The sequence below is a fragment of the Artibeus jamaicensis genome, unplaced genomic scaffold (assembly GCF_021234435.1).
Source record: "Artibeus jamaicensis isolate MK-2021 breed Jamaican fruit bat unplaced genomic scaffold, CSHL_Jam_final contig_755, whole genome shotgun sequence".
Taxonomy (NCBI): Eukaryota; Metazoa; Chordata; class Mammalia; order Chiroptera; family Phyllostomidae; genus Artibeus; species Artibeus jamaicensis.
Window position 1 is genome coordinate 1,992,750 of NW_026521950.1, and position 60,948 is coordinate 2,053,697.

Below are 60,948 nucleotides of genomic sequence, written 5' to 3' on the forward strand. Positions count from 1 at the left end.
AGTGCTGCCCTAAAAAAACACGCTGTCTAGTGTAAACGACCTAACGTTCGAATCTGGAGTTGTGTTGTTGATGGGAAGAGTTAATCGGTTGACCAGAACGTTCTATCAAAGTTTAAAGTACACCTAGCGTTTGATCTAGCAATCCTATCCCTAAGAATTTGAAGAAAGATACTCATATTCTTTCTCCACCCAAATTCGTTTGTATGGGAGATGTTGCCCTTTGCAATATTGCTTGTCTGAGCAAAATCAGAAACAGCCCAGGTGTGCATCAACAAACTGCCTGGGCAAATTAAGGGACCCGCACAACGGAATACCACTGCAGGTCCTCAAAAGAATTAGGTGACATATAAGGTGACATATCGACACATCTATATAAGGTGACATAACGACATCCAAAATGGTTGATTGGAAAAATAAGGTACAGAACACCAGAGGGGTAGGAGAAAGTCTTGTTTTTCATTCCATTTCATTCCATAGCCTATTACATTACTTGAATTTTCTACTAGCTCAACCTCGTATGGTTGTTCCCTCCCTCCGCCCCCCCCCCCAAAAAAAAAGGAAAAAGAATTTGTACAGAGGTACTGCGGATGCCACCTGACCCACTGTTGAGGGATTTCGTAGTCCTAGAAGGCTTTCTAGAAGAGTTGCCTCCAAAGCTGAATCCCTAAGGATGTCAGGTGGAGCTGCCCAATCACAGGTGAAGACAGACGAAGGGGATGGGGCAGTGCAAGCAATCGCAGTTTGGTGGTGTGGGGCGCACCGAGTGCAGGGCAGAGGTAAGGCTGGAGAGGTAGGCCATCCTCAGCTATGCAGGGTCTTGGTACCCTGGGGAGTTCATCCTGGGGCAACACAGATTTTAAGGGGAAGAGTAACAGGATTCGATTTGAAGTGTAGAATACTTGGTCCAGCAAAATTCCTCAGGTATCAGACCGAAGCACAGGGAGGCATGGACAGTGAAGGGGAGGGACAGGGCAGGGTTTAGGAAATAAGACCACAGGGAATACTTGAGACCCTCCTCCCCAGCATATGTTGTCAGTTTTAGCTCACATAAACTCTTATAAAAATATAAAGCCATACTAGCAAAACTTGAGGAGCTATCTTGTTGGGGGTTAAGGGGTGGTCAGGGACACTTCCTGGGTCACTCTCAAGTTTCTGTTGCAAAGAACTGGAGGAACAGACCTCAATAGTTGAGGAAGACCGTACCTGTTTTCCCTGGAGAATGGTGTATGGCATGAGGCGGGAACCAGATGCCGCAATCCAGGCCCCGAGGAATTTTCTGAAGGTTCCTTTTTCTGGAAACCCCCAAAAAGATCACTTGGCTGGGGTGAGTGCTAAGATGTCTTTAACTATGGGGCTGCGGACGGGGTGTTTAAAATGGTTACTGTGTCCTGGCTGGTGTGGTTTGGTGGATTGAGTGCTGGCCTATGAACCAAAAGGTTGCCGGTTCGATTCTCCATCAGGATTGTGGGCCAGGTCTCCAGTGGGGGGTGAACAAGAAGCAACCAATCAATGTTTCTATCCCTCTCTTTCTCCCTCCCTTCTCCTCTATCTAAAAATAGTAAAATCTTTCAAAAAATAAAATGAAATGGTTAATGTGCCACACTGACAGTGGCTGACGCCACTCCATTCGGGTCCCCCCTTCCCTCTAGCTGCCTGTAACTAGGAGTGGTCATGTGGTGTATATCTGGTCAGTAAAATATGAACTGAAATCTGCTGAGTGGAATTGTTGGAAAGTTATAATTCCTGATAAAAACAAACTCATATAAAAAATGTCTCATATAAGAAAAGTCCTTTGCCTTTCGCACTTATTATCTGCAGCATGAACACGAGGCCCTGAAGGTACCATCGTACAACAGTGAGACAATGAGGCGTTGCACTAGTTATCTATGGTTACACAACAAATTACTGCAAAACTGAGTGGCTTCCCACAGCAACACTGTCTCAGTGTCTGTGGGTCGGCAGTCTCACCTGAGTGCTTAACCACGGGGACCCACGTGCAAGCTGACTCACTGCACTGTGGCAGGCCCCAGCCCCATGGCTCTCCACAAAGCTGCCTCACAGCATGGCCACTGCGTGGCTCCTCCTAGGAGTGATCTGAGAACCAGAAAGAACACACACGGCAGAAGCCACGTGCCTTTCATGACTTAATCTCCGAAATGGCATCCATCACTCCTGCTGAATTCTAGCAGGAGCAGGTCCCTCAGTGCGGCCCACTCAGTGACAGGAAAGTAATTACACAAGGGCAAGAGTGGCAAGGATCATTGAGAGCCGTCTCAGAGCCCACCTGCCCAGGGAATTATGATCAATCCACCGAGAATGAGCAGAAAGCTAAGTCCCTGGGTCCCCAACAGCATGGTCGCGTAAGCTGCCCGTCATGGCCTGCACCCCCAAATTCCTTATAATGTGAAAGGAGGAAAATAGCTCAAAACAAGATACAGCTCCTCACCCACCAGGGTAACATTAAAAAGACCATCAACATCAAACATTAGTGAATAGAAACATAAAATGGTGTAAGCTAAATTCACATATAGCCTATGACCCAAGTTCTCCAGTCTTAGGTGTTTATCCAAGAGAAATGGAAACATATGTCCACAGAAAGACTGCAAGAATATTTGTAACAGCTTTATTTATAATAGGCCCAAATTGGGGAAGATCACACACAAATGTCTATCACACAGATTAGTACACAAATTGTGTTATATTCATTTAATGGGACCCCATTCAGCTTTTAAAAGGAACAAATTACTAATACAACCAAATGGATGAATCTCAAAATCACGCTTAGCAGAAGAGGTCTCACACAGAAGAGCACACATTGTACAATTTCACTTCATTCAGTCCCAGGACAAAACTGCGCCACAGTAGAAATTAGAGCAGTGTCCGCCTCCTGGGGGGAGGGCACAGTAAGGATGAGGATAAAATGAAAGGGGTGCGAAGGAATTTCTGGGCTGGTGGTGACAGTCTGCACCTCAACAGGGGTTGTGTTCCACAGCATTTGCATGTGCCAAAACATATCCAATAGTGCACTTGAGATTTGGGTGTTTTACTGAATTTAAATCTTCCCCAGCAGGAGTCTTAAGCAGATATGCTTAAGTACATAGTAATATGTACTAAGGCCTGCACATCAAAAAATAAAAATACAGAAGAGTACACGGTAAAACGAGTGTATATAGTAGAATGTCAGTGGTACATCCTAGGTGGTTGGCATACAAGTGACCACTGTATAATTCAAGTATTTCATACGCTTAAAAATGTTCATGAGTTACAGAAAATAAAACCTACGCATTTAAGCCACTGCTCATTAGGTGTTTAATGATTTGCTGTCAGACATATCCTTACTTGCAATGAAGCAAGGGTTCTCTACAAAGTGGATGAAACTGGCCCTGGCCTTTATTCATTCATACATTCACTAGGTACCTACTACATGCTAGATCTTGTGGCCTTGATGGGGATATGCTCTTGTGAGCCAAAACAAGGTCCCTGCTGTTGTGAATCTCACAGAGAAGATATACACATACTATCAAACAAATAAATATATTACGATTGTGATTATGATTGTGAAGGAACAACACTGAGGCTCTAAGGCCATTGTCAAGGGGGCCTGACCTGTGGTGTTGGGTTGGGACAATCAGGGAGAAGTCTGTGATGGGTAGTTAATAAAGTGAAGAGGAACAGCAAATACTCAGACGGAAAGCACATCATGGACAAATTAACCAAGGTCAAAGAAAGTGAAAGGAGGATATTGTGGCTGAAGCACCAAAAGAGAAAGAAAGAATCCAATACACTGAGGACGGGTGCTTGGAGAGCCCATTTTTCACAGGCTTTTTTTCTATCCTCACCCAAGGACATTTTCTCACTGCTATTGAAGAGAAAGGTAAAGACAAACTGATGCAAGAGAGAAGCACTGATCGGTCACCTCCTGGACACACCCAGCCAGGGGACTGGACCTGCCACCTAGACATGTGCTCTGACCAGGCATTGAACCCAGGACCTTTTGGTTAAGGGATGATGCTCCAACAACCGAGCCACACCTGCCAGGGATCCAATGACTTTGAGGCTATTCCTAAGGTTGCTCAGGACCCTTCCTGTGTGCAACTACAGCGGCTGCAGTGGCGCCCGATTCACAATGAGCAATGAGCCCAGGTGAGAGCTTCTTAAGTAACAGGTATTATGTACATGATAAACCAAAATGGTTTATTCAAAGCCACTGTTTCAAAAAATTTTAATTAAGTTTATTGGGACAATATTGGTTAACAAGATTCCACGAGTTTCCAGTGCAGATTTCTACGATACATGATCTGTGTATTGAATGGGTGCCCACGCTTTAGTCCTCTCTATAATCAGGACCCAGGCCACCTTGGGGAGGTTGCGGGTGGGGTTTTGGGGGGTGAGATGTAGCAGCCTCCATTCCCACTCCCTCACTTGGATGCTCACATCAAGGTTTCTGTCGAGGAGCCTTTTACAGCTTCTCTTTCTTTCTGGGAAAAGGAGACTGGTTTCTAAATGTATTCAAAATGTGTCCTGAGAGCCAGAGAACCTTTGAGGCCACTCCTCCCCCCGAGCACTCTTTGCTGGGTCTCTGCATGGCCGACTCCTAGGCAATCTTTCACACACACGTACACATGTGCATCACTTGTGTTCTTGGGCTGCTCCACATCGTTCCAATGAAGAAGACCCATCCCTCAGATGCAGCCTGTGGTTTTTAGCGCACCTCTCAGATCCCATGTTCTGCCAGGGTCTGGGAAATTACCAGGTTAAACTACATGGGATTGCCTTTTCGTAGGTCAAAATATAAATGTGACACTATTGAGAAAAATAACTACTTTATTCAACTAAAATACACACTAGTATTAACTGCTTCCCCAAATGATACATTTACCCACACATTAATATATACCATATTTATAAAATTCAGTACTGTTAAAGTACATTTAAATCCTTCAATTACTGCTTCTCAGCTGGAGAAGGTTGTTTCTTAGTTACAAATTACGAAGAGGGGGATAATCCGCTGACAGGGCCAGGTGAGAACGACGATGTGCAGAAGCTCTGCCCAGCCCAGCTCGCCTCCCCGCGGCGGGCTGTGACGTCTGTGGTTGAACTCTGGCACGGGAAAGCGCAGGTTCACATCACACCTGCTGACCAACCAGTGCAGTGACTTCAGCATCCATCGCCTTCACCCCTGAACCACCTCATCCCACCCAACGCAGTGATTTTCGAGTGATCTGGACACACGATTTCGACTTCTCGTCAGCACTGTTAGCTGTACAAGTGCAGCAGTCTGGGTTAAAAGCAGTGAGGAAACACCCTTTCTGCACACCACCGACAGTTACCACCAGGCTCCCTTTTGGTCGAATGGTAGTTTTAACATGTTTGGGAACTTCATCAGCAACCAACCACTGTTCAGGTCACCCTCCATTTCATTTTTTGTCACAGCTTATGATGCTCTCATAAGGTCTCTGCTCTTTTCAATTTTAAGGGATGGGTGTATCTCCAACCGTGCAGTTTATGATCATCCATCAGCTGGTGTTACCCACTTGTCTAATCGTTTCACCTTTCCGATTGCGGCCAAGTGTCGAGAAATAGTTGTAGCAGAAACTCCTAACTCTGCCGCAAGGCCTCGAATTGCTGTCTTGGGGTTAGCTTCCACTCTGGCTCTCAACTGATCTTCATTTAAAACAGACCTGGGTCTCCCTCGAGGCTCATTTTTCAGACTCTGATCCCCAGAACGAAATTTTTCAAACCACCACCGGATAGTCCTTTCACTAACAGAGCCTTCTCCAAAGACAGAAATGATGTTTCTACTTGCTGTGGCTGCACTATGCCCTAGTTTAAATTCATATAAAAAAAGTATTCGCAAATCTTTCAAAGATATGGTATTATTTGCTTCTGTGGAGAAAACAAACAGAAACTCGATCAAATCATCAAAGAAAACTGAAGAGCGCGGCATCATTACAAACAGTAAACCGCACAGCTAGAACCAGCTCTGACCATTCCACTGTCCAGGCTGAGTCTCAGCTGGTCCAGCACCGCCATCTCCCTGCAGACCAGTGTCTGGGTCACTGCACTTGCTGTCATCAGTTTCTACCAGGCAGATGTTACTTCTAAGTCTTTTGGTTTTCAACAGGAATATAATTGCCAGTAATTTTATAAGCATCTACCACAGAAGACATGCTTTTGAACTCAAATGTGACCTGTGCTTCAAAATCCAGGAACTCAATGCCTACCAATTTTTCAGTACTATCGAATTAAAGTCTCAGATCAGTGTGCTGCTTGGAAGAAAATTCTCCCATAGCAGGCTGATAAATACTTGTTTCTAATGTTTTCTGAGAGATTTTGTAGGTCTTCCTCTTCCCTGTCTCACAGGATCTGAATGACTGCTACTTCACGACCTCTTTATCTTCTTTCTCCTCTCTTTTTCTCCACTCTTGGCTTCACACTTAATTTTGGTGTAGATGAATAAAAATATACTTTAGGGATGTGAAAGAACTGTTTGCCTAAGTTGCAACTCTCTCCACCCTCCCCCTTGCAGTCATGTATTCTAAATGGCACTATAGAGTCCACTGTCTAGTATATTGTTTAAAACACAACCATAGCCCTGGCTGGTATGGCTCAGTGGATTGAGTGCCGGCCTGCAAAAGAAAGGGTCGCAGGTTTGATTCCCAGCCAGGGCACATGATCCCCAGTAGGGGGTGCTCAAGAGGCAACCACACATTGATGTTTCTCTCTCCCTCCCTTCCCCTCTCTTTAAAAATAAATAAAATCTTAAAAACAAAACCCACAACCATAACACATATTTCCTAAACCCATTAAAGGCTTTAAAAAGAAAAAAAGGTTGTGGAGAGATTCAGCAGAATTCTGAACGTCTGGGTGAATCGTGAGCAGCAGGGGAAAGTTTCCTGTTACTCAGCTTCAGTCCAGTCCCTTTAAAGTACATGTCCCTCCACATCGACTCCTGCCTCTTTCCTGCCTCTGCTTCCAAGAAGGTGACATGCCCTTGCTCAAATTCTAAGCTAAGTTATTTCAAATAAGTCAGTAATTAACCTTCTATCACAACAGCAGAACAGATCTGACCTCAACCATAATATATTGTTATCAAAACCAAAAAATATATATTATAAATATTAAGATAAATATTAGGAAAGTGAGTAGCTTTTTAGTCCCTAATATACTGAATGCAATTTACCCTGTTGTTCCCAAATGGAATAGATATTGGTGAGAAAGGTTTCCCATAGATTTACTAGATTCAATATATGCAAGAAGCCAACTCTTCCACTTTGAGCAAACAGGCCAGTTAAGATACAACCAAAAAACGAAATTCGTTTTAATACAGAGCTAAATCCCAAAGAAAAAGAATTTCCCAAACGCATAAATGCCAAAGATCTACTTTAATAGATTTTAATGTTACAACTTCACAGCAAAAAAAATTTTAACTCACAAAAATTAATTTTTATTCTATATAATAAAAACGATAAAAAAGAAAGGTGGTAAACTTTCAATTACCTGCAAAAGGTGATGATTTCTCTGAATTTTTTATTTGTAGATACTTTCTATTAATAAATAAATAACCACAACAACAAGATTTACACGCAACAGGAACCTGGAAGAGGAAAAAAAGAGAAAATATACATATCATGTTTTACCATTTTATTAAACTTCTCATCCTGGCCAGTGTGGCGCCGGCCTGCGAACCAAAGGGTCACTGGTTCGATTCCCAGTCAGGACACATGCCTGAGTTGTGAGCCAGGCTCCGGGTAAGGGACACACGAGAAGCAACCACATACTGATGTTTCTCTCCCTCTCTTTCTCCCTCCATCTCCCTTACTCCCCTTCTCTGTAGAAATAAGTAAAATACTTAAAAACAATAAAAAAAATAACATATTTCAATAAAAAAAAAGAAAATAATCCCGGCGCAGTGACCAGCCCCAGCTGCGGGCTGGCCATGTCGCTCCCCGCAGACCGGGGACCAGACGTTCCGCCGCTGGGGAGGATAGCCCGCCCCACCCCCCAGCCCGGCGTCCGCAGAGGCCCGGCAGGTGCGGCAAGCACCCCGCCCCCCCGACCGCCGCTCCGAAGCAGTTCTGCCCCAGGCGATGTTCCCGGTCCCCTCGGAGACCCGGTAGGGCACAATGGCCGGCTGAAGCCTAGACACCCGCTGTCGCAGAGCCACCGACCGCCGGACTTCGGTCCGGAAAGCAGACGCTAACTCCAGCCCCGACACGCGGCAGGGCACGGCGAGTTCACCTCTCGGACAGCGTGGGCGCTGCGCTGCGTTTACAGAAGGCGCCTGGGAGAACAGGGCTTGAATGGGAACGTATCGTTCGTCCTGTTCCACCAAAGATTTAGGCCGCGCTAATTATCTGGGCACGAAAATTATGAAAAACCATCCTCACATCGCCAATTTCTTATTTAAGTTTAAGAGGAAAACGCCATTACACCCGCGGGCCCGGCAGGGACAGTCCGCGGTCCCCGCACACGTCCGACCGGAACAAAGCCGCACTGAGGGGCCCCACGGGGCTCTCGGAACCTGGACGCCGCTCCCGCCGAGAACACGGCGTCCCCGGGGGGCCGAGGGGCTGAAGGGCGCAGACCCCGCCACTGACCCACGAGCCGCCCGGCCACTCGAGGACCAGCCCACGCCCCCTTCCGCGCCGCCGACAGCAAGACCCACACCCGCCGTCTCCCCGACGTCACCCCGCTGCCAGGTGCGCGCGGCCCCGGCCCGCCCCCGCAGTCCCGCCGCCACCCCCGCTCGGCCGCCCGGACCCTCGGCCCCCCGGACCCGGCGACGCGGCCTCTCCACAGCCAACCGCCGCGGCAACGGCCGCCCTCCCACCGACCCGCAGCCCACCTGTTGGTCGCATTCGGGGCACGATTTGGTGGCCATCTTCACTTTCTTGGCTCGACTTGCGGACATGCTCCCCTACCGCCACGGCCGCGGCTGCAGCGGCTCCGACTCCTCCCCGCCAGCTCCACAGCGGGTCGGCCTCGCCACCCGGCCCCGCTGCCCAGACTGAGGCGCTGCCGGGTGCGCGCGCGCGCGCCGCCTGCGCGAGGCCGCGCGGAGCCTGCGTGCGGTGGGGGGGGGAGACGGGGCGCGGCGTGGCGTGCGCCGGCTCCGTGAGGCGTCAAACCGCGCTCCCACCCAGCCCCCTCGCCGGCCGCAGAGCGCGTCGGTATTCTCACGAGAGCGGCGGGGCCGACCCCCGGGCGCAACAATGGCCACGCCTCCTCTCTGTTCCGACGTCTGCGTGAGGGCGTGTCGGAAGGCAGCGACGGGCGTTGGAGTCGACCAATGAGAACACAGAATGCTGAAAGCCGCGGGGCACGCCTCCCCCGGGAAGAAGGAGACCGGCAGTGTGAGAGGGAGTGGGAGGTAAAGCTCCCAGCACCGGTCCTGGCGTTTACTTAACTTCAGTAACTGTTAGCAGGTCTAATCATTGAGCACATGTAGTAGACACCTAATTAACGTGATGTACCCAGCGTCGGGGATTGAAAATTCATTATTTTATTTAGTAAATAATTGCCTAAAGCCCACTGTCAGGCAGATTTGAAATGCAGCAGCGTCTGCCCTTCAAAAAACGCAGTTTAGCCCTTTAGACCAGTGTTACTTACCGTCCGCAATGAATGATCTGTGTTTTTGAACCCATCAGTCACTGATCTTGCTAAATTAAGATAAAATACCCCTGGCTGGTGTAGCTCAGTGGATTGAGCGCAGGCCTGCGAACCAGACAATCGCAGTTCGCTTCCCAATCAGGGCACATGCCTGGGTTGCAGGCTGGTCCCCTGCAGGCCAGCTCCCAGCGGGGGACGCACGAAAGGCAACCATACATTGATGTTTCTCTCCTTCCCTCCTTCCCTTCCCCTCTAAAGATAAATAAATAAAATCTAAAAAAAAAGATAAAAATAAATTACTCTTAAAATGAAGTGAAGAAACATATACGAAAGCAGGTTCATTTTTTTTTAACACTCATTTTAAAAAAATATTTTATTTAATTTTAGAGGGGAAGAGGAGAAAGGGAGAGAAGCATCAATGTGTGGTTGCCTCTCATGCGTACCCTGCTGGGAACTGGCCTGCAACCCAGGCATGTGCCCTGACTGGGAATCCAACAGCGCACAGGCCTGCACTCAAGCTGCTGAGCTACATCAGCCAGGGATTAACACTAATTTTTTAAATATGAAATAAGACTGACATCAAATTACATTTCAATAAACAACAGGAACAAACATAAGATACAAACATAAGAGAGAAAATAATTTCAGAAACTATACACTTTGTTTAGAGAAAATTTGCCAATCAGTGTTTATGACAGACAGTGGCTATTACACTGGTAACTTGTTCTTTTGGAACTAAAACACAGTTATGAGGGACATTTCTATTCTGCATATTAAATGCCTGTGAGCACACTTTTAATGAATACAATGTAAATATTTAAAGTTTTCATTGTGGTAAATGAGATTTTTAAAGCTTTCATTGTGGTAAATGAGATTTTTAAAGCTTTTCATTGTGGTAAATGAGATTTTTCTCTTCCTTGGTCATTTATCTAAACTAGGTTGGATTGATAAACGTGTTACTTGTAAAGAAAAATGTGTGTCTAGTGCATTGAGCATGGGCCCATAAAGCAAAGGGTCCCTGGTTCGATTCCCAATCAGGTCACATGCCTGGGTTGTGGGCCAGGTTCCCAGTAGGGGACACATGAGAGGCAACCACACATTGATGTTTCCTCTCCCACTCTTTCTCCTTCCTTTACCTTCTCTCTAAAAAATAAATAAGTAAAATATTTTTTAAAAAAGAAAAATGTATGTCTAAACTGTTACTATTCTCACTGTCAATAAAAGAACATCCACACCTACAGAAAAGTTTTATGTGAGTTTATTAGAGCCAGCTTTTTGAGGACATGCCCAGCAGATCTTAACGGATTGAGAAAACGTTCCGGAAAATTACATTTTTCTTTAAGATTTTATTTATTTGTTTTTAGAGAGAGGGGAAGGGAGGGAGGAAGAAGGGAGAGAAACATCCACGTGTGGTTACCTCTCGTGTGTCCCATCATCCTAGGTGCACGGTGACCTGCCCAGTTCGGAATTTGTGATCAGGCCCTCCTGTGGGGTTACTGTCGGTCACTGACAGTTCCTGAGCTCGTCGGACGTGCTGTGGGTGAGAACTCTGGGCGATGATGATGTTCTTCCCTATTGTAGTGAGTCGGCCAGTCCGCTCCACACTCAAGAAGCAGGGAGTTAAGGTCCACCTCCTGAAGAGCGGCATATGGAAGAACTCGTGGACATCTTCAAAAACCACCACACCAGTTGATGGCAGGAGGCCCCAGTTCCTTACCACGTGGGCCTCTCTCCATAGGACTGCTTGGGTGGCCGGTCTCGTGACCCAGCAGCTGGCCTTCCACAGAGCAGGCAATCCAAGAGAGACCAGGAAAGAATTCACAATGTGTTTTATGGCCTAACCTCAGAAGTCCACTCATTCCTGCAGTATCGTACTGGTCACAGAGGTCGGCTTTATTCGGGGTGGGACAGGCATGTATCCCAGGAAGCCAGGGTAACTGAAGGTCATCCTGAATGCTGGCCAGCACAGGTACCCGAAGGAAGCAACAACTAATTCTGCAGGGCACGCTGGGGAGGGCTTCCCAAGGAGAGAGCCAGGACAGGTGTCAGAGGAGTGTGCTTCCCACTGGCTTTGATGCTATTGCTAAGGTTGCTCAGGACCCTTCCTGCATGCCGCTACTGTGGCCACGGGTACCCTGGTCTCACAATGAGACCAGAAGGGAACCTCTTTATTAACAGGCAAGATGGCCATTCAAAGCCACTTTGTGACCTCCCTGTAATTAGGACGTGAGCTTCCGCAGGGAGACAGGCCTGAGTTGTAGCAGCTCTGCCTGCCTCTCCTCCTGTCACACCAACCTTCAGAACACCAAGTCCCCACCGGGAGCCCTTTACAACTTTTGGGTTTTGGTGGAGGAAGAGCAGTGGGAAGCTCAGCAGGTCTTCAAATGAACAAATTTTTCATTTCTCTCAGATAAGCAAAAATAGCTCCTGAGTCCTATAGTGGAGGTCTTTGTTCATCCTTTTCTATTGTTTTCTCCCAAAGCTTTAGAATCATCAAAAGGAAGAGCCTGCTCTGACTGGTGTGGCTCAGTGGCTTGAGCTGTCGCCTGGGTTGGGGACCGCTCTGCCTGGTTTCAGGAACTGTAACTGCCCCCCCATGGCTAAGGATGAATGAGTGACTTCCGGAATGCAAGCCATAGGAGACAAAGGCTTGTCTCTGGTAGCAAATGCTGCCTCGGTTTCCTCTCCCTGCCCCCAAAGCATGGTCAGAGGTCAATGATGGGTAAGACTCCTCACAGTGAGTGGCAACCTAGGCCAGACTCGATCACTTGGGAGGCTATCATGGAAGGACTCAGGGGGCCGCAACAAAAAGCAAGCAATAGACCCTTGCCCCCCGGCTATGTGACATGGTCCAGAATCCCCTGTCCTCTGGGAGAAGAGCTTCCTGGCTCTAATCCACTTAAGCCTGAAAACCTGATGGGGAGGGGCGCAGCTCCTTGCCTTGCTAGAGTGGTATCAGGGGAAATTTGGCATGCGAAAGAATTCTTAAAACAATCCTGTGAAACCTGCTTTGCTAAGAGTGTTTTCATTCATATGTTAAGGGTCCGAGCAGAGAACCCTAAAGTTTCTGCAAAACCCCCTTCCTGACAGACTCTGATTCAGACTAAGCTCTCAGATTTCTTTGAAGTGTTATCTACTGGTTGATCCTTGCTGCCCTGTATTCCTGTGTATTACAACCCAATAAAATCCCCTGGAGGAAGGGGCTCCTGGCCTTTTTCGTCTGAGAAATTGGCCACCTCTCCTCCCCAAGCAGATCATGTCTTGGTAGTGTTTACTTTCATCCATGGTGGGCGGGAGGACTTGAGGGCAAAGTCACTCCCACAAGCCTGCAAACTGAAAAGTCTCAGGTTCAATTCCCAGTCGGGGCACATGCCTGGGTTGTGGTCCAGGTCCCCAGTAGGGGGCGCTCGAGAGGCAACACACATGCATGTTTCTCTCTCTTCCTCCCTTCTCCTCACTAAAAATAAATAAATAAGTAAGTAAATAAAATCTTAGGCAAATAAGGAGAAGAAGAGGACCTTCAGAGCCCTGGAGTGAGCGCCAGGTCCCTAGTTGAACATTCACAAGGGCCAGGGCTTGGGTTCCGCCCCTCCCCCTCCCCCACCCCAGCAATGACTGGCCGTGTGTGGAGTCTCAGTGCCAGGCAGACCTCCTGAGACACAACCTACCCTCCCAAGTTCTGTGGGACCAGGCTGACGCTCCATGGGGCTTGCCTGAGACACGCCTGCTCCAGCTTCCTCCCCTCCTCTGCCCTGCCTCTCCCGCTCTAGTTCCTGTCTGCCCCAGAAGTGCTTTCTACAGAAATCTCTTACACGGACGTTTTCTATTAGCCCATGCTTCTCGGGGCCCCGACTCGGAGCCGGCACCTGCGGCCACAGCACCTGTCAGGGGCCGCCATCTCCTGCAGAACAGCTCCTGCTCCATCAGGTCTGTGGATGGCAGTGGCTTCCTACTGTCACTAAGGCCAGCGTGCATCCCTGGGTCTCTCCCCACTGCTTTGCAAGTAGCCCTTTCATTAAACAGTCCCCAGACACCACTTTGGAGGTGTCTGGTCACTAGTCACTGGTTATCAAAGAGTCACTGGTGCAACCTGTTTCCTGCCAGAACCCCGAATCCTCAACATCCCCACTACAGGAGTTTTCAAAGTTCCTGTCTTCTATGTAACTCGCAGGACCACAGTGATTTGGAATGAAATGCACGTTGACCGCTGGGAAACCGACCACCCTTTGCCCCATCCAGTCTGGGTGGCTCTGCGGCTGCAGGTACAACGAGCCAAAGGAGGGATGATGTGGAAAGTCTGATTTTTGGGATCTTCCTGATGTGAAGGCAGAGGCTGTGACCTCCTCCCTCATCCACTGAGTCACACCAGCCAGGTCTACTTTCCTGTTAACAGGCCTTCCAGCTGGAATCAGCCAGTAAACAACTTGCAAAAGGTGACACCCGGCACTAGGTGGCAGCGGCAACACACCAGCGCCCTTGCTCACAGAAGCCATTGCCACCCCAGCCTGCTGTCTGTGGGTTCAGGTTTCACAGCCCAGCAGAGCCAGCTCTCCTGCCAGGTCCCCACCCTCAACTCAGGGGCTTCCCACGCCTCCAACACGGAAGTAGCTTGGGGCCCCGGGGCCTCCCTGCCCCGCAGGGGCCCATGGAACATTCCTCTTTGTGCCTCCAGCTCCGGCCCAGTCCCATCTGTTGCTAAACACCCAGGCACACACAAGGGTCTGGGTCTCGGGGGAGGAGGCTGTGGAGCAAGGGCGCCCAACCTTTCAGCGTCTCTGGGCCACTGGAAAGGAGAGTTGTCTTGGCCACGTGTTAAATACACAAACACTAACGAACACTGATGGGTAAAAAAAAAAAATCCATGCATAATTCTGGTGGTGTCCGTGCCACCGCAGATAAGCAAAAAAGTCCTCACGTAATCACCCCAATTGTACAGCAGTCCTTTCAATAATCTTTTAAAATCATGGAGCAGGTCCCGAGTCTGTGATCACTGATTTAGAGCATGTACATATATAAGCAATAAAACTCAGTAATAAAATTAATGTTGTAAGTAAACTTACAATTTTGCATCGGGCTGCGTTCACAGCCACTCTGGGCCACACGCGGGCTGCGGGTCGGACAGCCCTGCTCTGGAGGAACCGAGGCGGGATCCCTCCTGGTGCAGGAAACCTCAGTGTTTGGCTGCCCCACCCTTGCTAAATGGCTGACCTCCACGATTGCTTTCACTGGTGTCCCCAACACTCTGACTCCCACCCCCACCTGGGGGGTGGGGACTGTGCCATAACACCCCGCCATCTGTCCCCAGTGCTGGACTCAGGCTGGACAGAAGGTTTCTTTCTGAAAACCCCCCTCAGAGCCCTGGCTGGGTAGTTGGGTTGGTTAGAGCATCGTCCTCATATGCCACAGTCACAGGTTCAATTCCCAGTCAAGGGAGATACAAGAATCAACCAGTCAATGCATCAATAAGTAGAACAATAAATCAATGTTTCTCTCTCCTTTTTTTCTCTAAAATCAATCAATAATCAATGAAAAGAAAGTAGCCCTGGCTGGTGTGACTCGGTGGATAGAGAGCTAGCTTGAGAACCCAAAGGTCACTGGTTCGAGTCCTGGTCAGGGCACATGTCTGGGTCACAGGCCCGATCCCCAGTTGTGGGTGCACAGGAGGCAACCGATCGAAGTATCTCTGACACATGGGCTGTTTCCCTCTCTCTCTTTCTCCCTCCCTTCCCCTCTTTCTAAAAATAAAAATAAGCCCTGGCTGGTGTGGCTCAGTGGATTGAATGCCAGCCTGTGAACCAAAGGGTCAGTGGTTCGATTTCCAGTCAGGACACACGCCTGGGTTTCAGGCCAGGTCCCCAGTATGGGGAACAGGAGAGGTTTCCCAACTTTGACGTTTCTCTCCCTCTTTCTCCTTCCCTTCCCCTCTCTCTAAAAGTAAATAAATTCTTTTAAAAAATAAAAGAAAATCTAAAAAAGAAAAGGCTCTATTGAAAAACCCCGTTCATCCTGATATGAATCAGCAGCCCTGCCCCGCCCCCTGCAGTACGCGGGTTCCTAGTACAGGTTGTGGCCCTGACCTGGTCAAGCATGTGGAGTGATTTCCTGTACCTGGTGGCACTCGTATACTTGTCCCCATGACTATCCCCTCACTCCTTTCCCCCATATAATTCTCTGGCCTTTGCCAAGTGGCGTTGGGATCCATTTCATCTTGCACTTGCCCAAGACGTGCCTCGTATGCAAGTTTCCCTTAATAAGCCCTGCCAGCGCCAGGCCAGGGCGCCAGCCCGATTCTGCGCTCTCTGCCCGCCCTCTGCCTGCGGAGGCGGATTTCAGCCTCAGGGCTTACACCCCGGGGGCTGCGAGGCCAGCCTCTCGCCCTCCCTCCGCAGACTCCTGACACCCTGTTCTGTTTCTTTAAAGCCGGGATCCGTCCGAGATCACACAGTAACATGCGTGGTCATTAACCCAGGGCACATCTTTCCACCAGGGAAGTGGTCCCCATCCTGTGTGCACCCCAAGAATGTTTAAAACATGCAGCAGCTCACTACTCAGTCAGGGGCACTGACCTCTTTTCCCCGTAGGTTGTCAAATACAAAAATGACAACAGCCAATGCAACAATAGCCGTCTGGTGTGAATGAATCAAAATTATACCTATATATATTTTTGTCAAATTGGCAAAAATGTATCTTTCGGCGTGCTGCAGAATTTTAGTGATTAGTTTATGTGTGCCTGAGATAAGAAAGGTTGAAAATCGCTGCTCTAGAAGATAATCTTCAAAGACGCAAGATTTTGGTGTCCCTGGAGCCCAGGACAGTGACGGGCACACGGGAGGTGCTTGGTAAACCTGTGCTCACTCATGCCTTTGCCACCGCTCAGTCGGACCCTGGGGCGAGAAGCCCAGTCCCACTCGGCCCTGCCTGGCTTCTGTCCCAAGGAGGGAGGCAGGTGGGTCCTAGGACTCAATAGCCACCATCTGACATCCAACTGCACATCTTGTCCCAAGAACAGTGGGCTCGGGGAAGTCTGGGGGAGGAACACGGAGTCAGAGGCCCGGGAAATTCTCCCTGAGGTCGAGAGGCTGGCTGAACCTCAAAAACAGGAGGAGGCAGAACCACGGTGAGGGAGGAGGGGAGGAGGGGAAGAACAAGAGGAGGGGGACAAGGAGGGGGGAGAAGGAGGAGGGGAAGGAGGAGGGGGACAAGGAGGAGGGGAGAAGGGGGAGGGGAAGGAGGAGGGGAGAAGGGGGAGGGGAAGGAGGAGGGGAGGAGGGGGAAGGGGAGGAGGAGGGGTGGGGGAGGAGACGGCCCTCAGGAGCAACCTGGAAAGCCAGGAAGTGGCAGCAGCCTGGTGTATTCTGCGGGGACCTGCTGGCTACCCTGTCTCAGCATCCACCGTCTCCAACAGGGGGTCGCTGTAGAGGAGCCAGGTCTTTTAGTCAAGCCAATGCCTTTCTTTAAAGGAAAGAAAGAGAAGGAAAGGGGTGGTGTCAAAGTAGACTTTGGGGGACAAAACACGAGCATACAGGGACAGGGAGTGGCTGTCAGATTGTGAGCACTGGACAGGGCGGCCACCCCACAGTGGGCCCTCAATAAACATGCAAATGCCTGGGTGAAAGTCACTGCAATCCACAGATTTTTCTTAAAACAGGGAAGAAAGCCAGCCAGGGACCTGGCTCATTGAGAACCCAAGCAGACTCCCAAGGGCCCACAAAGGAGAGGAAGGGCAAAAGGCAGGACTTGAAAGTGGGGGGAGATTTGTGTCGCCCTGTCTGTGCAGAATGTGATGAGCCCCACTGCAAGACTGTTCCTGAGCAAGCGTGGGGGAGGCTGCGGACGGAGGGAAGTCCGGCGGAGAATTCAGCACTCGGGGAGATTTGAAAAGAAGGCCTGGCACACAAGCCTCCCTTGTTTTCCAGGTGTTATAGGAAAACGAAGCAACCAGACACCCAAGGATTCTGGAGTACGAGGTTTATTAACGTGCACGGGCCCAAAATAGTCAGTCTCCAAATTCTGAGCCCGTAACAAAGGATTCTTGGGGTTTATATAGCCTATGGGTCTTCCCGTCTATGTAGCAAAGCGAGACACAGAAGCGGAATGTGGAATGTGGTAATTAGTTCTATCTACGGGGCAGAAGCAGAGTACAAAGGCTAAATGTGAAAATTGGTTCTATCGGCTGGGGTGCTAGCCCCAGTCCTTGTGACTATCCTGCTGTTTGCTTTTCCCAGACGGCCTTATCACTCTCCCAGGGCACCTGGGGTTTTGGGTGAGCAAAGGTTTTCCAAAGCTTCCCACATCACAGGTTCGGTTAATGACCACGTCTGAGACCTGGGGTTCACGGAGGCAGCGCTGTCCCTGGAGCCCCACCGGGGCCCTGTCCTCCCCTCTCATCGCCCCCGGGCCCCGGGTGGCGTGGCTGCAGAGAGGGAGCTACAAATGCTTCATCCATAAATCCAGGGGTTGCATCATGGCCTGGCAGCAAGTTCTGAATCGCAGCGTCCAGTTCCAGGATGAGGCTGTGAATCACATGTCCCAGTGATGGGTGGGGCCTCCGTCACACCCAGCAGCGGTGATCTTCAGCCCAGGGATCCTCAAGGGGACCCCCCAGCCCCCCCTTCACACCTGGAAGCTCTCTCGTTCCACAGGATAATGGATGAGCTGCTGAGCCGAGGAACCCCGGGTCACTCCAAGTCACTGCGCGTCCCCGGCCTGAGCACATGAGCCCTGCACTCAACATGGTCCTGCGGAGCAGCTCCCCTGGACTCCCCTCGGACCCACACCTTGAGTAGGACAGGGGCTCATCCAGACCCTGTGCCATACCGGTCACTGTCTTTCGAGCGCACCCACCTAAGTTTAGGTCACAACCGCCTTATGGAAAGGATGAGGAAGCTGAGGCCCAGAGAGGTTTGGTAACTCACCCAGGGTCACACAGCCCGTAACTAGTAAAGAGAATATCAGAACCAAGGTCATGGGGCTCTGAACTGCGCTGCCTCACAAGAGGGGCACCAGGGACGCCAGGCTGGGCGATCCCTCATCACGGCAGTGCTCTGTGAACCCGGCCCGACGCCCTCTTCCTTCGCTCTTCCTTCTAGAGGTTCTGAGGACACAGCTAACCTTGATGAGTCCTTCGGCACACCAGTGTCTCCCAACCCCAATGACTGGCCCAGGACTGGGCCTGTGACCCAGTCAGAGCCGGGAGTCACGCAGGGGCTTTTCCTGTGGCTTCAGGGACAGAGAGGTCCTCTGTTCTCTCCTGGTTTCGGTGATGGAAGGAGGTGAAGGGAGACCACTGAGGGGAGTCCCAAACAGAGACAGCAGAACAAAGGCAGCGACCCTTGGGGCAGGACTCTGGGGCGCCTGCCACATAGCACAAACCAGCCCCTGGGGACGGGGCCCCAGGCACACTGCCACCAGCGGACCTGAGCCCTGAATCTAGCCGACCCGCAAGGTGCCAAATGCCAAATAGCCCCATGCTGTCTGGTGCCCTGAGCCAATGCACCTCTTTTAAAAGCCAACATGAGTCGGATTTTCTGTGACCTGAGTCACAATGCGTCCTGACTAAAAAACAATCTCAATAAACCTTATGAAAGCAGAGCCAGAAAGTCCCTTGGCCAGCAGTGCTTGGAGGGAACAGGGGGCTTGTTTTACTTATCTAAAAATAAGTAAATGCAATCCTTCAAAATTTCCAACAGTTCTCCAGCTGTACACATCGGTACCTTGCGATGGAGGACAAGAGCCACCCAGTCGGCTGCCAAATGGCTATCAGTGGCCTCACTCTCGTAATGACGTTGAACTCTGGTTAATGCGGAAGTGACCTGACTTGCTCCCTCAGCAGGGAAAAGGGCACAGCCGAGCCACAGGTAGCAAAGTCATCCAGGGGGCAAAGTCATCCAGGCAGCAAAACCCCCTGGACACCCGGGCAGCCTCCGAGGGCTTTCGTCTGATCTCTGTGTTAATCTCCCACAAAGGAACACGCTTGGACATCATTCCCACTAGGAAACATTCACTTTAAAGAAGTTAGGGGTCCATGACAAGTCACGCGAGGACTGCGTCATCTCGGAGGAGTGTCCGCATCCTTCCCTGAAAAGCAGTGGGCTCCCTCCACTGAGTCGCTCTGTGACCCGCTCACTGAAAGTGCGCACCTGTGGGGCGGCAGCTTCTTCGGAGGGAACTCAGAAATGGGGCAGCTGGCTTCCTGGGGAACAGCTCTGCGGCCCAGGGCCTTGGGGGCGGATTCACTTCCTGAGCTCACCCGGCTCTCCTTCCCTCCCCCCGACAGCTCTGGCAAGGCACAGAAGTCGCGTGGCTTCTCTGTGCTCCTGAGTCCTCCTCTCCTCGTAATAGCAGACAGACAAACCCAGACACAGCGACCCGATCACAGGTGGCAAACACAAGACCCCCCAGGGCCAAACCCACCCCTCCACCTGGTTTTATCCAGCCAGGTACCTTGTTTCTACCCGGCGGCAGCACTGAGCTCTCGCTTACCTGTTAAGGAGCAGTTACATTTACTGAAATCACATTCCGCCCTTTGAAGGCAACCACGAGGCTGCTGTGGCCCCCAGTAAAAATGAGTTTGACAACCCCCCCATCTAGATGGTAAAACCAGAAACTACGCACAACGTCTGTAACGAGGCCGGATGATAAGGCATCACCCCCAGATTCCGCGGCAGGAGAGCGTGACAAGCACCAGGACCGAGGTGGGGTATGCAGGGCAGACACATTAGAGCAGGAGACAGCAGAGGGCTGAGTCCGGGGGTCCGATGGGCCGGCCGGGCGGGAGGGCAGAGCGGGCTGATCTGAGCCAAGCCGTGGCAGTGCCGGGGTCTCGTCCGCTCTAGCACCGGAGAGAACAGGGTCTCCGATGAGACTGACAGGGCCCGAAGCCATCTGGGCGCCACAGGCTTGAGACTCATCGACCACAAACCAGACGAACAGTGTTAGAGAGAGGGGACGTGAGGGAGAAGAGGGAGAGAAACATGGATGTGTGAGAGGTACATCGATGGGTCGCCTCTCTCAAGCCCCCAACTGGTGACCTGGCCCACAGCCTAGGCGTGTGCCCTGACCGGGAATCAAACTGGTGACCTTTCCATTTGCAGGCTGGCACTCAATCCACTGAGCCACGCCAGCCAGGGCTAAACTGGTATTTCAAAACTAGTTAAAGGACACTTCGAAAGATCACAAGGTAGCCAAGATGAACATCAATTAGAACTCAGAAAACATGGCCATTGATTGACAAATGGGCAGAAAAGATTAGGAACAAATTAAAGTGAGTTCAGAAGTGAAATGAAACCAGAGAGAAAACAAGACTGAATGTTCACCGCAGGCATTTCCTTACGAGAAGCAGAAGGCCAACCAAATTTTAAAGTAAAGAAGAAAGAATAGATGGCTGTAACATCCAGTTGTTACACGTGGTCCCCGCCGGAACCCCAGAGACAGCAGCCCGAGGTGCAGCCTGGGGCTGCGCTGATGGTGCCATAGCCCCGAGAGTTGCTGTCGATAGAATCCAAACCGATCTAAAGGAGAAGGGACTCAGACCACCTCGCTATGAAAAACTAACTTACACAAAGCACAGCAAAAATGGGGGAAATGAGGGGCAGACAAGCTGCTGAGACCTGCAGAAAACAAGCCTGGCAGTAGGGTGCCCCTTTCCATCAGAAACTCATTTCAGTGCGAATGAACGGAATCCCCCGATCAGTAGTGGGGAGACAGGTGGCAGAACGCACATCTTCTCTGTGTCACTGAATGACTTTTAAAAGCAGGAGTGGCCCTATGCTACTGTGATGTCATTAAAAAAACCTGTTTGGTCTTTGTCCCGGTTCCTGACACAGAGGTCATAAAACCCTTGGAATTTCCTGAGTGATAGGATCTTCTCTTGTTTCTAACCAGCCCCTTCTAACCCTGAGTTTATGCTCACAAGAGCCCACACCCCAAGCCAGGCCTACACTTGACCTTGTTGGCGCCACAGTTCTTGGCCCTGCACCCTCCACCACACCCTCCAACCTGCCCTCTGGGCAGCAGAACTTGAAATGTAAATATGATCTTGTCATTCCCTGATTTTAAGCCTTCCAGAGGCTTCTATGTCTTTTAGGATGAAGACCGAAATTCTTACCTTCAGCACCTGGCCTGCGTGTCCAAAGCCGGCTCCCTTCTCATCCGGCTCCCAGGGCTGTCCTCCCCCACTCCGTCCGCCCCCACATCACCAAAGCCTTCCTGGAATGCCGCGGACCTCCAGGCCTTCGGGAGTCCCTGGCCTGGGAGGGATAGAGGGAGTGGGGTGCAGGTCCTGTAAGAGGAGGTGGGAGAGAGCAGGATGGGGCAGGAGGAGAAAAACCGAGATGCAAGCCTGCCAGAGACTAGCCCGCCTTCTGGGAAGCTCTGGGCCAGACGCTGCCCCACCAGTGTCCTGGGCCTTGCTCAGCCACTGAGCAGAGTCAGTCACAGAGATGACGACTTCAGGCAAGGCGGCTCTGTGCAGGCAAGGCCACTCCAATGGCACTGACAGGCAGGGGACAGCTGCCAACTGAGCCCCCTCAGCTGGGGGCAAGTTCTTCTTGACAGGTCAGAGGCACCATGCCCCGATGGCACCGCTGTCCCATATCACCCTGCCAGGCTTTGGGGCAGCTCGTGGGCCACTTTCTAAGAGACACCTCCGCTCAGACTTCTGGGTTCTAATCTGCAGAACTCCATCCTTTTTCTCCCAGCAGCTCTCAGTTTGTAATCACGTGTTTGCATATAAAATTAGGTAACTGATCACGTTGTCCCTAAGAAACTGGACATTCTGCTTGGGGACCGTTTGCATGACTCACCACAGGCCCAGAGCTTAGCCCAGTGAACACTGGTGAAGTAGTCCAGACTCGTGCCGCATCTCCTGACCCTTCTAACCGCCTGCAGTGTCAGGGGCTTGTGCAGGTGAAGGTCTCCATCAGCTCACAGGGAAGGCATTCCTGATCGCTTGGGTCAGGTGTCATCTTCACTATCCTAGGAGCCCACTCCTGCTCCACCCTTCCCTGTTCTAAAGGGCAAAAAAGTGACAAAGGTCACTCCACTACCACCACCCATCAGCAAAAGCCCTTTAAGGGCTCAGGGCATGACAAGGAGCAACTCGAATTTCCAAACCCAGAGGGTGACATAAGCCAGGTCCCCGTGTGTGGGGCCTGCAGCCCTGGGCTGGGGATCACGGTGCCTGCTTCCTTCTTTACTGTGTGGCCTGAACATGTGGAGAACCCTCTCAGAGCCTCCTCTGTGAGACGGGGAGAATGCCTGCCTTGTCTTCCTCCTTGGTGGCTGTCAGGTGCAACGGCGTGAGGGGCAAGGAAGTGTTTTGCAAACCATAAGGTGTGTTTCGCAAGAAAGCCAGGGAGCTTTCTCCTGCAATCATGACAGGCTGGCAAAGGACCTGATTGGGACACAAACTTGTTTTCTCGGGGGATGACGTGGGAGCCTGTGTAGACAGGCTGGGTGCTGGGCATTGGTTTTCCCGCTTGTGCAAATAAGCGTGTGCTCGCCCGTCGAAGCCTGCCCTGCCTCCAGGCTCCCCCACAGCCCTTCTGATTCGGTGGGGGTCGGGGAGCAGCAGGATGTGCACTGACCTCTGGGTGAGGAGTGAGGGGTTGAGCTTCCGTCATCTGCAGGTCAAGGTTAAGTGTGTTTTGGAGGGGAAAGCGGGACGGGTGAGAACAGGACATTGAAGGCAGTAGAGCCCTTAGAAAAGCTAAGCTCCCCGGGGGTTGAGTCACCTGACCACTGAGGCAGGGCCTGGGAAGGAACTGGGAGATGGGGAGGGGCCTTAAAGGTCACTTACGCAATCCCACTGCTTGTCTTGCTCTGCGCCGGCTCTGGGTAAGCCAGGAAGCCTTTACCTGGAGAGACTTTTGCCAAGAACAAGAGCTACCCCGTGCTTGGCATTCATTCTTCAGCAAACACTGACTGCAGGGCTTGGCCATGTGGTGGAAACCCTTGGAGGTGCCGGGAATACCACGGACAAAAAACACGATACCCATACCCCCCGCCCCGCCCCACGGAACTTCTGTGGAGGTAGACCATAACCCAGTAAAAAGTATCTGAACGATATAATTTCAGAGGCTTGGAGGGAAATAAGAAGAGGTCACGGAGGTGGGGGAAAGCCTCGATGGAGGGAGCGGGTCAGGGGAAGCCTGGGCGCGCGCTAGGCCAGGTGCTGGGCCTCCTATCCTCTCCGCTGCCCTTACAGGTGTGGGCAGATCTCCGTTTTGCCAACAAGGAACCCCGCGTTCAGAAGGGATGAGAGTGGCGGTCAAGTCCCAAACTCCTAGCGTCCGCTTCCTACCAGCCCCCGCTGAGCGGCCGCTGCCACCTGGATGATGAAACTCCGGGGGAGGACTGCACCATCTCTCAGCTGGCCTTCCTGCAGGTGTGGGGGGCCAGGGAGGAACGCGCCTCCAGGGAGAACCTGCAAAGAGCTCTGAATTCGCTTAAGACTGAGACGACAGGCCCCCGCCCGACCCCCGCAGTGCTGAGGCAGAACGCCGCTCCCGCCTCTACCGGGACAAAGCGGGCTCAGCCCCACGCAAAGCCCCACTCCGGTTCCCGCCTCCGGCCCGGCCCCCTGATCAGGCCAGCGCGGGGCACTATGGGACTTGTAGTTCGGCCAGCCCCCGCACCTGCTCTACAAACGTACTGGGGAACTACGAAACCCAGGGGCCAGCGGGCAGTCCGAGGCGGACTCAACGGCGGTGGGTGTGCGAGCGCAGTGGACCCCTTGGTGCTGGTGCTGGTGCTGGGCTCTGTGTTGCGAGTGCGGGCGCTGGAGCCGGAGAGCGGATCCTGGCGTGCGCGCTAGCCGGACCCGCGGGAGGTGTCCAGGCGGCGACAGGCACGTTGCATGCAAGCATGGGGCACAGCCTCTGCGATACCCGATTGCAGCGCTTGGGCTCCTCAGGGGCGCGGTGGAGGGTCCGACCGCGGCACCCAGCCGAGGAGCCAGGCTGGCCCCCATTGCTTCAGGAGCCCTTGGCTGGGCTTGGGGGCAGGCGGACGGGTGCCCAGCTTAGACTGTGCACGACGTGTTTCTCTCTCTCATTTATGCCAAGGTTTCTTAGAGCGGGTGCGCGATGCAGCGAGCGGCAGCATTGGTCCGGCGGGGCTGCTGCCCCCGGACCCCTGGTCCCTGGGGCCGTTGTCAGAGCAGCGCGGCCGCCGAGGCCCCGGCCGTGCTGAAAGTGAGGCCCGAGCGGAGCCGGCGCGAGCGCATCCTGACGCTCGAGTCCATGAACCCGCAGGTGAAGGCGGTGGAGTATGCTGTGCGGGGACCCATCGTGCTCAAGGCCGGCGAGATCGAGCTGGAACTGCAGCGGGTGAGTGAGGGCGCCCGGGCCGCGGGACCGGGGGACGCTGCTGGGGTCCGCGCGCTGGACTTCCCAGCCCACACGGCTCCTGCAGTCGGCCAGGCTTGAGTTGAACAACACAATGCCTTCCTTCCCCTGACCCCTTCACCCACCAGTGCCCGGCGCTCGGCACAGAGTAAGACCCTCCGATGCGGTTCGCTTGTTGGGCGGCGGCAGCGCCTGGCCCTGCATGTCCGGTGGGCAGTGCATGTTTCTTCCCCGCTTGGACCCCGGGTCCTTGGGGGACGCGGGTGGGGGAAGGGCAGAGAGACAGCAAGGAGCAGTGAAGAGATCAGCAGAATTTCAGAAAGTGAGTAAGTCCTTTGAAGGAAGTAACATAGAGGGGCGAAGGGCTGGGGGTGGGGGCTGGTAGTGGTGGGAAGGTGATCACAAGGGAGGAAGGGGCTTGTGCCCCAAACCTTTTCTCTCTGTGTCCAAGACCTTTTGGGGTAGCAGTAATGAGTCCCGAATGAGAGCAGGGCCAGGAAGGCCCTGCCTAGTTCCTTATTTTAGGCTCCCTCTGGAACCTTGGTCTCCGGCCACACTTCGTTCTCTGTCTGCACACACAGCCACCCCTCTGTGAGTAGTTGGGTAGTCGGAGACTCGGGCCCTTCCGACCACGGTAGGGACTTCTTGGTCTTGGGGGCCAGCTGGCTGGGCTCTTGGCTTGAGTTCATAGCTGCGTGTGAAGGGACTGCACACCCAGGAGGGATTTCTGCCTCCGAGCAGCTGGCGTGGGTGTCGCAGGGGTCCCTGTGGGACTTCTAACCTGGGCTGACTTCTGCAGGTGACATCACGAGGGGAATGTCGGAAGCACACCTGGGATGGGTAGGAGCTGAAGAGACTGTAAGATAGTGGAACAATCTTGCTCAAGGCAGATCTGACTCAGAATGGCGGTGGGGAGGGCCCTTGATCTTGGTCTCACAGGTACCAAAACTGGACCTCCGGGGAGGTGGTCACTTAGTGTCCCAGAATGTGTGGCAGGAAGCTGTGATGGGGACATGGCACTTGGTCCCCCTTCCTGTGGGGACTCTGAGGGTTTGTTAAGCTTGCGGCTGCTGACATCTTCTGAGGACACCCAGTCCTGCCAACTCAGAACGCTGAGCTGGACAGGTCAGGGTCCGCGTCTCCCTCTGACTCCTTGCAGGGCTAAGTTTAACGCTTGGCGCCCACGGCTGGCTCGGTTTCTCTCCTTTCCTGGCCAGGAGAGGGCTGGGCGGGGAGCGCAGGCCAGCAAACTCCCTGTTAAGACAAGGCTGGGGTGATTTCTCAGGAGCCAGAGCCGGCTGAGGTTCAGGGTTTCTCTCTACCTTTTGCTAAATAGCAACGTGGTTGTGTGCTCAGTGCAGCCTGAGGTTGGTTAGGACAGGAGCAGACAGCTCTCTCCTCCCTCCAGTCCTTTAAGGATCGGTGGGCTTTTTCATTTGTACTCTTTAAATTAAAAAAAAAAATATTTTGGAGACAAGGGAAGGGAGGGAGGGAGGGAGAGAACTATGGATCAGTTGCCTTCCCTAGGCACCCCAGCTGGGGTTCCGACCCACAGCCCCAGCATGTGCTCTGACTGGGAATCAAACCAGTGACATGTGCTGGGCTCAGGATTTAAGGTGCCAAGTTTGGCTGTGAAAGTGTGGAATCCAGGAAGGATTCCTAGCAGGGCATGGCCGGGTGATTGCAGGTAAACAAGTTTTTCTATTACATGAGCCGGAAACACCCTCTGGTTTCTGGGACAGAGGCCCCACGCCCCACGTCCCGCTGCAGAGTGAGTGGAGGCGACCTTTCTGTGCGCCTACCAGCCGGGCACTCTCCCTTCCTTTCGCTCTTTCCCCGTGTGGGGTCCCTGCCGCCTGGCGGTAGGCGCCAGGGAGTGAGGTCTGGCCGAACCGGCACAGCCTCCCCACACCCTCCCATTCAGGAGACAGTGGCTCCACTGTGCTGGCCTCGCTGGTGCCCTTCTGAGGACTGTGGGATTTTCCTGGTCCTTTTTTTTCTTTGTCTCAGGCCAGCTTTGGTTTTCCCCGTGAGGAACTGCGGCAGTCAAAGCTGAACTGCTGCTGCGTGGGGTTCGATTTGGTTCTAGACGGGATGGGCAAGTATCTGTAGGGAACAGGGTGGCGCGTGAGTCTCATGTCCTCATCTACAAAAGGAGAGCGGTGGCCCGGGGAACCTGAGGCGGTCCCTGGTGGCACCAAGGCCTTTTACTGACGAGTCACCAAGTGCTCTGCAAACACAGGGGCTGACCGGCTGGACAGGTGGCCTTGGGTGGCTTGCCCGGCGAGTCCTGCCCTTCTGGCTCCTGTGACAGGAGTGGAGAAGGCTCAGGAGGGCTGCAGGAGGGGCGGCGGCCAAGTGGGCGTGAAAGGGACCGTCCTCTCCAGCCGTCTACAGCTCAGGAGGCCCTGCTTCGCCCTGCTGGCGGCTCTGAGGGGAGGAGCCCCTCAATTTTCAGATCCTACTGCTCCCTGAAAAAGGAGCTGCAATTCAGAGTTTGAAAAGACCTGCTGGTCTGCCTCCTTCTTTTGCTTTCCTGGGGGAGGGGAGGAGGTTGGCCCAAGCGGAACAGCTTTGCTTCTGTTTGTAAAGAACCAGCAGTTGAGGCAGAACATAGCTGGAGGGACGGGCTGATCACTGCAGCTGACGTCACATGTGTGACCCCCTGGCCACGGAGGTGCCCACTGCAAGTGAAGAACCGAGACCGGAAACCCTGGGTGGGCTGGGCACAGGAGGTGAAATCTCATTGGCCATTTCCCATAGAGTTCAGATGAGACCGGAAAGACCTTCGTGGTGCTGCCGGGCCCGTGAGAAGGACCGTGACAGCCCTCCTGTCCTCCTCCCCACTGACACTCCAAGAGCCCCTGTCCCCAGAGCCTGCAGCCTGCTCCCTGGCCCCTACTTGGTCCCTACTTGGTGGGAAGGGAGCCCCGCCGGGTAGGAATGCATCTCAGTGTCCCACAGGGAGGCAGCCCCAGGCAGGCTACGTGCGGGCAGATGGGACAGGTGGGCTGGAGGATGCGGGCAGGGGTCAAGGGCGCTATGTGCTGACTGGGCAGGCCCTTGGGGGCGAGGCTGAGACCTGCGTGAATCAATGAGGGCAGCAGTCTGCCCGGTACAGTTTCCTCTGTATGGAAGCCTTTGCTGGGGCCGGCTGGTCCCCTGTCATTAGAGAGCCCTCCAGCTCACCCGTTGTGGCACCGAGACCCGAGGAAGGCACGTTCAGGGCTCCCTGTCAGCTGGCCCCGAACTGGCCCAGTGGCACGGGGGACGGCACAGGACAGAAACCTCTGGGCCCCATGCCAGGCATTGTCCTCCCCCAGCAGTAGGCTGGCTGGGGGCCCGCAGCTGTGTGCCGGTCCCTGGCCCTCGCTGTGACAGATGCGCTCCCTGCTAAGGAAGGCCTGGGCCCAGGCCTCGGCAGTCACTCTGCTCAGCTGCCAGGCCCGGGGGCTGATACAGCCACGCTGCTGGAGGGTCCACGCCAGGAGCCCAGGCCAGGGCCAAGGGGAGTGTCCGGCCCGCCCCTTTGCACAGAGGCCCCGTCAGGCCTGTGTCCCCAGCCTTCTTGGCTCCTGCCTGTGGGATGAACTCTTAGCCACACGCCCCGCAGCCTGTTCCCACGGGGCCTGCTCTCACCCGTGGCCTGGTCCGAGTAGTGGGCAGCACCACCCCGGCTTTGGCCTTCGGGACGCTCTGGCTGCTTCTCCCTGTTCCCTGTTCCCTGGGACATCTTGGCAAAGTGGCCGGGCCTGAAGAACTCGGCAGAAGGGCACAAGGGGATTGAAAGCCTCTTTCCTGCACAGAAACGTAGCGTTTGGAGACTTACCAGGCCCTGTTTATGAAGGTCCAGGGCCATTTCTGGGGCGCCCTCCTCAGCGCCCCTACCCCATGCCTCCTCCAGAAGCAGCTGGAGGAGGGGCTTTTCTACGAGGGAGGGGCTTAGGGGTGGACACGGGATCAGGAACACCCAATTGGCCGCTGCTGTTATCCCTGGTTAATACTTCAGGTGTACTTTACTGACTTAAAAAGGGCAAGTTTTCTGAAGTTGCTTTTACTCCCACACTGTAAGAAATGGAGAAAAAGGCTAGTGTTAAAACGACAGGACTCCATCGTTAAAATTCGCACTTAGGATGCCTGTGGGGAGAAGGCAGGGGAGAGGGGAAGGTGGCCCTCCCCCCCCACACCGCCCCAGCCCCTTGGCCCTGCGACTGCCTGGCCCCGCTGCTCCTCCTCCTCCCCCTGCCTTCTTCCACCCGGACCCTCGAGGCTCCGTCCCGCGCACCTCTGTGAAATGAGGGTGTCGGAGCCCTGCAGGCGGGTTCCAGGCCATTTCATACCAGCTGCACTGGAGGCCCTCCGACCTGTCGCTTCTAGCTCTTCCAGTGGCTCCTTTGGACCCACCAGGGAGCAGGCTGGTGGGCCCGTGTTTCCTGGTCCCGAAGTCCCCCATCCGGACCCAGGTGTCCTAGTCACCTACCAGTGATGTCCTTACCCTGGGATCTCTTCTCTGTGCCCAGGTGGTGGCCTCAGTTTTGCTCTTCAGCCAGTCTTTTCTTCCCTGATGCTATATAAAGCGGGGGTGGGGGGGACCAATGGAAGTCCGCCCACGTTTTTCATTCTGCAAAGCCAAGGGTGCACGGGCCAGAGGGGCCCCAAGAGTCCCTGCTGATGGGTGTTTTCTGGGAGAGGGTGTCCGCAGTACCTGGCCATTTGCCCAGGTGGGAGCAGGGGCTGTGGGGTCCTCTCCCGCAGACCTTGGCCTCCCTCCGCCCCGTGTGCCCCAGGACCCCTGGTTCAGTGGTGCTCTGAGGCCGCCCTGGGCTGCGGGCCTGCAGTGGCCTCCGGTACCCAGGCCGCCCGGGGAGTTCTTCCGGGCTTTCCTCCGGAAAGCAGAGGCGGTTTGGGGGGCAGCTCGGGGTCTCCAGGCCAGCACTAGTATTTATCCTTTATGTGGCCTCGGGCAATTTTCTACGCCCTTGGAAGCCTCGACGGCCTCATCTGTGAAACAGGGTTAATACTAATTCTTCCCCTGCGGTGGGTGTGAAGGTTAAGTGGGACCGGGCTGGGCACCGTGCCCCGCACCTGGTGAGGCTCAAAATAGGGCTTGCTTATTAGTGTCCTGTGGGGGCCTCGCTTGGCCTCTGGCACCCATTGTCTGAGTGTCTGAAGTAACCAGTTGTCTTCTCTCTGCTCAGGGTATCAAAAAACCGTTCACCGAGGTCATCCGTGCCAACATTGGGGACGCCCAGGCCATGGGCCAGCAGCCTATCACCTTCCTCCGACAGGTGAGCTGGCCCTTCGAAGGCAGCAGGCACCAGAGTCCCACAGGCAGGTGCCTCTGAGGTGGCAGCCCCTCCAGACCGATGTCCCAGGTTCACTCCCTCGGCCGCCTAACCCTGCCTGCCGCCCAGGCATACCCCGTTCTGTGGGCGTGGGTGTGGGGGCCTCGGGCCTGTGTGGCAGAGTCGGGCCGGGGGCCTGGAAGCAGCCCTCTCCTGTCCCCGGCCCCTCCTGCGACAGCCTACCCCAAGCCCAGGTCACCCTGCCTGTCTCCCCTTCTGCGGCAGGGAGCCCAGGACCCTCCTCCCCACCCACCCCCAGTGCCCCCGGGCCTCAGGGTTGTCACCTTTGCACCTCATCCTGCCCATCCTGCCCAGGGTTCCTCGTGTCCCTCCCGGCCCTCCGGGGTGGAGGGTGCCGGGAGCCCAGCCCGCACCTCTGCACCCCCAGGTGATGGCGCTGTGCACCTACCCAAACCTGCTGCACAGCCCCAGCTTCCCGGAAGACGCTAAGAAGCGAGCCCGGCGGATCCTCCAGGCCTGTGGCGGCAACAGCCTGGGTGAGGCCCCGACCTGCCGGGCCCTGGGGGGCAGGAGTGAGCGTATTGTCTGGGCCGTGGTGGCTGACTGAGTGGGGTGCGTGTGAGGGCGTGTGGGGGGTGCTGGCGTGCCGAGGGGTACAGAACAGCTTTCCTCTGCTTGCCTGGCTGCCAGCCTCCTCAGGGCGGAGCCGATGGGGTAAACGCCATCATTTGGAGGATGGAGACACAGTAGGCGCGGCTCCTGGCTCAGCCGGAATGGGTTGTGGCCCTGAGAGGTGGCCAGGGCACAGCCCTCTGCCAGCAGAAGGGTTAACCAGCAACCAGCCTCAGGACCACGGTGGCTCTGTCCACATCGTTCCCTTCTCTTCGCTCTTTGGGTCCCGGCTTATCCTGCATGGCCTGGTCGTCCGTTTTGGGGGGGAGGATAGCGCAGCCACATGCCGCTGCCCACCTTTTGGTGGCTTCCGTGGTTCCGACCCTGCCGCCCACCCCGTACCGCACCGTGTCCCCGTGGCCCTGCCTGTGGTCCCCTTTGTCAGGAGCCCAGGCCTGCCTCCCCGGAGCTGGCTTGGCCGCTGCAGATGTGAAAATGGCCTTCTCTCCCCGCCGCACACTGAGACGCGTTTGCAGCCCATGGACCTTGGCTCTTTGTTCTCATTTCCCAGCTGTCTGCTTTCCTGTTTATTTTCGCCCCGTCCCTCTGCCTGTTGCTTACACAAGGGACCAGGCGTCCCTTGCCCAGTGGGAAGCCCTTGCCCTGAGAGCTTTTTTAGGACCTGTGCCTGGATGTTCTGGAAGGTGGAACAGGCGTTCTTGTGGCGTGCTCAGCAGGGAGAAAGCCACCCTTGGCCTCTCGGTCATCATCCTGCCCGTCACCTCCCCCTTTTGCTCTGTCCCTCTATCAAGAGCCCGGGGCTTACCTTCCTGGCTGTGGCCGCCTGATGGCCCTGTGACCAGAGCGCTGTCCCTCTCAGTTGTGGGGCGGGCCCAAGGGGGAGGAGGTGCCCTCGCTGAGATGCACAGAAACAGCAGGTGATGGTGGGAAGTGGCCGGGCTTCAACTGTGTGAGATGAATTCCCTGGGGAAGTGAAAGGCCGGTTAGGGATGGGGCCCTGGCTTTAGGACAGACTCCCCAACAGGGACTGAAGGCTGGCTTTGGGGGACCCATGTGGTTTGTTCAATAACAGGAAGGGAAAGGCTGGAGGGCCTGGGCTGCAGGGCTCTGGCCGGTGGGCAAGGGCCAGAGTTCAGGGAGGGGCTCCGTCAGGTGGCCTCGCCCCCAACACCGCACCCCAAGTGGGCACCTCTGCTCTGACCTCCAGTGCCGGAAACTGGCTCTGCCTGCTCTTGCATTTTGAATATAACTGGTGTCCAGATTCTAATCCTGAGTGCACCTGAGGACAGTGTTAACACAGGGTGACGGTAGCAAGTCATGCTGGGCAGCCCCGGGGACTGTGCTTGGTTTTGCTCAGGGCTATTTTGGGTCAACCCACCCGTTCTCCAGTTCGGGGACCATGTGGAGGCACCGGGGATAAAACACGGCAGCCCCAGCTGTCACGACTTGTCAGAGAACACACATAAATCCCAGCAGGGCAGGTGACCCAGGGGTGGGTGCCAAGGCCTTGACTATGCTTGACCTCGTCGGTGGTTGGTGAATACAGGGTGGAGAGTGGAAGGCTGGCTGGGTGGGTGAACAGATGGGTGGGTGAGTGAGCAAGCAGGTGAATAGTGGGTGGATAAGTGGGTGGTGGGTGGGTGGGAGGACGGGTGGGTGATGAAGCCCGGGTGGGTGGTCCAGCAGTCTGCCACAATTCCAGAGCTTAGAGTGGGGGAGCCAGGTCCCACTGAGACCCCCCCCATTAATCCCATGCACCATGCAGTGACACCCCGCCTCTGCTCACTGTCGTGTGTGCTGTCCTGCAGGGTCTTACAGTGCCAGCCAGGGCGTGAACTGCATCCGCGAGGACGTGGCGGCCTACATCTCCCGGAGAGACGGCGGCGTCCCCGCAGACCCCGACAACATCTACCTGACCACGGGAGCCAGCGACGGCATCACTGTACGTGCTGGGGCGTCTCGCTGCTGTCCGCTGCTCACCCGCACGGGGGACAGCACTGCACACCAGGGCCAGGCCTGGCAGCCTGTTGGCGGGGGACAGGCCCGGGAGGCGGGGGGCCGCTCAGCCCCTGCTGCCCTCCTTCCCCTGTCCTCGCCTCGTTCCGTCTTCGTGGGCCTGGACATTTCTGCAGCCTCGGCTTCCCACAGAGCGCACGCTGCGGGTCCAGCCGGAGAGGCGCAGGGGGGCCTCGGGGGGGGGCCTGCTCTGCCCATCCTCCAGGCGACCCTGACCTCTCTCCCCTCAGCACATCCGTCTGTGGGCTGCCTCTGCCAGGCACCGTGCTGGGGGCTTTAAAGCACTTCATCTAGCTCATTCCTCACAGCGGACCTTTTGCAGACGAGGACGGGCGTCCCACGGGGCTGTGGGCAGCAGGGGCATCTGGGGAGAGACAGGGCCCCTGTGAGACGGGACTTCTTTGCAGACGATCCTGAAGATCCTGGTTTCCGGGGGTGGCAAGTCCCGGACGGGAGTGATGATCCCCATCCCGCAGTACCCCCTCTACTCGGCGGTCATCTCGGAGCTGGGCGCCGTGCAGGTGAACTACTACCTGGACGAGGACAACTGCTGGGCCCTGAACGTCGACGAGCTCCGGCGGGCCTTGCGGGAGGCCAAAAACCACTGTGACCCCAAAGTGCTGTGTATCATCAACCCTGGGAACCCCACAGGTCTGCGCTCCCCTTCTCGCTGGCGTGGGGGGGCGGGTGGGGCAGCAGGGTGGGGGTGCCGGTGCACTACACCCCTGGGCGCTGGAGAGTTAAGGAACGACGTGAAGTCCTCTTGGCTCCCGGTTTCCCAGTGCATGTCCAGATCTGCTAACCTAAAACCCCTCAGCTGAGGAGGTGAGCCAGGGCCGGTGCTGTTCCCGGTTCTCGCCTTTGCAGCCCCCCTGGAGGCTTCTCGCACACAAGTGCCCCCATTCATCCTGGGCCTCCTGCTTGTGTTCCTGAACCAGTTTCCAAACGCCGGTGTGCATTTACCTGAGCCTCAGACGCAGCCTTGTGGAGGACCTGCAGGCCCGAGAAAGGAAATGCTGTATTTAGAGCAAACAAACAAAAAAACCTGTTTCCAGAAGCAGAAAATCACTCCTAATTTAGCATATTTTTCTTTAAAAAAAAAGCACAGTCCTGCCTGTTCTGGTCTGTGGGCTGGGGCGTCTCTGACGCTGTTTGGATGCCGAGAACAAGGGCTCCTCTCTCCTTCCTCGAGATGAACTGGGTCAGGGCCAAAAGCACGTTGGAGCTGATCGTGGCATCTGCTTGCTGGGAACATACAACGTGCCCCCATCCGCTGGGAGTGCCACTTGAATTCTGGAGCAGAGACAGTGGGCAGCTGGCTGTCACGGCTGCATTTGCACCAGCTCCTGGGGGAGGGGGCGCAGATCCTGAGCAGGTGGCTGGTGGAAAATGACAGGGAGCCAGCCTCTCCCTCCTGGCTGTATATTAGAATCACAAAGGGCGCTTTTTAAAAAAGGCCGCACCCCATCATCTCTGGGGAGGGGGCGCAGGCAGCTGTGTCAGACTCAAGCTCCTAAAGAGACAAGTCCCTGGAGGCCCCACCCCCTTACCTCCAGATACTCCGATGTGATTGGCTGGGTGGGCTGGGGAATTTGAGTTTCCCCACCAGCTCCCAGGCCCCACCCCCCTTGCTGCATGAGCAAGTCTTAGGAAATTCTCTGCGGGCCCAGTTTGTTAGAGGGGCAGAAATTTCCGGGGCAGGTGTTTACATCGGTCTTTGCCTGGCTGTATGGGAGGAAATAACTGTTCCTTCTTAAACTGTTTTAGGTAGAGGGGCTGTAGGTTTTATAGAGAGTAACTTTATAAGTGGGCAAGGGCTTATTTGCTCTCCGGCATCTGAATGACTGAACATGGGTCAACTCTCGGAAGGTCAGTGTCGCCTGGAGGATGGGCAGAGCCTGCCCGAAGCACCCAGGGCAGCCACCCCGCCCCTGCTCCCCCCCCTCAATCCCAGGCTGGCTTTCCAGGAAGCCTGTTGGCACTTGTTTGGCAGGACACAGTTGGTTTCTTCGTAAAGGAATTGCTTTATTGCATAGATAGTTCAAGGTTGAAACACAAGCTGAGTCACCCAACACGCTTACGAGATGCAGCTGTATAATTTTCAGACATATTCCTACATAGACAAGAATATAGGTATTTCTATTTGTAACAAAAAGATAACATACTCTATACACTGCTTTGCATCAGAGGTATACATATATATGACTAATATATGTGCACACATATGTATGTACTTACTACACGCATCAGGCACAGCCACAGGGAGCACCGGAGTCATTCTGGGTGAGGGTCTGACCTTGGGAAAATGGAAACAGCGTTACAACCCACAGGCCGGTTTTGCTGTGTTTTTCAGGCCAGGTGCAGAGCAGAAAGTGCATAGAGGACGTGATCCACTTCGCATGGGAGGAGAAGCTCTTTCTCCTGGCTGACGAGGTAGGAGCCGCCGCTGCCACCCACCCCGGGCGTGGCCTTCCTGGGTGTTGGAGGAGAGGGCCTGCCCACGGGGGAGGCTGTGACCTAAAGCATCCCCACTTGGTTCGGACTCAGTTAACATTTCAGAAATCCAGCCCAAACCACTTCAACTTTAAAATAAGAAAGGCGGGCGTACAGGCGTGGGGCCGGATCCAGGACTCAAACCACACCTCAGACCAGATTCTCTCGAGCTCCTCCTGGCACGCTGGCCCCACACACGGGCCTGCCCGGTTCCCAGCGTGCTTCTGTACCCGCTGCGTCCTGAAAGGAGGGCAGTCTCAATGAACTGCAGCTGCGGGGCCAAGGCCCATGCCCTCCTCCTGCTGTGCAGGGGAGGATGGGGAGGCCTGGCAGGCCTGTTTGCACGTCATCTCACGTCTGAGCGGTTTCTGGTCAGTCCCAGCGTCCAGTACACAAGCTTTATTTCTTTGTTCCTTAGTACCCTGTTCTCTCTCACACCCACACACACGAGCACGCACAGCCTGCTCACCATACTGCGGCCATGATTGATGGCACATGGGCCTTCATTTCTAAAGGAGAGAAGAGGCAGCAGAATGAGCCCTGGATTTCCTCAGGCCCTGGCCCGCCAGCCTCCCCTCTGGGTCTGGGGAGAGGGGGCGGGGAGGACCCTGCCTGGCCTGTTGGAGGCGGATCCGACCTGGGCCTCTCACGCCCTCCCTCCCACCCACCGTGCCCCAGGGCCTCGGTTTCCTTGGCCTCTGAAGGGCTGTGGCAGGCCCACCTCCAGGGCAGTGGGTGGACAGGAGAGGAAAAAACAGGCGTGGGAGCTGCTCTTCGTCACGATGTAGTGGGGGGGGGCCAATGAAGAAACTGGACAGACAGAACGGGCCCGACCTGGGCAGGGGCTGGGGGGCCGAGGGGGCAGCAGGGTTCGGTCTTCATCAGGGAGGGCAGGGCGGGGACCACTTGTCACCAATGTCACCGAGTCACACTTCAGGGGGAGCGGCTGCTCGGGCAGGCAGGCGTCCTCCGAGTCGTCACGGGTCACAGAGGTAGAACGGTGGTCGGAGGACTGGGTGGGGAGACATCCCTGCGCGTCCAGCCCGGGCACCTCCTGGCCCAGCCGGAAGCAGTCCTGAGCCCCGCCCTGCCCGCCCCGCAGGTGTACCAGGACAACGTCCACTCACCGGACTGCAGCTTCCACTCCTTCAAGAAGGTGCTCTCCGAGATGGGGCCCGAGTACTCCGGCAACGTGGAGCTCGCCTCCTTCCACTCCACCTCCAAGGGCTACATGGGCGAGTACGTGGGCCCCAGGCCCCCTGTGGCCTCGATCCTCCGCTCGTCCGCACAGGGTCAGGCAGGAAGCCCTCCTTCCAGCGTTAGTGCTGGGAAACCTGTCCACTCTGCCAGCCCCTGTCCGCTTGCCTCTCCGCGTCCAGCCTGGGCGTTAGAGGGGCACCGGGCTTTGCCAGTGAAGCTGAGAGCATCTGATGGGGGGGTGTCGTCCCACCTGGCGCCCTGCGGTGGAGGGCAGGGAGGGAAGGGGGGGGGAAGAGGGGACGGGGAGGCCAGGCTCCCACCCGGGGTGGCTGCAGGTGACCAGTCACTGGTCCGAGCTCCCTCAGGCGCCGCCCCGGGGAGGCGACAGGGCCCCAGGAAGGACCCCTGATGGAGCTGCTTTAATTCCGAAGGGTTTGTTTTTAAACTCTTACATTGCGGTTTATTTGCAGACGGTTTGACGCAGCATCAGTCTGGGTCCTTTTAGCCATAAGTAACAAACTCAGCTGGGACTGGCCCCACCAAAAAGGCTTTTTTAGTATCTCGTCCATATCAGTAAAGAATCCAGGAGTAAAGTTGAGTCCAGGGCTTAACAGTGTCCGCAGGGTCCTGGGTCCACCTTCTCCCTTCGCCTCCTTGGCTCTGTCCACCCTGCTCCCCCTTGGGGTGACTGTTTCCGGGCAGCAGAAAGTTCCAGCAGGAGTCCTCCGGCTGGCGCCCCTGAATGACTCGCGCACCCCTGGTGCAGGGGGTCACCAGACCTGAATCTGTGCCACTTTGGGGTGGGGGCTGGTGTGCTAGTTGGGGTTCAGGCTCAGCTGCTACCACAAAGAGGCCCTAAATCACAGGGGCTCAGACAAGATGAGAGTGTCTGTGACATACCAGTCCCAGGTATGGGGGTATCTGGGGCAGGCTGTGCCCCATGAGGTCATTGAACGGCAGTTTGGGGGGCTGGCTCTGCCCCCCAGCAGGTCATGTGCATCTCTGGCTCGGCAGCTGCCGCCCCAGTGTCTCCCCATCTCGGGAAGTAAGGGAAGGAAAGGAGAGAGAGCACACTTCCTCCTCGTAAGGAGATCGAGAAGAATCTGCACATAGCACTCCGCTCACCTCCCTGGCCAGAGCTCGGCCACACCTGGCCGCCCAGTGCCAGGTGCAGGGAGGGCTGGAGGGCCACAGGGCTATGGAAGCTTCTGGTTGGTGGGGCTGCGCTCAGCTGAGGTCCTCTCCCCCCGCAGGTGTGGCTACAGGGGAGGCTACATGGAGGTGATTAACCTGCACCCTGAGATCAAAGGCCAGCTGGTGAAGCTGCTCTCCGTGCGTCTGTGCCCACCCGTGTCCGGGCAGGCCGCCATGGACATCGTTGTGAACCCCCCGGTGCCTGGGGAGGAGTCCTTCGAGCAGTTCATCAGGGTGAGCCCGTGGCCCACATCCCAAGGCCAGCCGCTCTCCAGATGGTTCCTCTGGGAGGGCGCTCCCGCAGGAGGTGGGGTCTGGGGATGTGGCTGGTGCCTGCTTGTGGATATGGGAGCCCTCCTCTTCCTCGCCTGCGGACCCCACACCCGAGCACCAGGGGAGCAGTCCCAGGAGGGCCAGCGGTCCCGCCCTCCTCCCTGGCCGGTTGTGCTCACGCACATGCCTGTTCACCTTCCCCGTCAGCGCTGTTCCCTCGTTGGAGGGTCTGACGCCTGTGCTCTCTGTCCCATCAGGAGAAGGAGTCTGTCCTGAGCAACCTGGCCAGAAAGGCTAAGCTGACAGAATCCCTGTTTAACCAAGTCCCCGGGATCCAGTGCAACCCGCTGCAGGGCGCCATGTACGCCTTCCCACGGATCTTCATCCCCCCCAAAGCTGTGGAGGCAGCTCAGGTCAGGGCGCCAGGCAGGCTCTGCTCTCTCTCCGGGCTCATTGAGGGCAGCTTCTTGCCTGGGGGCTCTGAACTTGGGGTCCCTCCGCCAGATGGCACTTACTGCGTAAAGGAGGCAGCCCCCAGGCCCAGCCCTGCATGCTGCGCTGTGGGCCCCGGGCGAGGGGTGTTGATCGGGGTCCACTTGGGGCTGGCGCCCTCTGGGCAGGTGTGCAGGCAGGACTCTTTGCTTTTGACACGGAGCGCAGGCCGGGGAAACAGCGAGAGTCCCTCCAGTGCCCTCTGCCTGGGCGCCACGGTCTGGAACTCAGACTCATTCAGACTCGGATTCGGGTTCAGGAACTCTGTGGAGGTCTGAGGTTCCGTGTTTCTAGCCACTTCTCAGGCAGTGAGCTCCACAGACCCTGCGTTGAAGATTGAGTATTTCTGAGAGTTGTCCTTAGCACCCCGCCAAACCCCCTCAGCACCCCATTAAACATTCAGAACCTGCCCGCCCCCCGAGAGCTACTGAACCAGAATCCTGGGTCAGGGCCTGAGAACCCAGGTAGCAGATGCCCCGGGTTGTGCAAACCCAGGGGTGAGAAGCACCATCCACAGTGTCCCCAACAGCTGGCTCCCTTACAGCCCCTGGGTGCAGACCCAGGGCCCCCTGCCACTGGGGATGTGGCTTCGTGGGTAGGAGGCCCCGTCACATTGAGCTGTCCTAGGCCTGAGTCCCACCCTGTCCCCGCAGGCCCGTGACATGGCCCCTGACATGTTCTACTGCATGAAGCTCCTGGAGGAGACAGGCATCTGTGTCGTGCCTGGCAGCGGCTTCGGGCAGCAGGAAGGCACCTACCACTTCAGGTACCACCTCTGGGCACCGGGGCTGGTCCCGAGCGCTGTCTGGCTTCCAGGATGGAGATGTGTGCAGCCCGGGCCTCCCCTGGGCAATCCACCCCTCCCCCGACTCTCCCCCACCCCCACCCTGTTCTGCCCTGCAGAGCCAAACTGGGCCCCTGTGCCCGGGCCATCTCCTGGGCTCTCGGGCCCCCTCTGCTGCCTCCCTCCATCACATACTATGTAGAATGGTCCTGACAGTGTGTTTTCTTTACTTCCCTGCCTCTTCTCACCCCCACCATCTTGCGTCCAGCGTCCGGGGCTCAGCGGCGCATGTGCAGCAACCCCGTCTGCCAAGGTCCTGCTTCCAAAACACAAAGGGACCCGCTGTCCCTGCCTGATGTGGACTCTGGGGCTGAGCAAGCCAGGGCTGTGCCCCGGGGCTCCCCACAGGGCCGGGTCTGTTCAGGACAGCGCCTTCTCTGGTGTCCCTCGGGCAGACACTTGAAAAAAGCAGCACCATGAGCGCAGTTAGCACCTGGAGGCCAGTCTCCACTCTGTCCAGGTCATGGGTGGCACTTTCCATGGGAGGTCACGAGTGACTGGCCATTGCACCCCCTTGTAGGTCCCCCCAGGTCATTCCAGGGTCATCCAGAAAGCTGCCTTTAGGGCTGGGCGTCACACTGGCAGTACTGGAGGGCGGACTTCGTTACCATGGCAACTGGGGGGCTTCCTCCGGTGAGAGAGCTGTGGGTAGAGGCTCTCGCTGTGGGGATTTGCAGGCCTGTCTGGCAGGAGTGGCATCTCCTACGCATAGGCAGCACACGCTCCAGAGACATTCAGGGCCCTGGTCCACGCTGGGCCGGTGGAGCCTCTGGGGTAACAGCCCAGGGCTCTCGGCCTGTGTGCGGCCACTGGCTCCTTGTTCTCCATCACGTGTGCTACTTGGGTGCCACGTGGGGCTGGAGCCACGGCCCCATGGCGGCCTCCACCACCCTCATCCCCATGATGGCCCCCGCAGTGGGGCTGGGGCTGGGCTGTGGGTCCCCTTGGCAGGAGCGACTCGGTGCACAGGCTGACGCTGCTCTCTTCCCGGCAGAATGACGATCCTGCCGCCCATGGAGAAGCTGAAGATGGTCCTGCAGAAGGTGAGGGACTTCCACGTGCAGTTCCTGGAGACGTACGCGTGAGGGCGCTCGGCCTTCCTGACGCCGCACGCTCCACTCGCCTCCCCCGGTGACGTCGCTGCCGCAGGCCTCCCGAGGGCCTCCATCATAACGCGTCCCCAGGAGACCTTTTCTTGTGCCTTGCTGTTGGGAGCAGTTCTCTTCCAAGCCAATGTGAATTGCGGATATCTCAGAAGCCCGGTTCTTTTTTCTTTTTCTTTTTTTTTGATGCAACCAAAGCGGAGGGAACTTGGTCGGCCTGTGTTCTCTGCCTCTGGTGGTGCTGCTTTTGGAAGGTGTGCGTGGGGTTTGCAACCCCAGGCTGTGGTGGGTGAGACACTGCAGAGCTGGAGGAACACCATATTGGGAAGCGCGTGGCTTAGCTCTGGAGGGGACTGGAGCCCCCACGTCCCCGCTGGGACCCGGGAAGTGAGCCCCTCCGCGGCACAGGGTCCCAGCTCTCATAGCAGGTGGGCCTGGAGAGGGCCTCTCCGTCCACCCAGGGGCAGCACCCACATTTCAGTCCAGAACGGTGAGGGCAGCAGCACTCGGGGTGCAGGAGACGCTGAGCTGGGCAGCAGTGGGCACTGGGGGCCACGGCCAGTGTTTTTCTTGTGTTCTGCAGGGGACTGGTGGGTGTGAGCCAGGCTCTGAATTGAACCAGGTAGCGAGGGCCCCGAACAGACACCAGAGCTTTCGAGGTGCAGGGTCCTCGGGCATGCTTAGACTGAGGCGGTGGGTATGGCCCAGCAGCAGCAGAGGGGTTCTGCCCTGGGGATCCGCCCTGCTTTTACCCAGCACTGGTTCTCCCCCAGAGCTAGAGGGCTCCTTTGCACATACCGCCCTCTGCTGGCGACAGCAGGAACGAACGATGAACACTGACAGGGTCCTCATGATGGAGGGGCGTCCTCAAGAGCTTGACAGTCACCCCCTGTCCCCATCGTGTCTGTTGAGTTATTTCAAACCACATTTGGTCCACCTCCTAGCCATTAATTGGCCAAAGTGCCTGGTAGCTTGGCCGCCGTGGAGAGGACCTGCGGCCAATTTGAAGTGCACAGGAGTGTTTTCTCCACACCTGCTGCTGGGCCCTCCCACACTACAGACAGGTCCTGGAGCACCTGTCACCTCTCCAGGCCACGGGGTGTCCTCCCCCAAGCTTGCAGCTGCCCTGGCTGAGCAAACCTGGCTCGGGTTCCACTCACACTCCCAGAAAGTGGGTGCCGCCTCCCCCACCAGCCTGGGGGACCCAAGGCCGGCTCAGGAGTCCGGGGACCCAGCAAGTAACTGTCACCCCACGCTGGCATCACAGTCCCCGTGAACAAGGCAGCCACCCTCCCAAGTGACAAAGGGAATAAAGATGTGGGAACTTGCCCTTCCTTAAAAGAATATCGAGACATCGCAGTGGGCTCGTGCACGGTACGAAAGCCAGCGCCCACAGCTGTCTGGTGGAGGAGGTAGAGGAGAGGCTCGTCTATTTTTTATACCTTTTGTAACAATCGATTTTCTCACAGGGGTGGGGCGGGTGAGTATTTGTAGTCTTAACAAGTACAGTAGATTTTTAAAAAAATAAATCTCTTGAGATTATAAATAACCTCTAAAAACTTTGCAACGTTTACATGATTTTTAAAAAGACGCCGTGGACACTGGGTTTGCTTTTCAACAAACAATAAAAGCCTGATAAGGGCCGCTGGCGTAGGGGCGCTGATTGTGACAGATTTCACGTTTTACGGATTCTGTTCTGGGGTCTGGTTGGGGCACCAGCAGAGTTGAGTCATTTGTCATTTGGGGTTGCCTTGTAAGGCTACGGACAAAAGCCACCCGGGGAGGGGGGATGCTGGGCTGCCCATGGTGGTCTGTACCTGCGTACCTGGAGGCTGGTCCAGCTGGCCCGGTGTGTGGATTCGCAGGAAGAGCCGGCGGGCCCAACTGGCCCCGTTTTGCAATTTGGATTCTCAAGGGTGTCTCCTGAGCAAGGTACTTGATAATTGCTCTGCTGGAATTTTTGAAATAAAATACATGTCAAAAACAGCAACTGGGATTTACTTTCCTTGTAGTTTACATGTAAAAGTCAAGTGGACACACTAACTGCCCATCCTCATTGGGTAACATATTTCCAGCACAATGAACATTTTCCCCCAAGTGCTGGGGCAGTGGGTGTGTAAAGGTTATTTGGATTTTGTGTGTTTTCACAGTGAAGACACTCAAACTCCCGCTGGCCTCAAAGGTGAAGGAAGCCCTTATCTCTGCTGGGGCCCGCAGGTGTGCGCCTCAAACACCGCGGCAGGTCGAACGTGCTTTCCATGACGTGAAGGTCTTATATCTTCATCTTCATCGTGTCGTTTTTTAACAGCCGCACCCGTCCTACACACTGAATCCGTGTGATGAAATTCAACAAGGGTTGCTTGGGTCCTTTCCAACTTCTCACACTCGTAATCCATCCTTCAACAAAAACAGTCTTGTTGACCAGGCAGCGCCTCCCTAAGGTCAAGGGCGTTTCCAGGAGAAAAAAACGGTTAAGCAGCAGGGAAGGTGGTCCTGTGGGGTCCCCACCGGCCTCAAACAGCAGCGAGCCGGTCTCAAATGTCGTGTATCAATGCGGGCACCTGGGCACACAGTTCCCAGACAATGCCTGCTGCCCAGCGCCTCTTACAGGGTGGACGAGGGTGGGCGCACGGACATTGTGTGCCTGTGCCAGTGACATGACTGTCAGCGTGGAGACTGCCCTGGAGGGCGGGGGGGACGTGCCCATCAGGAGGGCTGACTTCCCTCTCCCCGACTCCCCCAGCGGGTCTGGAGTCAGGCGCCCCTTCCTGGGACAGTGTCCCTCTGCACGCAGCCTGGGGGATATTTTGACCCGGCTCTGAGAACTCCGTCTGACTCCTTCACCTGTCTGCAGGGAAGGAAACGGAGACACTGAACAGGTGACGTGGCCCAGAGGTTGCCGGGACCCTAATTCCAGGGTCCTCAGTCCCGGAGTTCCCCCACAGATCTGTCAGAAAGAGTGCTCTAGGGGCGACCTCCCAACATTCCCGTTGGTCAAAGAGGACAGTGGACAAGGACAAAAGCGCCAGGGCCAGGAGTGGAGGCGATACCAGCTCTGCCTACCACTCAGGTCAACAGTGGGAGCTTCTGAAACATAAAATGCTCCCCCTTCCAACCTGAGCCCCTTCTCCAAGGGAATGCAGGCACCGCCCAGGCCAGGCTGTCCAGGGGAGAAGCCACGGTTGGGCCTGGAGTCTGGGCCCAGTGACCAGTCCGAGGACGGTGCCACCTGCCATCAGGCCGATGCGACTCCCGCCCAGGTGCTTGCTGGGACGTGGGCAGAGGAGCAGCTCTCTCGGGCGTTGCTGGCGTGGTTGGGGCCTTGGAGTTGGTGCTTGAACTGGAATCCCCTCTGCACCACATCACGGCCGTGACCTCTCCGAATCCTTCAAGTTGCTGAGATGTGGCCTCCTTATCTGTAAATGGGGGCCATGCTGTCACTCGGGTAGAACACCGAGCACCCTGCCCGGCACACACCCGTCATTCCGTGACCTTCCTCGGCTGTCATGGGGCGCCGAGGCAGCAAGCTTCCATCATGTGCCCACCTGTCGGTCCACAGCATCACTGTCCTCTCTCCACACACGAATGGGTACGATCGGGGTGGGGACGAAACACCGAAGCCCTGACTGATACACTGTGGAACAGTCACTACGAGGGGCCTTCCGCAGCCCATGACCAGTTACCGGGTGGGCCTGCCACGTCCTCCCTCCTCCCACACACCACAGTTCAAGTGCTGCCGATTCTTCCCGACACCCAAAGCGCAAGGACCGAAGGAAATGTGGGTGAGTTAGACCTGCCGGACTTTGCCGTGTGTAATGTGCGCCTGCACATGATGCGCACCCATGTTTTTGGCCCAAACTTTCAGGGGGAAAAAAAACTTTCGTGTTAATGTTTTCATTGAATTCATTTATTTGTGTTTAGAAACAAAGCCAATTATCGTGTTCCAGGGTGTATTTTGCACATGGATATCGTTAATGTTCTCTAGAGTTACACTTTTAATGCATAAGCATAAATAAGAGAATTAAAAACGTTTACGTAGATACAGAATCAGTACTACCCATGTATAATGGGCATTGTTATTTTCCCCTCAAAAGTCTGGGCAAAAAAGCGTACATGGCAAACTACGTTACTTTGAAACTTTCAAAACATTTGTGCTTCAAGAAAGACAAGCCACAGGGTGGGAGGGACTTATCTGCAAACCAAGTGTGAGCGGTAAACAGTGAGTGGGACCTTAAGGTACGGATGAGCCTTACCTGCCTATCGCTGTGCTCAGCACTGCCCTCTACTGGGTAAACAGGTCCATTACCTCAATGGAGCAACCACGCCAGCGGCTGGCAGCCAGCGGGGCAAGGTTCCTGTCTCACTGAAAAAACACAGCACTGACTCACGCAGGCAGGACTGACGGACACCTTCCTTCCCCATGTGGAACTGGCAGGAGGCATTCTACGAGATACCTGTGCTCCTCAGAACAGTCCGGGCCACCGGGGAGACACTGAGTGCCACACTGGCCGAGAGGAGACCTGGTGCTGGGAACAGAAGGAGGTGAAAACTTAGGAAGTGTGAATTGAGTCTGGGGGAGGACTCGGACAGACAGACGCTTCTCCAGAGACACACGAATGGGCAGAAAGCCCGTGGGAAAGGACGCGGTCACGAGGGGAATGAGGTCCATCACTTGACACCTCCTATGACAATGGCGCTAATAGAGAAGGCGAGGTCCTTGCGCACCCAGGCAGGACGGCCCGGCGGAGCAGGCTTTCTGAAGTTTGGCGAGTCTTCCCAAGGGTGAACGGTCACCGGTGACCCAGTGATGCCCTTCCTGGGTAGGTGTCCAGCAAACGCATCCACGTGGAAACCTGTCCACAACGTCCCCAGCAGCGGCACCCCAAGCGTCCGCCAGCCAGTGACCGGGCCAGCACAGGCGTGGCACCCGCCCACAGCAGAGCACGACTCGGAGACAGCATGAAGCACTGACACACACCATCACGGGGACAAACAATGAACACGGCTCAGTCAGCACAGAAGGCCACACGTGTTGTCAGAACTCCTCTGTCTTGTGCCGACTCTGAAAAAGGCAAACCCTTAGAAACAGGAACCGGACTGGGGGCACCCCAGAAACGGGAAGGGGGTGAACGCTGACGGACGTGGGGTTTCTTTCCCGAGGCGATGACAATGTTCTGGATGGTGGTGATGGTCGCAGAACTCTGGGAGTAGGCTAAAACCACTTTGGACTGTACGCCTTAAAAAAAAACATGTTTAATGCATACAAGTCACATTACAATGAGACCGTTGGTGCTGGCCACACCATTGACACTCGATCCCCAGAGGGGCACACCGAGTGAACCAAGTCGTCTGAACAATATCTCCCCCCCCCCCACAGCCTCTGGGCTGCAGCCAAGGGGCTCAGGAAGGGGGTGGGGGAGAAAAGACTACACTAACTGAACTGTTTTCTAAATCTCTCTCTACTGGAACTGCAAACTCTCTAAACTTTCTATTTTCTATTGTGGCTGCACTTCTGCTTCCAGCGCCTGTGGGAATAACTTCGGATACAAACCGTGCTGTTGAATCTGGCCCCGGCTGGCTGGAAAGTATCTTCTTTGTACGAGGCAGAGCAGGGAGGGCAGGAGCCTACACCTCGGGGCTGTGATTCATGCCAGGGCAGTGTCCCTCCCCTCTCCACTCGGGTTCGGGTTGAGCAGACCCAGAAATAAACTGCGAACGCTCTCTTTAAGGTCAGGGACGGCATGACACATTTAAAGTTAGGTTTTCAGTTAACTCCACTTGTTCCTTTGCAAGTGTTAAGACGCACAACTCATGTCTCTCTTCCCTAAAGTGTGTCCTAAAAACACCCATGCTGGGCATGAAAGGGCGGCTGCGGTGAGGCGGCGGGGAGTGGAGACGCGCCCTTCGCCTGCTGCTGCCTCTCGGGCCAGCCCGGGAGTCCACCGAGCCCAGTGGTGAGCAGTGCCGGCCCGACTCCCCAACATCCACGGAGGCAGAGAGCCCCCCCCCACTCCCCGTGATGAGCACAGAGCATGTCGGCAGGTTCTTCGCAGACATGGCTCTGGTACTGACTTGCTGTTACCCCGGCTTTAGAGAGGGCGGCGCGGGGGAGACACGGAGGCTCGGCATCGTGACCGACAACCTGGAGCTCGGACGTCCTTGACCCGACAGAGCATCAGGCGAGGCTCATCCAGCCTGGGTCTCACCACACATCCAACTCGCATCCGTCTGCCTTTCAAAGCCTTGAAACGGGCACGGGCTTGAGGCAGGAGCTTTGAGCCAGAGTCGTTAAGGGCTGTTTAAGGACCAAGGACACATTCTCCAGCTTAAGGATACATTTTAGGTCAAAGCATGTTCTTCCTCCTAAAAATGTGACACAAAAATAATTTACACCAGCTGCTTTTTATTGTTGAGTTTGGAAAACTTTTCACAAGATTAAAAAAAAAGGAAAAAGAGCCCCCAAACTTGACAACCACAGCCGCCGGACCCCCGTTCCCACTCGGCGCCGAGCCACCGTGTGTGACGCCACCGCCACGCACCCAAACGAGAGATCCAGGCTGTGAAGTCCTTTATTCTATTTGTAGCAGCTTGTTATGCAGATGCAGCCAACGCAAAGCTTCCCGACAAATTGTACACAACTTTACAATGTGGGGCTGAACTTAAAATATGGAAAAAAATCTACACGAAACCGATGAGAATCAAGCGCAGACGGCAGGACCGAAACGCAGAGCCCACGCGTGAGTCTCGCTGCTCCTCGAGTGCTCCGTCCTGCTGCAGGAGGCCAAGGTGAAGGTGGGGCTGGGTGGTTAGTTTAAATTATACACTCTGTAGATGCTCTACCCATTTTAAAAGTTACACAGAGACCAAGAAACGTCTATCAGTTCATTGGATTGACCAGACACTCCAGCCGGGTCGCCGACGGCCGGGCAGCCGAGGGAGGAGGCCCTCACGCCGCTGCGGGCTCACTGGTGGGCGCACTGCACCCCGGGTCCGTGGTGGCTGCCGCCCTCCTCGTCGGAGCTGTCGTTGTAGGCTTCGCGCCTCTGTCCGCCTCCCGGGCCCCGCGTGCTGTCGAGATCCTGAAGCTCTACCTCCTCCGTGTCACCGATGACATTCGGGACTTCCGGTCTCGACGGCAGGAGGTCTTCCAGCTCCTGAGGCAGAGCAAACAGCGCGGTTAGCCGTAGAGCGGAGTCTTCGTTCTCCTCCCTCTGACACGACCCGAGGCACACGCGTCTCGCAAAGTCAGCCTCCGCACTTCCGCCACAGGCCAAACCTGCAGACAGCTTCCGTGCAGCCCTTCTCTCGCTCAGAAAACGAAACCAAAACCACGAAGCACTGGACAACCTTCCAGCAAACACACCTCCCTCCCCTGGAAGGACCAGCGGACACAAAGTTGGGGTTGGGGCGCCTCCCTTAGGCGAGGGGCCCGCTTCCCGGGAGCCCCGGCCCTCCAACCAGCACCACACCCTGTCGACGTCACGCCTTGACCGGGCCCAGAAGAACCTTGCTGCAGCGATGGCTGGGACAGCCCCCTTACCATTTAGAAAGCAGAATCTTCCACACTGATCCAACCTCAGCACCACACACAGAGGGCAGGGGACGAGAAACGCAACCACGAAGCCGGGCAGCGCTGCTTAAACCCAGGGCGCACTCACAGAAAGCTTGTCCGGGTTGATCCAGTTGTTCTCCGGGAACTGCACGTCAAACTTGATGTAAAGGTCCCCCTTCTCGAAGGGGTTCCGGTACTGCGGCATCCCCTCGCCCCGGACCACGCGGACACACCCTGCCGGAGGAGGTGGGGTCACTGAGAACTTGTCCGAGAAGACAGGTGCCCAGGGACAGTCTGCTCAGACCCCACACGACAAGGCCCACCTGGCTCGATGACTTTGCCGGGCGGGTACTTCACCACAATCTGACGGCCATCCAGGTGCTTGAAGGTGAACTGGAACCCGCAGAGGGCTTCGACCAGCCCTATCTTGTACGTCATGTGCAGGTCACTCCCATCTCTCTGGAACACCTGCCCAGGAAGTACATGGGACACGTTAAAGAGTCCGTGGGGCCACACTCAGCTGCGCTTCGTTCCCTGAATCAACTTCAGAATCTTAACTTCACATCCACTGCAAGCCTGACTGCCTCTGCCCGGAATTCCCATCCTCAACCCTATTCTTAAGTGGGGTACCAGAGACGAGGGTCAGGGGAGCGCAGACAGGACCCACGGACCAGGCCCACACTGAGGTCGCAGCTGGGGCTCTACAAGCGGAAACAGGGACCTTTTGCTGCCCGTTTCCCGGCCCGTCCCTGAGCAAAAAGGTGCAGGAGGCACGGCAAGGTTCTGGGGGGCAGGGTCCCCTCGCAGCACTCCCCAGACAGAACCCTCCCAGTGCAGGGCCCAGCCCGGCTCAACAGAGAGTTCACCTGGCGATGCTTGGCCAGTGAGGGAGCTTAAACCCGTGCCTCACGCAGGTACCGACAAGTCTCATCTCACCTGGAGTCCAGAACTAGCTCGGAGAAACGAGACTCCAACAGAACAAACAGAGCAGGCCCGTGGACGAGCAATGCAGAGGTTACTCAACGAGCATCAAGAACGTTTTGGAAAAGAGAAGTTTCTGAGCTTTCAACACGTAGGGAAAAATCCATCCAGTTTCACGTACCCTGGGCTTATAATTTTTGCTTATTAAAATTTACAAATATCCATGTGCTTAACTTTTGAAGTTCAAGAAATAAAATCAGCTGCAGTGAAAGGCCCCCTAGATTTCCTTCAAATAGCAGTTTTTCCCCAGAGATGCCAAGCAGCTTGTCTGGGGAGAGGAGCAGCGTGACCCACATCCCCGTCCCCCAAACACTCCCTAACACTCCCTAACGTTGCCGGGCGGGATGGGGTGGGGGCGGCAGTGCCGGGAAGCGCGGACCACACTCCCCCACTCCTTTGGTCAGAGCCCCGCCCGGGAAAGCCACCCGAGCAGGGTTCCCACAGAAAAACGGGTGTCTGAGTTTTGTTTTGTTTGGGGAGGGTGGTGAGGCTGGTCAATTTGATGCTAAAATTCAGAGAATCAAGATGCAAGAACAATTTCGAAAGTTTAAAAAAACAAGATTAATGAGGATGAATCACTAAGAACCAAACAGTACACACTTAAAAGCTCTAACTTCTGAACGACAGGAGTGTAGAGCCGAGCAGAGTACAAACTCCACCAGATGCTGCTGCTGCACAAACGCACCGTGGCGGCCGGATCGCCAACACACACAGGTGTGCATGCACACCGAAAGGCAGACACTCGGGGTGCACGGCACCCCCAAACGGAAGGCTCCTCCATCAGAGCCCTTGGGTACAGCACCCGCCCTGATCTCCAGGCCTTGAAGGGAGGCCCAGAGCAACGTGAAGACTTCTCATAAACTAGTTCAAACCAGACAGGTTTTCTCCCAAAGGTTCAGAATTACTTTCAGCGGTATGACCTCACCTCAGGCTCAGATTCACTTTAGTGGCCATCATCAGACAAGAAGGGACACCTGTGACCTCTCCTCACTGGGGGAACTTCCAGGCTCACCTCCCCCCGCCCACTGTCCACGCTGGAGCACCAGTGACAACTGATGGCTGCTAGAGACCCCAGGCAATGCCACTGTTGCCAACAACTTTTAGCAACTTACTTCCAAGCACCTCCCCATGGCCCAGAGAAAGAAAAGCAGCCCTGGCTGGTATGGCTCAGTGGAATAAGTGTCGGCCTTAATCCACTGGGTTGCCAGTTCTATTCCTAGTTAGGGCACAGGCCTGACTTGTGGGCAGGGTCCCCAGTAGGGGGCACATGAGAGGCAACCACACATGGGTATTTCCCTCTCTTTCTCCCTCCCTTTCCCGCTCTCTAAAAATAAGTAAAATCTTTTAAAAAAGAAAATTTACGTGCAGAAATCATGATCAAATGGGAGTAAACTCCCATGTAAGCAACAGAGGCAGCCGACCTGTCACACACGGACTCTCAGAGGGACCCGAGTCAGTGAGACCCGGGACAAAGGTGGGGAGCCCTGTCTGATGCCGCTCTTGTCCCCGGTGTGGGTGACCCTGAAGGGCTGCCTCTCCAACAGCTCGCCCGCCTCCCAGGAGTGCAGGCCTCCAGCGTGCTGTGCGGCACCGCAGCAACAGCGGTGCGCTCCCAATGGCATGCACCAGCACCCCTGCCGGACCTGGGAATTCCGCCTCAGACGTGACAGGCCCGGCACACTCTCCACCAGACATTCAAAACGAGAACCACCGGCTCTGGTGGGTGGCTCGGTTACAGTGACGTCCTGATGCGCTACGGTTGTGGGTTCCATCCAGGCCAGAGCACACACAACCACTGACCAGGGAGCGGGACAGCAGATCGGCCATTCTCTTGGTCCCTGCCTCTCCCTCCCTCCCTCTCTAAAGCCACCACGTAAAAACTAAAAAAGCAGCAAAGCTCTCCGGGCATTCCCCGCGTAGAACAGAGCACCAGAGCAGCACTGAGGACCGAGGCCGTGGCCACTGCCCGCCCATCAGAGGCGTTCCACGGCGAAAACCAGCCTCCCCAGATTGCCTGGCCCAGTGCCCGTCTGCACGAGCAAGAAGACCGGGGAGAGAGACGACAGAATTACGTAAGGTCACAGTGCTGGTCAGCGGCCACCGCCGGACCCAACCCGTCCCAAGGCTTCGCATGTACCTGCCGTGCCGGCCCCCAGACAAGCCGGCTCCCGGGAAGCCCAGCTGCACTGCCGCACAGCACCATCCTACCCACCCCAGCGTTGCCCCAGGAAACGCAAACAAATCTGACTCGCATCTGGCACGCAGCATGCGTTTCTGAGCGGCAGGAACACAGGAAATACCTCGTGCTCCTTCTCTTGGAGCAGAAGGACGATGTCTCCCGGCTCCACCCCCGGAGCCTGGTCTGCCTCCCCCGTGAACGTGATCCTCTGGCCGTGCTTCATGCCTTTGTCCACGTGGACCTCGAGAATCTTGACTTCTTTAATCACCTTCTTCCCCTCACACTTTTTACAGCGGTCCTTCTCATTGATCACCTCTCCTGGAAAGACAGGCCATTCAGACTTCCAGCAACGCCACTACGCTGGGTTTGTAAGCAAGACGGGTCTCGGTTTCGATAGCACTTTTACTCACTGAATACATTTCCTGAAAGTTCCCTTTACTGCTACCTTTGTAACAAAAACTGACATGTAAGTGCTGGTTACCTGAGGCACCAAAGCTACCCAAGTGTCTTCTACTTCACAGTACAACGTATACTAAAATATGTTCTTGGCTCCTGACTCTAAAGTTAAAACAGAGCCTGAGGGCTCTGGCTGGTGTGGTTCAGTGGCTTGAGCGCCAGCCTCTGAACTGCAAGGTCACCAGTCTGATTCCTATCAGGGTGCATGCCTGGGTTGTGGGCCAGGTTGCCAGTTGGGGGTGTGCAAGAGGCAACCAATCAGTGTATCTCTTGCACATCAATGTTTCTCTCTTTCCCCCTAAAAACAAACAAACAAACAAACAAACAAACATCTTCAAAAAAGCCTAAGTGTTATGAAAACAAAATAGATACTCGGATGTTGGGCTTGTACAAATGTTTCTTTTTGTTTTCAGTCTTATACTCATGTGAGTTTAACAAATGGACAGAGAACCCAAATAAAAAATTAAATACCCTTCACGGTGCACTGCTGCCCTGTTTAGAGGGTGCTGGGTTTCATCTGCTCAGATGTGCAGTTATGGACGTCCCCTTCTTTAGAGCCACTATCACTGAGAATTTCCAAAGCCAGGTAGACCGTGGCTGCAGGTGAGCCCCCCACACCCCATTAGGACCGAGTATGAGGTTTCCTGCCCCTCCGTCTTCTTCTGAACCCTTTGATTAGTGTCTAATCAAGTTAAACGGAAGGTGTACACGGTACACCGTGAGAAACCAGTGTCGACTTCTAGTGGCCGACTGTCGGCACGCTTTGATGCGTGGAGGACGTGCCTGATCAGTTAGTTTGGAGTCTGCTTCTAGGACCCTGGCTCTGCCAAGTGTATTCTGCAGGTCTCAGCTCCACAGGTGCAGACGACCTGGCAGACTGGCCGACTCGGGCCTCTTGATAGCAGAATGTTAGCAACTGTGCTGAGGTCAAGTGCACCGAGTGCCTCCGGTGGGGAGGTAGTGTGCAGCGTCTCCAAGCGACCACCCACTCCAGAGCAATCTGGGAAAGGGGGCTCCAATGCCGCACTACCCAGGATGGTGGCCACCTCAGGTTGCAGTCAGTTAAAGTAAAACACGCAACCCTCGCCTACCAGCCACATTTCATGTACCCAGTAGCCAAGAAAGGCTAATGGTCACACTCTGGACGTTACGTGCACAGCACACTCCCTTCCATCATCTTGAAGAAACCTTTTGGCCAGTAGTGCTCGAGGGGCTGCAGGCCACACCGCACACACCCTGTCTGGGAGAGTGGCATCCACCTGAGGGACAGGCACGCCTAGCGTGTCCTCAGAGTCTCCCTGAAGGGCGCCAAGGGCTGAGGTGAGCACAGCTTCGGAAGCCAAGCACAGAGCTCAAAACACTCGCTTCCATGAGAAGAGGTCTGACCCTGACGTCCAGCCTCAGAAGCTAACTGGGGCTCACGGTAAAACCTCCTCCTACCAGGCGGTGAAGGAACACTTTGCCGCTTCCTTTACCACACATCCTCCTTTGACTCGGAAGGGACCAAACATGCTGTCCACCTCTGCTATTAGACAGAGAGGCACCTCGCCAAATACAGGACAGATTCGCTGTTCACCTGTGCTGTCTGGGCCTACGCGCCACAGAACAATGATCTTCCCTTCTCCTTCCAGAACTCTCTGTGGCTTTTCTCTAGTAAGGTGATACGAAGCCAGCCAGCCAGCCAGCCAGCCAGCCTCTCCGGTCCCCGCACCCCCACCGCCGTGGGCACCTACCTTCTCCGTTACAGTCAGAGCACACGGACTGCATCTGCTGCACCATGCCCGGGGCCAGCTGCCGGATCATGATGCGGACGCCTCGGCCCCGACAGGCGCTGCACTTCTGCACGGCCCCCGACTTCCCGCCTTGGCTGAAGCAAGCAGAAGGGTCCATCAGACTGTCGCCCAGACCCCCCCGTGGGTGGTGCCGGGAAGGCACTGCACTTCCGCACAGGTCGCCTTCAACCCCGATGACTACCCATGGCACCGGCTTTCAGGGGCACCTGAAGGTCCTGTCTTGGGGAGTGAGTTTTCAACCACGAACAACTTTACCTGGTATAGACTCAATGCGTCACGGAAAGAACAGACGGATTTCACTTCCTAAACCAGAGCACGCACTTACCCATTGCACGCACTACAGAGGACATTTTTGCTGAGCTGTAGTTTGGTTGTCTTGCCATTATACAGGTCTTCTAAAGACACCCTGGGGAGAAAAGGGTTGGATTCGATCAGATTTGGCCACGTTCTTGTATCCGAGACAAAACGACAGCTAGAAGTCCCTGCAACCTCTGGAACAAGCACAAGAAGCCAGCTGATCAGCCGATCGAGGCCTCACTTCGCGGCTCCAACCCTTGAGCAGAAAGGCCAAAGCCTGCTGGACCAGGCCAGCGGACAGCTGGGCAGCATTTGCTGAGAGAGCTGATAACTGCACAGCCTCCCAGCCTCAGGCAGAGCCCCTGGCCTGGTCTAACCTTTGAAGGAGGTACCCCCATTTCCCAGGACAGAAGAGGCAGAGAGGTGAAGTAACTTGTCCGACACCCACAGGCAGCCCGGCGCCAGGTCCGCACTCCATTGTAAGGCCTGCTCCCTCCCGGGACGATTTAGAAAGGCCACGGACTCACAACTCACGGGAGGCACTCAGCATGCGTGTCTCGAGTAAACAAGAGTGGCCTTACCCACGGTGACAGAGGAGAAAGAAAGCAGACTTTCGGCAGAGCCCACGAGTCTGAAAGCTCTGAAGAATCCAGGAGTTCTGAGCAAAACTGTGAATTTTAACAACTTTTACCAAATTTTCAAAGAGGTCTATGACTCCAAAAAGGATCCAAGTTAAAAGTATTAGCGATAAACAACCGATGAAACCCAACTTGCCTTTACACATTTACTGCACGTGAATCACAGGACCACTTGTTCCGGAGCAGCCCCCAGAAACCCACACACGTCAAGTCTCAACACTACCTTCCTCAGTAGTACAGATTTACTTTAACACAGAAACAAAACAATTGGAAGTATTCTGCAAAGCATGTATATCAGTTTGTAGTATTCAAACTTCCTCGAAATTGCTATCCTAAGCTAAACTTTGTACATTCTAGGCAGCATAAGAATAAAGCACGTATAGACCAACATGACCTGCACTTCCAAGTAATGCCACTATCTACAGCTTAACCTTGAACAAGAGCACCGGGCTGCACTGTCCTTTCACTTCATAAGAATCTTTAACCAAATCGCTGACAGAAAATAGGTACGTTTCCCCTCCTCCCCAACACATTAAATTATAATCTATGCAGAGCCACTAGCTAAGAGACCAGAAAAACTTTCATTTCCACAAACGTGGCGAGAGCCCTGGCCGGGGAGCTCAGCTGCTTACAGCATCATCCGGGTACGTCACGGTTACAGGTTCAATGCCCAGACAAGGCACACACATGAAGCAACCAATAAACGTACAAATGAGCGGTTTGACAAGTCGATGTTTCCCTCTCCCTCTTCCCTCTCAAAAATCAATTCCCAAAAGCAAAGAAACAAACAAACAAAAAAAACCCAAAACATGAGCAAGAAAGGACAAATGTGGGTAATGGCCTGGCGAAGCCGGCACCTCCACAGTACACTGAACTGGCACACCCTTCTGTAAGGAAACGGTGTATTTATCTGCCTCCAAACATCAGGCCTGGGAATCTCTGCCAAGGAGACAAAGCAGCATAAAGACACAGCGGGGCTGCAGGTCACAGAGAAAACTGGCAACACCCTCCAGGAAAGGTGAACGATTAAATAAATCATGGAGCGGAACATTAGAAAACCACCCAGAAAGAAGTGCCGGCACACAAGGGAATTTTAAATGCCGTTAAACAGCAGGAAGCGCAACTGCGTACAGCGTGAGCAGTGACGCGGAGGAGCAGGCAGGGCACGGCGGGGTGCAGCAGACACCCTTGGCCCCACTGACCGCTCGGCCACCTGCCCGCCCCAGAGAGAGGCGGACAGCCGACCCGACCCGCGCTGCACGACTGCTCCTGGGATCCACCCAGACGGTGGTTTCCATCTGAGGGTGAGTTCTCTTAAACGCAGACAAAGAAGAAGGCTCCAACAACGTAACAGGTGTGCTTTACTTCCTCTCATCTACCGGAACAAAGAGATATCATGAAATATTTTAAATACTCGAAATTCAGTCTCCTGCATTTGCTTGTAAAACGGTCACTGCTTTATAAAAAGTGACTCAAGACCTTGCAGATTGTACTGAGTATAAAAGCTACTTCCATGCTGTAGCAGGCCCACGAGTTCCCAGGCTAAGATCAAGGTCAGACACTGTTCGTGTGTTGGCAGGTTGATGTCAGGCTTGAAGCCAGCAGGCTCCTGGGAAACCAATTTAGGAGAGTTGTCACTGAGGACACGTAAGGAGGAACTGTGACATGTAAACAAATCGGCCAGTCACTTGGTTTCTAAGTTTTTACAAAAAAGACCTGAAGATTTAAATACTTCAAAGACCAGCCTTCACACCGAAAATGCAAACCATGAAGTACACCTCAGACGCACATTAACAAAACCACCTTCCCACTCAGCACAAACACCCACCCTCCTTCAGACGTGTGGCGAAGCGACCACCCAGCCCGGCCCTGCCCTTCCGACTCAGTCACCCAAGGACAGCGGGACAAATGGAAGCTTTAATTTTCTGATGAAGGATAAAATGGTTTTGATACCTTTTCTCTTCTACTGAGCATTACTGCTTGAATAAAAACTGCTTCAGTTTTTAAAAAAGAAACACAGCACTCACTTGAGAGGGTGCATCATGTCTTCTCCTCTCCTCCGGCCGTTCCTACTTCTGTTCTGATTGCCCATGAAGCCGAACAGCCCCCCGCCGAAGATGTGGGAGAAGATGTCGTCCATGCCACCACCTCCGCCGCTCCCTTCCCGAAGCCCTTGCTCTCCATATCGGTCATACAACTCGCGCTTCTCAGGATTTGACAGTACTTCGTACGCAAAACTGATTTCTTTGAACTATGAAAAGTAAACAAAGAATTTGGATTTTCAAATAGGAGAGTTGGGGAATCCAGAATCCACTTAGTTCTGAAAGTTACGAGTTGTCTTTCATTTGGTTACCACTGAGCACTGCCCAGAGCACTGTATTCCTGTTAAAAAACCACATGCTCTCAAAGGAGAAACTTGGCTCATAGGCATAAACGGGTTTTTCTTACAACATTCCTTTTATCAAAGAGGACAACTTAAGTTGAGAAAACTGAAAGCTCGAGGGTAAAAAGTCTCAAATAACTTACTTTGTCACCAGCATTTGGATTCTTATCAGGATGGTATTCCTTGGCTAACTTTCTGTATGCCTTCAATAAAGAATAATAAAAAAGAGATTATATACAAAGACTGGTTTACAGACTTGTGAGTACTAAATAACCATTCTTCTGAGAAGCAATGCTCTAAAAATCATAACCTTCTAAAAAAAAATCTCTCATTCACTGGGATTTGCCACCTTAATACTGTTTACTTGCTAATTTAATACGATAAAGCAGACAGACAACCTTTACACTTGAAAATGGTTACAACGAAGCCAGATACAGACAATGAAACCATACCGAAGAGAAAAACCAAACACTGAAAAATTCCAAGTTTTCACTATGTCAAACGTCTTCGATGGCCAGTAACCAGGTCAAGAAGACTCCAGCCAACTCTTAAAAGAGATGCTCGTTAAGCTTTCCAGACCACACGGTATTACAACTACAAATTAAGCCAAGGGAAGAATCGCTGTTCCCGATGGCTCCTCCAGGAGCAACACCAAGAGAAAGCCAAGAGGGGCTCCCGGATCGGGTTTTACCTTCACGTGGGGGCTAAGCTGGGGTCTCAGGGGGGGGCAGCGAAGTCGAGGCGGCTGAGCCGCACTGCTTGCACTCCGGCTTCATTCTCAGACCCAGGAATTATATAACAGAGCAGCATTTCCGGCGAGGCAACAGGAAGTCCCCTCTACGCTCAACTGTTCCCCGTCCCGCCGCCTAAGGAGCAGCCTCGTTTCCTCTGCTCGTGGTGCGGCTACCCCGGGCCCCGGGAGGATGCCCTGGGGTGTGACCACCTGCCTCCAGGGCTGCGAAATCCTCCGCTGTCAGCCTCGCAGCTAGGCGCCGCGCGATAGTGAGGCCTCCCACTTATTTTTAGTCGGCGGACACTCAGGTGTTTGGCTGGGACCCATGCTCCTTCCGGCAGCCGGTGCATAACCTCTGGGTTACCTGCCCAGACAATGCGCCCAAACACTGACCCCACGCCGCCGGGTCACCGCCGAAGGGAGGAAGGGCGAACGCCCGGCTCCCAAGAAACACCCCACCTGCCCCGCGGCCCCGGCGGGCGGCCGTGACCCCGCCCGACGCGGCGCCGGCGTCCGCGGCGTGGACGGCTCTCTCGCGGCCGGGCGCCTCGGTCCAACCAGTTTTTCCAGGCTGGTGACCCCGGCGCCCGCCGGGGGCGGGAGGAAGGAAGCGTTCCGTCTCGTGTTCGCAGCGGTGGGTTGTATTTGCTGCCACTGCGGGCGGGCGGGCGGGGCCGACGGCCCAAGGTCAGGAGAGGCCAGAGCGCGCGCCCCGGAGCTGGCGGGTCTCGCCGCAGCCGCCACCGGCGCCCCCGGCCCGGGCCCGGCGCCGGCTCGCGGCCCGCCACGGAGGGCGGCCTGGCTGTCCCGGCCGCGCAGGCCCGCGCCCTCACACCCTCACACCCCGTCCCGGCCGGCTCGCTCCCGGGTACCTTCTTCAGCTCGTTCTCACTGGCGCCGGGCAGGACGCCCAGGATGTCGTACAGCTTCGTGTCGACCACGTTCGCCATGGCGGCCGGCCGGGAAGCGGTCGGGCAGGAAGGCGACGGAGCTGACGGAGCGGCGTCGGCAGCGGCAGCGCAGGCCGAGGAGACAGCGAGGGGGAAGCGGGGGCGGGGCTACACTCTGACCCGGCGCACGTCGCGCCGTGACGTCACCACGCGGAGCCGTCCCCGGGCGTTGGAGGCCGCCGCTGGGTGAGGCGGGGCTGGGGACGTACAGGGCGTGGTTCTCGCGGCCCTGCGGGCGCGTACCCGGAGAGCGGAGCGCACGGGTTCCGGCGAAGTCGGCTCTCGCTGGAGGTGTTTGCGGAGCCGTCCGGGCTCCTGGGACGTCCTCACCGCCCCAGGCTCCGGGCACCCCAGGGGTCTGGTTCCCGCGGACTTGGATGGAAAACCACCCCCCCCCCGCCTGTCGCGTGTGTTTTATTCCGGGGCATTTACAAACGGTCGCCTGGAGGAGTCAGTTACACCGAAGAACACAACAGTCACACGCCACTGATTTTGTTTCACCGACCCTCGACATTACTTAACTGCTAGTTTTAAGGGGAAGCAGCCTCAGTGCATCATCGAATACAGCGCTGGGACTGGTTTCCTGGAAGACAATTTTTCCAGGGCAGGGGTGAAGGGCATGGTTTCGGGATGATTAAAGCGCACTACATGCAAGCTCACCTAGAAAGGACAGAGGCCAGTCTGCACAGGATATGGAGGAAACTGGGGAGTCCCGCAGTGGTGGGGACCCCACATGCTTGGAGCCCAGTTCCTGGCAGGCACTGAGGTCCGCGCCTGGCGGATGTTGCGAACCCCTGACCTAATAGATGACTTTGTAAGGTGTAATTCATCACACTTAATGGAATAAATGCCTTTATGGAGAAAAGCGGCGACATACTAAACCTGACAAGCTAAGGGGAGGCCTGGTGGTCGGCCTTACAAACTCAGAGACCCAAAGTAACTACATGGGATGGTCTGAAATAAAAACTTTTAACCAAAAGCAGTTCATGGCGGGTAGTCACGTCTTGGGCCCGTATTTTTCCCAAACAGGGTCAATCTTTATCTTAACTGAGCCTGTCGTCTTTTTGCGTCCACAATAACACACCTTTAGAATATGAAAGTAATTTGCTTTTTTTCCTGGACCTCCTTAAGGTACAACCACCAAACAGAGCAGAGACCACAAACCCAGAACTGTGTTGTTAATGGTAACCTAACTACCCTATACCTGTCTATGGAAAAGTATGTCTCTGTTTACTTCACTTTGTATCCAATCCCAGAGATTTCCTGGCTTTGCTCTCTCGCCTCCCTAATCTACCACCAATGAATTTCATGCAACCCCCTCGCACCTCCTTCTTTCATTGTAACATATAAAATGAGCTGTAAAACTGCTGTTTCTGGGAGCCTTTTCTCAATCTGTCGAGATTTGCTTCCCAGCAATTGTCAGTTTGGCTCAAATAAACTCATGAAAACATCACAGATCTGAGCGTTTCTTACGCCGACACCATCGAATTCCTAGTCCGTGTGTAGATCCTGACAATTGTTTCACATCTGTTCACGACTGATTTGCAGTCTCTATATCCAAACCAAGGCCTACCTGTTGGATCCGGATCACGTAATTACGTCTCTAACTTGAGAACTTCGAAACCAGCTAAGCTCTAGCTGGTGTGGCTCAGTGGGTTGAGTCCCAGCCTGTGAACCGAAAGGTTGCCAGTTCGAGTCCCAGTCAGGGCACAGGCCTGGGTTGCAGGCCAGGGCCCCCGCTGTGGGTGTACGAGAGGCAGCCGATCGATGTTTCTCTGCCTCTCTTTCTCTCTCCTTTCCCCTCTGTCCCAAAATAAATAAAATCCTAAAAAAAAATTAGCTACCACTGGAGGCATAGCTGGTTTTAGGAAGCAGCCTGATGGGGTGTATAGCACCCCATGTTGGTGCCCATTGATTTACATCGGCATCTGAAAATGATGTGTCCCTCCCACAAGTTGCCATGTCCAGCTCCCTGAACTGGGGTGGGGGAGGGGGGAGTGTTACAAAAGAATGAGCCTTCGTGCCTGCCTTCGACCCGCTGGAGATTTATGGACACAAAAAATAGGATGTTCCGATCCTTCGGAACCTGAACTGGGGGGTAGTCAAGACCAGCGTCTCGGGACAGGGTGACCTCTGTTCCTTGGCATTTCCTTCAGACCTAGTTGTGGGGGCCTCAGCTGCCATGCTGAGGAGCTCACCAGTGTATTCAGGAAACCCTGGGGAGTGATCGATGTGAAATGACGATGCCCCTTTCTCCCCTTTCTTTCCTTCCCCACAAACCCGACCCGAAATACTGCTCTCTCAGGGCTGTCTCGCTGGTTCCCACCAGCCTCGGCCTGTGCTTTTTAAGGACAACTCTGACATGCTCTTTCAGTGGTGTTTTGGTGTGAACCGAACTCCCTTCATGGGCTGTAGGTTTCTCGGGAGGAATTCTGTGCCCCATGAGGTCTGGCTGAGACTGTGGCAGAGGCAT

General features: G+C 55.1%; 2 protein-coding genes across 2 annotated transcripts; one reads left to right on the forward strand and one right to left on the reverse strand.

The window, feature by feature from the left end:
• The first annotated feature begins 24,347 nt into the window (after positions 1-24,347).
• Positions 24,348-42,497, forward strand: GPT2 (glutamic--pyruvic transaminase 2). The gene is made up of 12 exons (XM_037144908.2): positions 24,348-24,460; positions 24,678-24,941; positions 30,158-30,247; positions 30,693-30,801; positions 32,707-32,840; positions 33,322-33,565; positions 35,268-35,347; positions 36,510-36,646; positions 37,861-38,035; positions 38,332-38,487; positions 39,220-39,332; positions 40,405-42,497. Exons 2-12 carry the CDS (start codon positions 24,699-24,701, stop codon positions 40,493-40,495), a joined length of 1,572 nt encoding a protein of 523 aa, XP_037000803.1. The 5' UTR covers positions 24,348-24,460; positions 24,678-24,698; the 3' UTR covers positions 40,496-42,497.
• A 4,399-nt stretch (positions 42,498-46,896) lies between these two features.
• On the reverse strand, positions 46,897-58,591 carry DNAJA2 (DnaJ heat shock protein family (Hsp40) member A2). Its single transcript, XM_037144894.2, has 9 exons — positions 58,398-58,591; positions 56,936-56,995; positions 56,437-56,660; positions 53,800-53,880; positions 53,415-53,548; positions 51,347-51,543; positions 48,389-48,533; positions 48,172-48,299; positions 46,897-47,667 (listed from the first exon to the last, which is right to left on the reverse strand). Exons 1-9 carry the CDS (start codon positions 58,473-58,475, stop codon positions 47,476-47,478), a joined length of 1,239 nt encoding a protein of 412 aa, XP_037000789.1. The 5' UTR covers positions 58,476-58,591; the 3' UTR covers positions 46,897-47,475.
• Positions 58,592-60,948: the final 2,357 nt, after the last annotated feature.

Coding starts and splice junctions, on each gene's coding strand:
- GPT2 (XM_037144908.2), top strand. CDS start 24,699: ATGCAGCGAGCGGCAGCATTGGTCCGGCGGGGCTGCTGCCCCCGGACC. Junction 36,647..37,860: donor TCCAAGGGCTACATGGGCGA/GTACGTGGGCCC, acceptor CTCCCCCCGCAG/GTGTGGCTACAGGGGAGGCT. Junction 38,036..38,331: donor CCTTCGAGCAGTTCATCAGG/GTGAGCCCGTGG, acceptor CTGTCCCATCAG/GAGAAGGAGTCTGTCCTGAG.
- DNAJA2 (XM_037144894.2), bottom strand. CDS start 58,475: ATGGCGAACGTGGTCGACACGAAGCTGTACGACATCCTGGGCGTCCTG. Junction 51,544..53,414: donor CTCTGACTGTAACGGAGAAG/GTAGGTGCCCAC, acceptor CTGTCTTTCCAG/GAGAGGTGATCAATGAGAAG. Junction 48,534..51,346: donor TCCAAGAGAAGGAGCACGAG/GTATTTCCTGTG, acceptor CTTCCTGGGCAG/GTGTTCCAGAGAGATGGGAG.